The 67611-nt window shown below is 46.1% G+C and overlaps 1 protein-coding gene, 2 long non-coding RNA genes and 1 pseudogene across 4 annotated transcripts in view; 1 reads left to right on the forward strand and 3 right to left on the reverse strand.

The window, feature by feature from the left end:
• LOC102114874 (uncharacterized) overlaps positions 1-6694 on the reverse strand; it is a 15062-nt gene extending 8368 nt beyond the window's left edge. The window contains exons 1-3 of one of the 2 annotated variants that reach the window (XR_010582491.2): positions 6598-6694; positions 5767-5873; positions 1739-2352 (exon numbers count right to left, since the gene is read on the reverse strand). This is a non-coding gene — a long non-coding RNA (uncharacterized lncRNA). Of the gene's footprint in view, positions 2353-5766; positions 6124-6597 lie in introns of those variants that run through there. The other variant, XR_010582490.2, reaches the window with a different exon arrangement.
• A 28178-nt stretch (positions 6695-34872) lies between these two features.
• On the reverse strand, positions 34873-35814 carry LOC141408945 (uncharacterized; annotated as a pseudogene).
• An 8205-nt stretch (positions 35815-44019) lies between these two features.
• On the reverse strand, positions 44020-50100 carry LOC102143392 (putative KRAB domain-containing protein ZNF788; the record flags this gene model as incomplete). Its single annotated transcript, XM_065533384.2, has 3 exons — positions 44020-45203; positions 45886-46012; positions 49882-50100. Coding segments are annotated over 3 exons (432 nt in total), but the record flags the coding sequence as incomplete, so codon positions are not given.
• Positions 50101-50380: 280 nt separating this feature from the next.
• LOC107130538 (uncharacterized) lies at positions 50381-54634 on the forward strand. The gene is made up of 4 exons (XR_010582494.1): positions 50381-50464; positions 51449-51559; positions 51911-52043; positions 52228-54634. It is a non-coding gene; the product is annotated as an uncharacterized lncRNA (long non-coding RNA).
• Positions 54635-67611: the final 12977 nt, after the last annotated feature.

Raw genomic sequence — 67611 nt, forward strand, 5'->3', positions numbered from 1 at the left:
TACATTCAGGGCTATGGTCCACCTTAATTTTCATACAGGAATTTCTCCCTGTTTTCACTCTTTTGCATACGGCTGTCCCATAATTCCAGCACCATTTGTTGAAAAGACTCAAATTCCACGGAACTGCTTTTGCGTCTTTGGATCTGTTCTGGATTCCACTCTGTCAGCTGACCCTTGTGTGCATCCTGAGCATAATTTATGACTTTAGTGGCTGTCTGTGAAAAAAGTAATTCTGTCTGGAAGCAAAAACTACATTAGAAGTGCTCTAAATAAGATTCTTCCTGTTGTCAGGAGAGCAAAGCCACTGCCCTAAAGCAGAGGTGAGGCCTCAACAGCTCCCAGGCACAACCTTAACACACAATGGGGAAGGCAATTCATTTCAAGGGCCACAACGTGAGACCAGCATAGCCATGAAAACTGCAATTTCACAACAGAATGAAATTCATAAAGAACTACTGAGAAGTGTGTGATAAGTTACATAAATCACTGTTCCTTAAATTCTGACGGTTGACTAGAACAGAAATAGCTTCACGGTACAGTTCAAACAGGAATAAGGTAGGTAGGGGTGGTTTCCACACCACACAGGCCTGCAGGAAAGGGACACTCTTCCTCTAAACGGGAGATCCCGAGAGTGATGTGATAAGCCATGGTGAGAGGCACGGAACTGTGCAAGCCGGAGTCGCGGCCTTTGGCCCACCACGGAGCCTGTGTCCATGAACGACGAGGCTCAAATGTCAGGCCGAGGCAGTTATCAGGGGACAAGAAAACGAGCGCACGGTGGAGGCAAAGGTCTGAAATTGCGCGGCAACTTCGAGTCAAGTGGGACAAACTGACTCAAAATACAGGTTCCAAAAACCATCACAGAGAGCTGTTCCTCGGCTCTGGAAAGGCTAAGTGACTAATGCCCACACTGAGCATCTGCTCCCAGAGACAACCCTGGTGACCTAAGGCCCAGCTCCTCCGAACCCGCGCCGAACCTCAGTGAGGAACTTTGTTGGTATCTTACAGCACATTGACATGTTCCCTTAAAATCTGGTATTTCATCAACAATGCAGGCGCCAGCTTGGACTCATACACATTTCGATTAAACAAGATAATTTACACCCTGACCATGCCAGGTAAGAGGTTTACTACAATCTTTAAACAGAGCCAGAGGCTACAGTCTGCTCCTACACAACACCATGTCTCTACAAGTTCGATGGGTTTTTACTTTCCATATCTTCACTTGCCTAGTGCTAGAAAGCAGATAAAAACAGAAGGAACCAAGAAACACTATTGAATGAGACTCAAATATCTTGCAGTCATCATCGAGATGAGATGTTTATTAAACAGAAATGTTCTCGCCTGTAGAAAGCAGCACACACCAACACGCACCGATAACTGTCGCCAGCATTCCAGATCATCTTCCCTTCCATGGCCACAGTGCAGGGCAATGGACCACGCACACCTGCAGACCCACGGAAAGCGGGGTGACACGGCCGATTCTTGTAGCAAGCAGACCAGGGTGCACTCAAAGTGCATCTCTTTCCAGAGGGCCACCACGCAAAGTTACACATTTATTCCACGAGTTAATGGCACTGCACCAAACATTTCTGTAAGATTATCTTAGCAAGCTTTTCCTTCTGCCTAAAATGTCCTGACACAAACTGAAAAAGCTCTTGGAGCTGCCAAAGACTTCAGTATCCCCTTAACTATTGTCATGCACGCACGTGTGAAGAGACCACCAAACAGGCTTTGTGAGCGCAACATGGCTGTTTATTTCACCTGGGTGCAGGCGGGCTGAGTCTGAAAAGAGTCAGCGAAGGGAGGTAAGTGTGGGGCCGTTTTATAGGATTTGGATAGGTAAAGGAAAATTACAGTCAAAGAGGGCTTGTTCTCTGGCGGACAGGAGTGGGGGTCACAAGGTGCTCAGTGGGGGAGCTTTTTGAGCCAGGATGAGCCAGGAAAAGGAATTTCAAAAAAATAATAATAATAATAATCGCTTAAAGCAAGGACCGGCCATTTTCACTTATTTCTGGTAGAATGTTATCAGTTAAGTCCAGGCAGGGCATTTGCACTTTTGTGATTCTTCAGTTACTTCAGGCCATCTGGGAGTATATACGTGCAAGTCACAGGCGACGCAATGGGTTGGCTTGGGCTCAGAGGCCTGACAACCATAGTCTTTACTTTTAAGGTGTGGGGTAAGATCATATAATCCCCAACTAAGCTCCTGATGCTGTGTGTGGCATCCAGCAACAGCACGTTCCATTCCTGGATTACATTCGACTCAAGAGTCCACAGTGAGAACGATTCCTGGTGAATGAAACAGCAGGCAGGAGGGTGATTCCGCTGGGCAGCTCTTCACACACAACCCTGAGGGGAGAGAAAGAGGCCCACGCACGTCCACCGTGCTCACGCCCCCTTGGAATGCCCCCCACACCTAGAGACCCGGACCCAAGTGAAATCTGACCTGAAAATGGGCAAATCCTCACTTTGGCAGAGGGACAGGGACTCGGGGCCACAACTTGACCTCAGAGCAACACAAGTGCAGACACAGCACCCCAGGACACCCTCCCCACCCAAATTCAAGGAGGAAAACCAACCCCCCGCCCCCTTGCGGAAACCCCCGGCTGCTGGAGCAGACGCCTGCCGGCGTGTGAAGCCTCTGCCGTCCCACATTCTGGGCTCAGCACCTGTGCCTCAGCCCTGGCACTGCTCGCCACACCCACAGGTGTGCCAGGAGGGGCAGGTCCTAAGGTCTCCACTGCACCAAAGCCTGCAAGGCAAAGGGGCAGCTCCCTCCAGCAGGAGTGCAGAAGCACACACTGCACCAGCGTCACAGCGTGAGAATTCTCCCCTCGGTCTCCGAGTCTCCAGTCTGTTGCCCGCCACGGTCTTCTGCCAACGGCGAGGCCCAAGCTGGGCGGCACATTTGGTTCTCACCATTTCCCTTGTCAAATCAATACTGCAAACATATCCGATTCATCCTGTCACTAAATATGAAATAATCCGCCATCTCCATTACAGATGATGCAATCAGGTTTTCATTACCGGGTTTTTGTTGTTTAGTTTTTTGTTTTTTTTCTATTTTGAGATGGAGTTTCTGCTCTGTCGCCCAGGGTGGAGTGCAGTGGTGCGATCTTGGCTCACTGCAACCTCTGCCTCCCGGGTACAAGTGATTCTCCTGCCTCAGCCTCCCAAGTAGCTGGGATTACAGGTGCCTGTCACCATACCCGGCTAATTTTCGTATTTTCAGTACAGACGGGGTTTCACCATGTTGACCAGGCTGGTCTGGAACTCCTACCCTCAGGGGATCCACCTGCCTCCTCCTCTCAAAGTGCTGGAATTACAGGCTTAAGCCACCACGCCCAACCATTACTGGTGTAATTTCTAAGCCACTCTCTCACACCCACTCCCTTTTTTTTTTTTTTTTTTTTTTAAAGAACCAGCTTTATGGCTATATTTTTCCCCAGAGAACCAGTTACCCATTTCAAGTACAAATAAGACACGGTGTTTAAAAACCAAAAATGCCAATTTGCACAGAAGTCTCCAAATACCCAGTCGATTTGAGCCTTGAGAATAACATCAAGCTGTTGGCTGAATACAACTTCCCTTTCCATCTGTCTGCCTGTGAGTTAGACACAAGGATGAAGCCACGAGCTAGGGACATAAAGGCAGGAACCACCAAGGCAGCCGAGACTCCAAATAAAAGCTCGAAGGACCAACACAAATGCACCACACCCTGCACACCCTCCTCTCCTTCCTTTTCAGAATTTCCAGAGGATGAAACAGGGACCTCCTCAGACGTCCCACGGTGCAGGCAGCCAGAGGGGAAGGCGGCAGCAGCCTGAATGAGGTGACCAGGAAATCACATTCCACAGACACAAATTCTCCGTGTGCTTTACATCCTCTGTCTCTGAAGAACTATGCCACTCTAACAGTCGCTAGAAAACCGCTTTCAAGTATCATTTCCCATTTCAAGCAAAGAAAACAGTGGTGGGGCATGAGGGAAAAACATAGCCATGTGTTCTGAGGTATTAAATAAGGTTTTTTTCTGTTATAAACATATAATTTTACGTTCTCAGTTTTCTGTATAACTGATAGGCTTCCTAATTAGCAGACATAGTAATAAAAAGGTGAATTCCAAGTGTAAGATCGGAGGAACCGTTCACAGGACTTCAGGTTCTGCTACTGTGTTTCAACTTAAGTAAATGGTTCTGTGCGTTGGCAACAAGGCCTGAGAGTCTGTGTGTGAGTCTGTGTGGCTGTAATCAGGGTTCGTGTTGGCTCCGTACCAGAGGATGTTACACTGTTACATTATCTTCTACAAAAAATCCTTAAAAAAATGAAAGCTGAATAGACATACACACCCTCCCAAAATAATCCAAATGTCCACCGATATGAAAAACAGATGAATTACGCTTTCCATCACGGAATATTCCTCAGCAGTGAAAACAAACTATAGCCACAGGTGCCAACTAGGATAAAGAAAACCTTTTAAACACGTTTAAAGTGAACTGACTAGGCGGAATTCCTCGATTACAGGCATCTGCTCCAAAAGGGTACTGTTCTGAATCCTGTGATGTAGAATGATAGTTAGCAACCCTGTTTCAGGGCACATCTAGAAAAAAACACAATAATGACTACACAATTTTAAATTCTTTGTAAATTATAACTATTACTATGAAAATTCTAAAAATGTGAAAATCTTCCCAACTGTTGTTGGACAAGCTTCAAAATAAATACCCTGGCATTGCTTGCCACATCCACAGGTGTGCCAAAATAAATGAAAATATAGCCCAAGTTAGTAGAATCGAAACCTGAAGATGTACGAGCCGTCCCTGCCTCGCTATCTATACATCGTGTAGAAATTTAAGAGCAGGTAGTGACACTGCAACGCAAGGCTCAAACCAACTGGGCATTTGGAAACTTCTATGCAAATTGGCATTTTCGGTTGTTAAATACGGTGTTATTTGTGCTTCAAACAGGTAACTTTTTGATTCCCTTGGAAAAAATATACCCATAAACCTGGTCTAAAAAAAAAAAAAATACGGGAGTGGGTATGAGAGAGAGTAGCTTAGAAATTTTAAAAGTATCAGCAGGGAGCAGTGGCTCATGCCTGTCATCCCAGCACTTTGAGAGGCAGGCCCAAGGAGCCTTTGAGGACACCGGTCTCCTCTGCTGCCTGCCTGCTGGACTGACCCCAGGACATTCACTGGGTTTCCACCCCTGTCTCATTTAACATCCCAAGGGTGGTCTTCATCCTCGTCTGGGGCTCAGCTCTGCCCCAATTTCCTAAATCTCTGCCTTCAGAGTCTGAAACACCCACGCCCAGGGTCACCTTAAGTCCACGTTTACCCCAGAGAGTCCCAATTTTATGTTTTCCCAGCATCGTCTTAGTGATAATTTATCCTGTAAATTCCAACTGCCTTCACACCTCACCCTTGCTGTCTCCCAGCAGACCCCACTCAGATGCACATGCCCCAGACTCCACACCCAGGTCTGTGCATGCTGCCCTGCTCTGCCCATGTGGAGACCACCTCCCTTTCTTGAGGAATCAGCTGGCGATCATCTCCTTGTGGAGGGCTGCCCTGACTTCCAACTCTCTCCAGCAAAGGCAGAAGCCATCCTCAGTACTTCCCCAAAACTCAGGCCAAGTATGAAGATGGCGCAGACGCTAGCTGTGCCTGGGATGCCATGGGCAGGGTCCCCAGATGCTCTGCACATGGCCCGGGGCACCGCCTGAACACAGCAAGTACTGAAGAAATAAAACTGACGTGCACTGACCTCTGATAGGGCCTCCTTCACCATCCACATCTGTCTCCCCTCTGGACAGTAAAATCCACAAGACACGGAGGGCTTGTCTCACTCATCTTCAAACTCCCAGGGTCACCCTGGTAGGTAAAGGGGACTCAAATGTCTTCTGAAGGAAGCGACTGGTTAGCTGCCAAGTTAAAGGGCCTCTGAAATTCAGAGCTCTGCATAGGAGTCCAGCACACTTTATTATGAATGACTCCAACCACGGCAGAAGTGGCCGTGGAACCAGTGCTAACCAATTCAGGGTTTGTTCACTGTTTCTCAGTTCATTATCACAACTCATTCTCACAGAGCAGCCGCGCACAGATCCTCAGACGTCTACAGAGTGGGACGATGGCGCCAAGTCACGTGAACGTCCTGTTGCAGACTGGGAGACACCGGTCAGACACGGACCCAGGCAGAGCACAGACCTTGCGTTAAATCTGCTCCATGTAAACAGCACTCCCTGACAGGCCCTTTCCTATCTGCACAGCTTCTACAAATTCAACTCTCGCACCTGACACCTAAGAATACTGCACACCCCCATGTGAACCCCCCATTTACCTCCCAAATTTACCCGGTATGGCCGAGTACAAAAAATTTCAACATAAGGGAACTGGAGGGCATGTGGGACTTTCTCGAGTCCCTGCTGCCTCCTGATGGGAGGGCCCAATGCTTCACACCCCTAGTGAAGGGCGGGTCTCTTCGGCCCCCCGGCTTTGACCTGGAGCTTAAATCAGCATTAACTAATTTCACTTTCCAGGACCAACTTCAAAGGCCTGCAAAGCCAGAGAAGGGAGAGGAGATGGAACACGCCCTCACCTCAGACCTGCCGCAAGCAGGCACTTCTCAGATGCGTCCCAAGGTGCACAGCGTGTCCGATGCCTGTTTCACATCCACCGACCTGCAGGTCTTCTATGCGGCATCAGCCTCCTGGGCACTGGGAACAAGAGGTATAATGGCAAGTCCCCTATGCAGCAAAGGTGAGGCAAAGGGACCCAACCCAATGGAACTGACCTTTTTCTGACAGTCTCAAAACAGAAGGAAAATACTGTACAGCCAACTTCCCCTCACACAGGTTTATTTACCTGTGACTCAGAAGCCATGACAGACAACTTCAGGTTCTCACCGATTCCTATTTTCCCCATCCAGGAAGCCTTTGTTTTTAATATCGTACGAACTTGCCATTTTGTAGGCCAAAAACAGCAAATATCGGCAGTTTCCTACAGTTCAACTGAATAAAATATGATCATGGCCTTTTGTGAAACCATGAAGAAAAGGTGGATATCTCAATATGTGTTTCCAGACTGGCTTTGTTCCTGAAGCGGTAACTCTGTTCACTCAGGGTTTTAGACACTGAAGAATAAACATCAATATCCCACCAAGAAAACCAAAAACATGAAATAATTTTGCATCCACCTTGGAACCTTTTTAGGACAAGGCAGGACACAAACTTTTAAAAAGCTGCAGTTGTCCCTCTGTATACACAGGGACATGGATTCCAGAACACCCCCCGAGTTTACCCAAATCTACGTATCCACAGGACTCCGCGGCCACCCTATGGAACCGCATGTAGGAAACGTCGGCCCTCCACAAAGCCAGGATTTTTCAGTAAGGGTTTGGTTGGAAAATAATTAACATAAGTGATCCTTCGAAGCTCAAAACCTATGTTGTTCAGGGTCAGCTGGATTTATTACTTGTGTCATATCTGAGGCCTGAAAGCCATCATTCTCGGTACCTTAACGTGATGGTTAACAAACTAACTGTTCTGATTAGAAAGAGGAAAAAGCTTATTTTTAAGCTGACAATGAGAGTGGATGCGGCTACGGTGAACGGAGAATAGACCTAAGCAAGCACCAAGGTTAGGGTGACTGCCTGTGCTCAGAGACCCATCAGGGCCTGTTCCTCCATCTCCCTCTGCTGAAAGGGATAACCGCTTCTCCCCCACGACTAAAGGGCCTTTTTAAAATACTCACACGAGAAGTGCTATGAAAAGCTGAAAGGTCACAGATAACATTTTTAAAAATAAACATTAACGTAAGCATTTAACAAGCCCATTATGATTTAAAAAAAAGTGGTATTAAGTTCTTGGGTTTGGTGGCTCATGGCCGTAATCCCAGCACTTTGGGTGGCCGAGGTGGGTGCATCACCTGAGGTCAAGAGTTTAAGACCAGCCTGGTCAACATGGTGAAATCCCTTCTCTAACGAAAATATGAAAATTAGCCAGGCATGGTGGCAGACGCCTGTAGCCCCAGTTACTTGGGAGGCTGAGGGAGGAGAATCACTTGAACCTGGGAGGGAGAGTTTGCAATGAGCCAAGATCGTGCCATGGCACTTCAGCCTGGGCGTTGAGTGTGAAACTCCATCCCAAAAAGAAAAACTAAGTATAAAATTTTCCTTCCAATGAACCTATAATTCAGCCACCGAGGTATCCTATAGCTACTTATTCAGCCATGAGATACACCACAAGAGATATAGGCGAACAGGACACAGTTCTTCCCTTCAAGAAGGCTGCACCCTCAACAAAAGGGAGGCACATACTCCGAGTGGAATCCGCATAGGAAACAGATGCTGCTGCAGGTTGAACTGGCTGCACAGAGCACCCACTCAGGTGTCTGAGAAACAAGGAGCCGCTGGTGCCATCACCTTCCATACCTGAGCTGGGACAGTGGGGAGCCTATCATCACCAGGGACAAAGAGCCCCAGAACCACACAACGAGCTTACAAACTCACCGAGGTGATGACTGAGCAATGTGTGTGGAGTGATGCGAACACGCAGATGTCAGGGCCACGCGCGGCATTGGTTTTGTGCATCAACCTGAGCGTGCCCGGGGTGCCCAGATGGCTGGTTCTGCATTATTTCTGTGTGAGATGCATGTTTGTCTCCGGACTGAGTGGAGACCCATCCTCGCCGGTGTGGGGGGCACCACCCTATCCACCCAGGGCCCGAGTAAAACAGCAAGGCGGGGAAAACTGGGTTCACTCCACCTGTCTGGCTGATGGGCCAGTGACATCTGTCTTCTGCAGCCCGTGCTCCTGGGTCTCAGCTCCTCAGACCCTGGTGGGATCTGCACCCTCCGCTTCTCAAGTCTTCAAGCCACACCCTCTCAGGACTATAGCTTGCAGGCTGTGGGTCCTGGGGCTTCTTGGACTCTGTAGCCCCTGCAGCAGGCCTCGCCCTGGAGACACACGCACACCTGGCTGGCTGTCTCTCTGGAAGCCCTGACTAAAAGTCGCCCCTAAAAGTGGTCTTCAGGGTTTCTTTCTAGCCCTAAGATCCCAGCGCCCCTCCTACAATTCTAGGCGGAAAAGTGAACGGAGACCAATGGACAGAGGTGTGTGCGAGGACACGCCAGGCAGCAGCACTGGGCAGGAGGGCACTAACGCTCACTAAGCAAAGAATCAATGCTGCTTGCCACAAAAATGAGAGCAGTAAAGATTTCTTCAAACAGAAATGAGTTTGTTTCATGATTTGCTCTTAATACATAAGAAAGCATAAAAGTAGGCCTATTAACAATTACATAAGTCTTTACAGGCCCTTGAACTACTTCTGTCCCCTTGTGTTTTTATAGAAAATAAGCCTGAGGTTAAAGAGAATAACGTCACTGGCCACAGCTGGGGCCACGCGAGGACACAGCTTATACCCGAGGTCCCTGGGTGCCCCATATCCTTCCCTTGCTATTTATGGAAATATGGGAGAAACCAGGAGGTCTGAGCGTGGACATGGCCGTGCTCCCAGGGGCCGAGGAAAGCACCCATCTGTCCAGTCTTCCCTCCACCCCGCGGTTTCCTCTTACTCAGACTCTTGGGCTGACGTGGCTCATGCACTCAGCAGCGCCATCATTAAACGTTTAGCTTCGCATCACGAGGGCCTCCTCTGACCACTCCTGAACCTGCAGTCAGCACTAGTCTGCAGGACACGCATGGACAAAGTTGATGGATCACGGCTTCCAACGAGGAAGGTGCCAGGCAAGGAGTCGGAGAGCCGGGGATGGAGCAGCACTCACCCAGGGAGGCAAAGGCTAACAGCGGCCACCACCGAGGACCTCCCTTCCCACCCTGGGGGCAGCTCACCCAGGGAAGCGAAGGCCGACACCGGCCACCACTGAGGGCCTCGAGGGCTCTCCCCACCCCGAAGGCTGCTGCGATCACATTTCCCATCGCACCAAGAGACCCCTGTATCGAGCACAAACCTTTCCAACCTTCGAATCAATAAGGGATCACAACACAGACATTCCCTCAATCCAAATGGCCAGCCCACAAAACAGACACGCAATCATACACATTTCCTGTGGGACAATCAATCAGTCCCTGGGGCCTCGCGCCAGGGGTGGGGGAGCATCATGGGGAGATGCCCCAGCCCCAGCCTGGCTCCTCCCTCTATAGCTCCTTTTCCCTCCTCTTCCCCCGCCCCTTCCCACCCCCTCCTAGCCTCAGAGGCTCCTTCCTCAAATTCTTTCCCCTTGATGAAGTCATTCATGCCCAAAATACAAGGCAAAGTCATGGGGGCTCAAGAGAAAATCCATACCGTGGCTAGCATTTTAGATTCTCATAAGTTTGAGAATAACCAAGCAAGAATCTTTGGCATGTGAATGTGGTCTGAAGGCATCTGAGCACAATGCCCGGCACTGGCCCGGAGTGGATCATGGGTGTCTCGGACATCTTCGTAACTCTACACCAATTATTTTGAAACACACCAGCAGAATAGAACCATGTGAATAGCTGCTTCTCAGTTAAAAGTAGGAAAAGACTCCAAAAGCTGCCCTCAAGGAACATCCTTCCCACGAGGAGTTTTCTGCATCGGGCCCTTCAGGCATAGGCAAGGCCCCCGGGCCCAACTCCCTCATCCCTGTGTCATAAAGCAGCAAAGACGGTGGGGAATAAAGCAAGTGAAGGAGTCAGTCCCGCACAAAACGGGCTCCAGAAGCCACAGCTACACTCCCAGTGTGGGAGCCAAGTTCAGAGACCTGGAAACACCAGCATTCCCAGGGAGGAAGGCAGAACAATGCCATTTCCCCCTAGTATAGGGAGACACCACCCCACGTCCTCTGGCCTTAAAAGAAGAGAGACTTCACATAAATGATTTCAATGACTCCACCACACACAGAAAGTGGGCTGAGGGCTAACACACCCATATAAATGTCTGGCAAAAACACATTAAATGAACACACAGATAAGCAAGGTTCTCCTGTTATCCACGAAATATTCAGAAACAAATCCAGTAAGCAATCTCTGCAATCAAAAGACCAATTCAGAGGTGCAGATTAAAAATAAACATACAACTGAAGCCTTAAAACACCAAGAACCAAATTCCACGGAAGTGTTATCACATCACCACCTCCCAGCTGAAGGAAGCAGCACTGGCCACTTACCAGCTGTTCACTCGTGGGCCAGTGAACAAAAGGCAGTGTTGTCCAGGACAACGATGAGATGTTAACCTGAAAAGAGCAAAATTACAGAGGCTGGAGGGACCTTCCAGGTAACCCGGCCCCCTCAGTGGACAGAGGACCCCCGTGGGGCCACAGAGCCCAGAGCTCCAGTGTGTTCGGGGCAAGGACTCAACTGCAACCCTGATGATGTCCGAACGCCTTCTGCCCTTCTGTGTCTCTGCCCCACTAACAGGGAATCCGTGAATGCTAAGGAAAGGTAACGCATTTTACAATACATGTAGATTTTTAGCAAATTAAAGATAAACAGTGACAAACTTTGAGAATTAACGAAAATATAGTTCAGTGAATGCCCAAACTCAAAGCCAGTCTCCAAGAGGTGATAAGCTGTGTGTGGTGGTTAACGCCTGTAAATCCCAGCAGTTGGGGAGGCTGAGGCAGGAGAATCACTTGAGCCTAGAAGGTTGGGGTTGCAGTGAGCTGTCATTGTACTACTGCACCCAGCCTGAGAAACAGAGTGAGACTGTCAAAAACAAACAAACAAAAACAAATTAAAGGAGTTCAAATGAACTCGCCCATACCCTTTAAATTTTCATTTGGGTACATGGGGTGATCTAGTTCCTTTTTCCCTTGCAATACATGAATAATCTAATAATTAAATATAATCTAACAATTACATGGGAAAATTTAATTATTTTCCCATTTCATTATTCCCTATCTCAGGGAAAAAGTTAAAAGTATTCCCTATTTCAGGGAAAAACCTAAAAATCATTTTAAACCTTCCTTCCACAAAACAGTATACTCAGTCATCTCTATCTGCTTGATCATGTGGAATATCAGCTTCACATGTCTACAATACGGTTTTTGTTAAACAGCGTTTATGTAGACAGGCAAGAGAAAGAAACACTTGGTCTATGTAGAAGCAGCAGAAGACACGTTTTAACAGAAAAGGGAGAAAATACCACCGTGTGAATCTGGAAATTCTGTCCTCATCTTGTCCACACACAGAAAACACCCAAGCACGTGCCTAGTGTCCAACAGGAGCACAGAAAGGACAGGGATCCCTCCAGTTGTTTAATGACCAGCCCCACTTGTCACCGCCACATCACAAAATCCGCACGGCAACTTCAGCACGTTTCATTCACGATTCCACAGAAATCAGGCTGAAGAACATACAGATGTTTTGCCCACATTTAAAAATCCAAGTGTGGGACTCATAGGAATAAAACACATTATGGGTTCACTTAACTTTTCCACATTTTTACTTGGAGAAACCTATAAAGTTCTTGTCAGTTACATCCTTAAGTTTTTCAATAATTTTTCAATGCAAAGGTCGGGCAAGACTTGTAAAGAGGTACACACATACGGCCCGGCGCGGTGGCTCACACCTATAACCCCAGCACTTTGGGAGGCCGAGGCGGGCAGATCACGAGGTCAGGAAACCAAGACCATCCTGGCTAACATGGTGAAAACCCGTCTCTACTAAAAATACAAACAATTAGCCAGGCGTGGTGGCGGGTGCCTGTAGTCCCAGCTACTTGGGAGGCTGAGGCTGGAGAATTGCATGAACCCGGGAGGCGGAGCTTGCAGTGAGATCGCACCACCGCACTCCAGCCTGGGTGACAGAGGGAAACCGTCTCAAAAAAAACAAAGGTGGTACACACATACATGCCACGTTCTTCTTTCAAAGAGACGGGCCCTTATTTAAGATTCCAGAAGTAAATGTGGTTGTCACCCTGCTTTTGAGAGGATGGGCTGTGTTTTAAGCATGAACACACTTTCCACCATGCACCAACGATGCACCATGGGGGCAGTGCTGCCGCCGCCTCCCCAGTTTATGCTCAGGGTGGGGCAAGGGGAGCTCCGTTGTCTCCCGTATACACCGTCAACAGGCCAGGTGCTCAGAAGGAGGCTTCCAGGACTCGCTGTAGGCATTCGTCAGCAGGGCAGGCAGTGCCTCGTGCTGGTGGACATCCAGCAGTAAAGGAGTCTTGCACTTCACTCCCTGGGCCCAGCCCCTGAAAGAGGGGAAAGAGACACCTGTATCGTAACTCATGTGTATTTATAGATACACAGAGACTCTGCAGTGCAAGGTGCAGAACCAGAAGGAATCACGGAAATAAGAGGGAAGACATTTGGTTACGACTGGCAGAGCCACCTCAAGCCTCGGCACTTCCTGCCAGAGCCCTCACTGATCAGACTCCTCCAGGGTCACTGCCACTGCCTGGCCCAGCTCATGACAGGGCAGACAGTGACAGAACCTCAGAACAACCTCCCACTCCTTCCTCACCAGCCCAGGGGACGAGCTGTTCATGAGTGTCCCAAAGCCTGAATGCGGGAACACAGGTGACCGAGCAGAAAGAGGGACAGTCACAATGGCCGCGGGTGTGCAGATATTGCGGGGCACCCCAGCAGCCCTTTCCGTCTTAAAGAGGACGGCCACGGGTGTGCGGATGCTCCCGCGTGACCCAGCCGTCCTCTCCACCTTATAGGGGAATGGCCACGGGTGTGCGGATATTCCCGGGTGCCCCAGAGCCCTTTTCACCTTAAGGGGATTTTCACAGTCTCATATCAGTCTCCAAACTATTCAGTGAGGTTGGAGGAGTATCACTGTGGACCAACACTGATTGGCACCAAGTAAGGGCAATTTTATAACCATGTCTCAACCATGAAACAATCAGGTCTTTGGCTATCTGGTCTAAGCTTTTTCTGTAACAAAGTTGGATAATTAAGTTGAACTTTGGTTTTCCAAAGCTTGTTACAGAAACCACATCTTCCTAGGTGTGGCTCTGTGGTGTCACGTGCACACATCAGTAGCTAGGCTTGCCAAGACTCACGGCTCGTTACATGTTCACCTGAGAAGGCTGCTCAATCACTGAGGGCTCTGGCGTGCTCTGAAATGAATTTGCCACTTCAGCCTACACTCTACGCCCTTGTTTGGTTAAAGAAACCCAAAAAGCAGAATTTGTTTTGGCCAATCGCCTGCTGACCCAACTGCAGAGGTTTTAATTAGAGTACTTTCATTGCATCATAGAAAGCAAAGTCATATAGATCAACTCATTATTACCACTCCAAAGGTTTAGTAAATCTCCAGATTATCAGGCAAACATTTTAAGAAGCTACATTAAGGTTTACAATACTCAAAATTTAAAACTACATCCATGCTTCAAAAAACCACCATTCCGATTTTAGATGGCCAAATGCATATGAGAAAGAAAGAAACGTGCTGAGCGCATTTTTTGGGTAATCTTATGGAGAAACTGCCACTTTAAAAATGGCTCTAATTCCTGGCTCCAGATGGGTGTGGTGGGTTGCCTCACTCAATTTCAACTCCACCTGAAGCTGGGACACTAGAAATCCATTCCCAGACTCCAAGGCACCAGAATTCCCACTTCTGGAAACAGCCTGGAATGCAGACCTGTAGCAGAGAATTTGTTCCTGCCCACACTAACCGTCCTCTGTGGAAGGCGACAGTCAAAGACAAGTCCATCCCCCTAGGCGCAACTGCACCACGAAGAACCATTTCAAGGTGGGAGGTGATTGATTAGTGGGAACAGGCAGTTTAGCTAATCACTTATAAGGCAGAGAAGAGGGGTTTGAAGGCCTGTGTCTGGCCTTGTCCTCGGTAAATGGTCACCCGCCAGTCAGCCTAAGCCACATGGGAAGGGGCTTCTTGCAGTAAAAGGGGGGCGCAGTTGTGGGGAGGGGGAATGTCTTAACCATCACTGTTTTACAGGATCACAGGGCTCAGGAAATGTTCAGTATTATCACACACCAAGGTTTTTATGGTCTGAAGAAAACTACAGTCCTAAGGTGTCAGTTCTCAAAGCCCTTAAGTTCCTCCTGCTAAGATTCCTAGAGGGTCTCGACTTCTTGCACTGAACCCCAACTTGCACAGGCACCTGCGTCTTCCTCCTGCAGCAAATGCAGATAAGAAGCTGTGGCTCTGCTGCAGTAATGATGCCATGCAGCCCTAACACTACAGCAGAGCAATGGCTCTGGCCTGAATGTCCCCAAAACCTCATGCTGAAACCATCTCCGAAGGGATACATTAAGAGGTGGGGCCTTTGGGAGGTCCTGCTCTCAGGACTGGGGTTGGTGTCCTTGTTGGGAGGTCTGGAGGAGCCCTCCTGCTCCTCCACCATGTGAGTCACAACGAGATGCCTGCTGCCACGCAAGACCCGGTGAGATGCTGCCGTCTGTAAGCCACAGGCCCTGGGACACCAGATGTGCAGGTGCCTTGACCTTGGACTGCCTTGACTTTAGACTTTCCAGCCTCCAGAGCTGTGAGCAATAAATGTCTCTTTACAAATCACCCAATCGACAGCAGCTGGACAGAGAGACAGTAATGTTACAACATGAGTCACTTTCTCAGTGGGCCAGAGGCGTCCCCATGAGCCACCACCGTAAAGCAAGAACTCCCTGGAGGATGCAAAGCGGTTCACAAGGAATTCTACCCAGCACCAGGGTGTCTCTGCTTTCTTGCAGGAAGATAGCTGAGCCATGGCAGGAAACTACGGGGTTGGTGGGGCTGGACAGTAATGTGTCACCTGCTCATCTAAGCCTCAGTCTCCTGCCTCTCATCATGACATCGGGGGTAACTCCCTCACCTGAGCTGTTGGTGGAGGTAAGAGTGCTGGGCGATTAACAATTGTTAGCTCCACAGAAATTAGGCAAAGAATCCGTCCCATGTCTTATAAAACCAAATCAGCCCAGGAATTCCACATCACTACTAATTTGCACAGGAAAATGCTGGATTCTCATAAGTTCTGGCATGTCATTTGTATTAATAAAGTTTGCAGAGTTTTCATATACTAAGTATATAAAACAGGAAAACAAATCATGCAATTTGGAGGCTGAAGCAGGAGAATCACTTGAGCACAGGGGGCGGAGGTTGCAGTGAGCCGAGGCCGCACCACTGTACTCCAGTCTGGTAGACAGAATGAGACTCCATCTCAAAAAAAAAAAAAAAAAAAAAAAAGATTTTGCTGCTTCATACTAGTAAAGTGGGCAGATTCTACATGCCAACTCTTATTCAAAGGTCGCCTAACACTGACTCAGGAACTCTGGCCCTGATGTGCTTGGAGTTTTAATCCTAACAGTGTTAAAGACCACTCCCCCAGGGGCTCTGAACAAGTACTCCAGGTATACGCTGAACAAGACCACACACTCTGACCGAAATCTAACTTCCCAGACCCAAACTACAGAACCACAGAAGACACTGCTTCTGTCCAACTTTGCATTCTGCCACCGTTTGTGTCCGTTATTTCCTACAAACCATCTCATTAGAATTTAGGGCACACAAAAGGCCGATACAACAGGGTTACTTTTCAAAGGTTTGGAGGTGAAGAACAGATACAATGCATTAACTTCCTATTGCTGCTGCAACAAATTACCACAAATGCAAACCTCCTCTCAGCCCTGGAAGTCAGGAGTCCCAGGGCTGAAGTCAAGGAGTCCGTAGCTTGTATTCCTGCCTGGAGTCTCCCAATTCATAGAGGCCACCATGCAGCTTGACTCACAGCCCCACACCCCTCCTACCACTGCCCCGGCCTCAGCCCTGCACCCCTTAGGCCCCTGCCCCACCCTTGGCCCCATGCCCCTCCGGCCCTATGCCCCACCCTCTTCCTCAACCCAACAGCCCTCTGGCCTCTATCTCATCCTCAGGTCTCCTCCTCTGAGATGGACGATTGGACCCTAGACGGAGGGATGAACATTCTGAACAGAATCAACGTAACTCAACATTTGAATCGGAGAGGCCAAGCAATAAGACTTTCAAAAAAGCAACCAGAAAGTATGTACCGTGCCTGTAGTTCACAGCTGAGCGTGGCGTCATGAGTACAAGCACGCGGCCACGCACACTAGGCCCAAGTTTAAGATCAAATATAAGGAGCTTTCCACTGTAGTATTTAACTAGATCTCATTACAAAATAGCCTCCTGATTGCAGTTTTAATCCAAAAAGTTCTCTGTAATTAAAGAAATTAATTTTCCCCTAAAAGACATTTCTGTATCTATCGTCCCATATAAACTAAATGGGCATATTAAAGAAAAAAGACAAATGTTTGATTTAGGTGGTTTGCCTACGACTTGGGAAAGCATGATTTTCTTCTGACCAAGCAGGGAGCAGCTGGACCAGACTGGAGGGAAGGAAAAACAAATTTCCACTCTGACCTCAGTTGGGCTCCAGAGTCTTCCCTGTCAGAATGTGGGTGTGGTGCTTCCCACACACCAGCCTCTGACGGAACTCAGCGCAAGGGTGTGGGAAAATGCTGTCTACTTCTGAAAAATCTATAAAGTGTAGACACATCAAAAGCTTCAGAAGACTGTAAAGCGCCAAGGAGACCACGACACCCTTGGAGTTTACAGAAAAAGGTCAGCATCACACGTGTCTGAGGTCCAGGGTCAGCTCCCAGCTGCCACGACGCCGTGAACGCAGCCCTGGCTTCCCCTCTGATGCAGAGAGCTGGTCACTCTGCTGGCAGTAGTCAGAACTCAGAACATTCTAGATGAAAGCAACGTGTTCCTTTTAAAATGCGGAACTGGGGCAGCGCAACTGAAGCTCTACGACTATGTCAACTACTGGGTTTCGGGGTAGCATTAGGAAATTGTGAGAATCCAAATCTCAATTTCATACAGATTCCAGATTCACTGCAGGTTCCAGAATTTCCTGAAACATTCTTCCAATTTATCACTCAGGATTCCCTTGCCAAAGCTAATAAAGTCTACATTCCTTACGGAAAAGCCACCATAAGCACCACCACAAATAAGATCAACTGACGCCCGCCCTTTGCACCAAACCTATAAACTGTTACTCACACAAGACTGTGCTGGAGGCAGCTCTCAGCTGAAGCCGAATCCGTGAGACTTCATTATCCCCATTTTGGATTGAGTGTGAAGACTGTCAGCAAACCAGGGCCCCAGTGTGAAGCAGAGAACAGATCCTCTGATGCCTGCCTGAACATTTCATTCCCACCTCTGGCTTGCATATTGAACACACTCAGAGCTACTGAGTCACCCACATTTGCAGGTCATTTATCCAGCCACCAGGATAACATAATTATGCGATAAAAATGCCTTCTCAGGGCTTTGTCATACTCAACAAGGAAGCTCAGAAGGCTAGGTAAGCCCAAGAAAGGGGGAAGCGTCCTCCAAACAGACAAAAACCAAGGAAAACCATGCAGAAACTCTTTCAAGAGAGAGCAGAAACAGAGCCCGCTGTAGCCTTTCAGGTCCTGCTGGCCGCAGCCCTGCTTTAGGTGGCACCATTTCAACGGATGCATCCTGCTGGGCCCATTTGAAAGGTCCCGCTTGCGAGACACTCACCCCCACTTCCAGCTCCTGCAAGACCTGCTGCAGCCCCACTCCACCCTGGGGGCCGACTGTGCAAGTCTTCCTGGCGAGACCCCTCAGAGCCTGCACATCATCTGAGACTGGGAAGCACCAAGGATCCCGAAACGCACAAATCCGTTCTCCTCGTGCTGCTCTCTGGGTTCCAAGTTGTCTTAAGAACCAGTCCTGCATAAACCCCGGGCTGGGGAGCCAGCCACAGCCCAGCAGCACCCAGCTCATGTGCTCCACCCACCCCACAGAGGACCACGGAGGCCCCAGCACGCTCTGTCCGCGGGGCAAGACACCAGAAACAGCCACAGTTCAGGGTTCTGCCACCCGCCCCTCTGCCGTAATTACCTGCTGTGATCCGAATTCTCATTGGTTGGAAAGGTGATCCCACAGTTCCGCTGCCCTAATTATCTGCTGTGATCTGAAATTGCATTGGTTGGGAAGGGGATCTCACTGCTCAAGCACTCCCTGCTGCCTCCTTGCAAACAACATAAAAAATCCAAAACCCCTCTTAAAGAACGTTTACTATAACCTCAAAACAAGACCCATCACGAGACCAGGGAAGATACACACGCACATCTGACAGCTGGTGGGCGTCAGTGACCGATGCCACGGCTTCCGTGTGGCATGTGAAGCGGGAGGCCTGTCACGGTGACTCAGGCTGGGGTCTGAATAGGGGTCTTCCAAGCAACTAGGCAACCAGGACGCACACCCCAAAACCCAAGTCCCCGCACTCATGTACCTGGCAGAAATGCTGCCAGTGGGGTTCTCTCCTACCAAGGGGGATGGCCCTGAAGTCCGTTGAGATTTCCAAAGCTCTACAAAGTCGCCCTTCCTCCTGCTTGTTCAGAAGACCTAAAGCCCTGAAGACACCAGTGAGAATTGACCTAGCCTCTTAAGGCAGCTCAAACACCTAAACACAGGAACGCTGGACCTCTCTGCCCTCGGGAGCAGCCAATAACCCACTGGGCTAAGCAGAAGGCACAGATGTCACATGCAGAAGCCAGTGGCGCTCAGGATTGCATTCCAGGAGCCGCCCATGTGAGTCCCTCCAAGGCTTCCAAGTCCCACTTGATTGTTTTCATCGTATCTCTACAACATCAGAGACATTATATCTCACGGTATCTATGAGATCGTCTCTACTTTTATGAGCACATATGCTCCCTGACTTACCATGGGATGAAACTGTTCCAATAAACCCAGCGTAAGCTGAAAATATCCTAAATAGAAAGTACATTTGACATAATAGTTTCAACTTACAACGGGTTCATCCAGAGGCAGCCCATCTCGGGCCGAACAATGCACTGAGTGTGACTAGTTCACACCATCACAAGGTTGAAAAAAAAAAATCACAAATGTAACCATTGTGAGCCAGGGACCATCTTTATTGTGCCTCCTGTCTTCAGAGACAACAGAAACCTCTTCTTAGACAAGAACCACAATTTATAATCCTCAAAATGTTAAACTTAGTTTAACAATCTAGAGGTTCAAACAAAGCCAAAGTAGGACCACAAGACAGTTTGGGTCATTCGCTAAGACACACAACTCTGTAATAACCTTCACCACAGCCCCTCAGGGTGGGTCCCAGAGGCGGCTGAGGCTTGTGGCTATGGACACTAACAAAACCAAAATCAGAGTACGCAGATGCAGTCAAGTCATATGACTTCTCCACTAGCATATGCACAAATGTTCATCAGCAAATCTCATCTTTGCTTTACCTCCCTCCCATGACCTAAAAAGGAGTCCACCACACACACACACACACCCCTCACTTCAAAAACATAATTAGTACTCGCATTCAATTCTGGGCATTCGGAATAGACCTAATGGGTGATTAAACCTCTCCTCCAACCCATTGCTTAGTCTTCTTAGAGGATGAAGGATTTTGTATAACACAAGTCAACATATAAAACATCTTGTATAGAAACAGACTTTCAAGTGGTCCTCATTATAGTGATTCAACGAATATACAAAGGACTCAACACACAACACAGTGTATATTAGAAGAATGATTAATTTGTTCCCCTAAAAATCCTAATATCTACACAGAAAAAATGCCCTATACACATTTTATCATTCTTTACCAGTATAGTCATACAAAGGAGTACCACAAAAGCAAAAGAACACATTTGGTTTGACTCACAGTTCTAAATTTAATATAAAATTGCTAAAACCACCAAAACAAACATGACTATGAAATATTTAATGATCTTCATCTAAATTCAAGTCACCATTCAACCACCAATACCTCTGCTCTCCTTACAGGAACTTTTCAAAAGCAAATTCTGGAATTAACAGGACAAATTTTTCTGGTGATAGAAATTAGGAAGAAATTGGTTGAAGGTGGTTCCTTGGCTGTCAAACTTTTTCTCAATAATATTTTGTAAAATAAAAGCATCAAACAGATCTTTACATTAACTTACAATCTATCAAGCAATACTGGAGCAAGCTTTAAATATTAGCCACATTCTGTCAGGGCTGACTAACATTAAATCAGTATCAGTCTCATGTCTTGCAGCATCCACAACTCATCTTCTTAAAACCACTTAAGATTTCATAATTAACTCAATTAAACAATGTAAGTCATCTCCTTGATCTTTAACATGAAGGGGTAATTTTCCCCAAAAATAGTACCTCTTTCCTTCACATGATTTAATCTGTGGTTAGAGTCTTTAACAGGATTTCTTTCCTTCTTAGAAAATAAAATATACACCTTTCCAATATGAAAAACTCTAACTGATAATGCTATAGCTTAACCAGGTCAAAAGCATTTTTTTTTTAAGTTAAAGAACCTAACTGCATCTTTGGACCTTATGTGAGGTAGTGTCCAGGGTCACTGGGACCCCTGCTTGGCCAGTGTAGCTAGGTACCAATTAAAGACAGAAACCCAAGCATTCACTCAAAGCCCCTTCCCAGCTGTTCATCCTAGTGGAAGAAGCCGTGGGTACAAACGAATGCGGCATTCTACGGAGGGCTTTGGGGATAGGCTGCTTGAGAACATCAAAGTGGCTCACGTCCCCCGAGTATAAAGCCAGTGACTGCTCTCAGCTTCCATCCACAGTAGCCAAGGTCTGGAATCACCTGAGTGCCCGTCAACAGGGGATGAAGGGAACGTGGCCTGAACACACACAGGAGCAATACTCCACCACACAGCGGAGAGCCCTGTCATCCGCGGCAGCATGGATGGAGTTGGAGGACATTACGTTAAGCAAACGAGTCAAGCAAGGAAACGGCGCATGTTCTCACTCATAAGCAGGAGCTGAGAGCAGATCTCATGGAGGCCAAGAGTAGGTGGTCAACAGGGCCCAGCAGAGCCCACTCATAAGCAGGATGGGCAGAGGCTGGTAACGGGCACAAACACACAGCCTAATGGGAACACGAGACCTACTATTGATAAATCAGCAGGGGGATGGCAGTGGGTCATCTACCGTGTATTTCAAAACAGCTAGGAGAGAATAACTTAACATAACCAGCACAAGGAAAAGATACTATTTAAAGTGAAAGACATCCCAAGTACACAGATTTCATCAATATAGCGGTGAATCAAGGTATCACATGCACTCTGAAAATATGTACATATATTATGTATCAACAAAAACAAAAACCAATGACAGAACCATTTGCGAAGCACTTGCAGGAGAAGAATGGGAAGCCTGACATGGTGTGGCTGTGTGTCCCCACCCAAATCTCATGCTGAACTCTAACCCTGTGTTGGAGGCGGGCCCTGGTGGGAGGTGATTGACTCATGGGGGTGGTTTCTAATGGTTTAGCACAATCCCCCAAGTGCTGTCCTCATGATAGTTCTCCTGAGATCTGGTTGTTTGGAGGTGCATGGCACCTTCCCCTTCACTCTCTCTCCCCTTCTAGCCATGTGAAGATATGCCGGCCTCCCCTTCACCTTCCACTCTGATTGTAAGTTTCCCCAGATGTAGAAGCCTGTACAACCCACAGAACTGTATGCCGCTTAAACCTTTTTTTCCTTATTACCCAGCCTCAGATAGTTCTTTATAGCAGTGGAAGAACAGTACAGTCCTCAGGACCAGCAATGTTTTCCTTCTACCCAGCGGCCAACAAGGTCCCACACCCTAGCTGGTTTTCCAAAGCCTTTGCCAGAATGCTGAGGCTGTTTTGGGGATAGTAACTTTCCCCATCTCTGGCAAACCAGATGGGGCATCCTATTTGCCTCTTACCACCTTTCTCAGAGAAACTCCACCTCTGAAACAGCCTCCGCCAGGGGCCTCCTTCAGCAGCAGCAAAGCAGAGTGTTCCTTGCACTTCCCTTCTTCTGAACAAGTAAACATCTTAAGCTTGTTTTTCCACCTTCCCAGCTCATTGAAAAAAATATCTTATGCTTTCTATTTTCCTAACACACACACATGGAAGAGAAGTGCCGTGAGGGCAGGGGCTCTTGTTTTCCCGGATCTGAGCCTGGCCCTCAAACACTAGCCGAATACTAACACGATATCCAGAGGCAGAAATGCAAATATCCACATGACTTTAAATCCCCTAAGGATCTAACAGGCCGAGTGGCCCATGTAACTATGGTGTGCTGGGCCATTCAACTGGTGTCCAAATCCCTGTCCAAGTGAGCTCTTTAATTTCGAGGCTTTTCAGACAGCTGTTTTGTTGTTGTTGCTGTTCTGTTTTTATTAAAGGGATATTTTACAGTTATAATCAAGAATATCCCAGGCGAGTGTGGTGGCTCATGCCTGTAATCCCAGCACTTTGGGAGGCCAAGGTGAGCAAATCACCTGAGGTCAGGAGTTCAAGAACAGCCTGGCCAACATGTTGAAACCCCGTCTCTACTAATACAAAAATGAACCAGCCATGGTGGCAGGCACTTATAATCCCAGCTACTCAGGAGGCTGAGGCAGGAGAATGGCGTGAACCAAGAGGTGAGGCTACAGTGAGCCAAGATCGTGCCACTGCATTCCAGCCTGGGTAACACAGCAAGACTGTCTCAAAAAATTAAAAATAAACCAATACTCCCAGTTAGTTCTTCACCAATGTCAGATACATCAGTTTAAAGAAAAATATGAAAGCATGTTTTTAAATTTCAGTGTTGAATTTAACCATATCTTTTAAGAAGATATGAAGATAGAAGTTCCCCAAGGATCGGGGGAGAAAAAAGCAGTTAAGAAAATCTTAAAACCTCAGGAGAAAAACAAGTATGGGTTAAGATCTCAAGGCAAAACTTTTTCTTTGCACTTTGATTTCAAAAGAACAGAGATGCCCAAAATATGAACTCTCCCATCTGCATTTTATATTACCTCTGTGTCTTTTGAAAGGCTGGAGATGGGACCCCAGGTTCCAAAGTGCCTGGCCATGGCTCACATCAGGCGGCATCTTTCATAGCCGTTTACTCCCCTGACTGTGCCTAGGGAGCTCTGTGGCCCAATTTACAAAAAAAAGGGTCCTAATTTACTCACGTTCATCACTTTGAGCAGAGTCTCAAGAAATGAGACAAATATTGACACTCCACAGAAGCAAGTACTCTCTTCCAAAAAGTCAAGTGTCAGGTTCCCACGAGCCAGGCAGCTTGCTTACAGAAAGCACTGGCTGACTTGCTGGTTGAATGTTAAATGCATTTAAAATGTTAAGTGATCAAACCCCCCTCCCAGTGGGTGTGCGCGTTGAGCTGGCTGCAGTAGTGATGCAGACCACGTTCTTTCCTTTGGTTTTGCTTCAAGCAGAGCACCCCACACCCAGGAAGAGGCCAAAGGACGGCATCGAGGTCTAGGACAGATTTAAGGAGAGCTGCAGGCTGACTGCCTCATCTGCAAATAGTCTCTCATTTCAGAGAAAATCACTGAACAGAGTTCATAACACGTGAATTTTTAAAATTCATATTTCTAATATCATCCCATTAGAACTTTTGAACCGCCACCTCCCACCTAGAGAACGTCAGCTCAAGCCGATCACAGCGCAGTGCGATTTTCTATAAATAATGTGCACGCCTGCATCTGAGCGGAGATGTGAATGTCTGGAATGTGCCTGCCAGGCCCAGGAGGAACTGCAGCAAGTGTGGGGACACAAGCCGCTAAGGAATCTGATTTGGAGGGAACTGGAGGCAACTAAAACTAGGTCCACTGGTTTTTCTTGGTAAGGCTTGACTAGGCAAACTGTTATCACTGTTGCTAATTCATGGTAATTGGGATGGGGACTTAACAGTAAGTAATTAGAGCAATTACAGAATTTACTACTCAATTACAATGGCACAGATTCCTGAGAATGGAAGAACTGTTGCCCAGGAATAGAGTTCAAGAGGTCCTCCACTTGCTCCAGGAAACATGGCATTTCCACACACCCCTGCTTTGGTCCCTGGCCACCACCATCCTGATCTCGGCCATCTGATGGCATCAGTCCCCAAAGCTGGAAACACCTGACACCTCTTGTCACCCTCCCATCTGCCCTGCCTTCCTCCAGTCCGGGATATTCAGGGATGCCCACATACAGGACCAGGAAACCAGGGTTATCCCAAACCAGTGCCTGCATTCAAAGTCCTCCACGGCAGCACAATCACCAATGGCCAATACTCCCAGAACCTTCCACCTCAAAACGGGAGCACATCTGGATTCAAGCTGACAATGCTGCATTCTCTTTGCCATGTACACATGGAGGCATGTCAGGTTCCACCTAAAGGTATCAGGTTCCACGCTGGTCAGGAGCCCAAACCTAGTCACTCTGCATGATCTCAATTCACCATCCACAGAGAAGCCTGCAGTTTTCCTCTGGTGCACGGTGTGGATGGTGGATGGTGGATGCATTTCCCCTGAAGACTCGGAGACAGGAGCCTGGCCAAGGAGGCCAGTCACCCCAGCCCCTGCAAGGCCCAGACGTGCCCCTCTGCTGTCTGCACACAGTACCCAAGTCTAGCAGTGCTGGCTCTGTGGTGGGATCCATCTGGGCCTGCAGAGGACCCGGGGCACAGGAACCGTGCAGCCTGGCTGCAGCCAGAGGCCTAAGGGATCCCCACGAGGCTCTCCAGCCTAAGTGCCCTCACCACAGGCAGAGCCATGCAAGAGAATTGCCTGCTGAACTGGAAACGCCCCAATCTGCTCAGCCAACACAGAAAGATAACAGCCACCTACAGCTGCTGAGCCCCGAAACGTGGCCACTGGGCCTGAAGGATTGAATCTGGAATTTAATCTGTGAAGTTCTTTTCAAATGTGTTTAGCTATGTAATCAAATCTTTATTCTAATTGAATTTAAAGGAGCCTCTGGCTATGGGCTCCCTTGTCGGGCATCACAGTTCCAGGGAGTAAGAATGGGAGAGAGAGGCCCAGAGCCTCTCTGCATTCTCCACGTTAATTCAACAAGTCATCATAAGGAAAGGCACTCCAGCAGGAGAGGTGTACACGGGAAGAACTGGGTTGGCCTTGACAAGAATGACCCCCATGGCATCACAGCTGCCTCAGGCAACAGGCAAAAGACAACGATGCCCACCTGGACAGGCCACCGGATGTGATGATGCACCCCCAAGCCCTAGTCCCACAGCAGCCAGAGACCACCCACTGCTCGTCCCGGGTGAAACACAAGCCCTGGTCCCACAGCAGCCAGAGACCACCCGCTGCTCATCCCGGGTGACACAGGCAGAGCTACCGAGCCCTCAAAAGCAGGAAAAATTAAGGAGGCAATTCCCACGACACACGTGACTCCTTGGAGACAGACACAGGCTTCCCTGCGACAGTGCAGAGGACGGTGCAGTCCCTAGGCGGGCTGCTTCTTCCAATGATCGGGAAGAAACCAGATCCATTTCCTTGTAGGAGAATCATTTGTACCGTGATTAGACAGAAGACAGAAGGTGGCTGATGTTATCAAATCATCAAGCACCTCACGGCTGCTTCTCCAAGGAAGGCTTGGAAACTTGCAGCCACCATCGTAGGGGCGGCAGTATTAATGGAGACACGGGTGACTGAGGTCTGGTTTCCTCAGGGAAGCTAAATTTGAACTTTCACCACTGAGGAATCGGTCATTTACAGTCACTCACCCTCAATGCAGAAGAGGGCTCAAGACACTGCACCAGACTTCAACACTCAGGGTTAGGGTCAGGGTCAAATTCACAAGTTTTACAAAATGTATTTACTCGGGATGCCAGAAGAGATGCAGCTTCACACCCCCCCACCTCCATGGTTTGCTTATCCCCTTCACCAGTGGATCTCACCAACAGATGACACATCCACGCCTCATCCATGGCAGCACAGAAAACCACTTGGAAGACAGCCACTCCCACCAAGCTTCCTGGCTTTGGTGTTTAAAATCTGCATCATTTAAAATCTGCATCTCATACGTGAGATTACACTCCTCTGAACAACGACATTGCGACTGTCATTTCACCCAAAAGGGCTTTAGGAAATGACACGCGGTCCAGACGCCAGAGGTCGCCGACCACCTTACTCTAGCCTAATTCCTTTGTGCCTGTATGGAGGCTTCACAGATACAGCCCATTAATGACCGTATGAGAAGCTCAGGGCATAGACGAACTCAGTGTTGAATTTTTCCATTTATCACCCTTTTGTTTTGTCCAGAAGACAGCTGAGAAAGGCGGGGGCAGATCATCTCCTCGAGTGTAATGACTCCAGCCACTTCTCTTCACCCCAGGTCACCCCTCAGTCACACACTTTTGAGAAGCCAAAGCAGTTTTCTTCCCTTCACTCTGGGTTGCAAGCACTAAATTCCTCCGTTTTATCAATTAGATTATCAAGCAGCCGTTTGTAATCTGGACTGCAATCTAATACGAAATTTAAAGCTAATTTAGGTTGCAGTAATAGCTCCTATTTACATTATAGATAAGGCATGAATGAAAACTTTAATGTGTTCATAGGACCAACTTTGTAAACAAACCAATTATTCAAGCAATGATTGTCTTCAGTTACATGCAAATTACTTTGCTCATAAAAGATTTTCCAGTAGGAATTTTTAAATCCATGGTCTGTCTTTTCTGAGCCTGTCTCTGCACCTTCCCCTGAGTGCACAGCAGGACTTCTCAGGGCATCCCATCAGCAGGCCCACTGAAGAGAATAAGCCCGCAGCCCCCAGCCCAGGAATCAAGTCCGAGCCCCAGCAGCCCCTCATCCAGCCGGGGCTTCCTCACCAGCACAGCACCCAGAGGTCTTCCAGGTTTAATGCCATGTGTGCATGGAAAGTAGAGTGCTAGAATGACCACAGTGGACATTCTACAAATGCAAATTCCCTCCTGGAACAGCCCAGCAATCCTCTGTACCTTCCCCAAAGTACCCATGCCAGGCAGGCGTAGAGTCTAATGGGGGTGCCTAGGAATCAGCATTTAACACTATTCTGATGAATAAAAGTTTGAGAGGTCGGTCAGCAAGAGGCTGCCGTGGCCTCCACTCACTTGCAGGCTCTGAAGAGACACAGATTCAGGTAACACGCCAGACAGGACAGGACAAGGATGGGGAGGTTGAGGGCAAATTCCACGGACCACCAACCACCCCGCCATCCCCACTGAGACTCCGTGATTTACGGAGTGACAAAGCCAGGGAGAAAAGATGCCCGCACCACATGAGGGACTGAGATTTCACCTAAAGCACGCAGCATGTGGCTGAGGGCCAAGGTTGGGCAAGCCAGGAGCACAGAACGGGGTTCACAGGCCCAGACGTGCCCCCCACACCCAGACCCCGTGCAGACCTCCCAAGCACTGCCTGTGTCTCCTGCCTGGTTTATTTCCTCCTCCCCTTCTACTGTGTTGGTTTCTCAGCCGCCACCCACCAACACACACCCCGTCTACAAGCTTGGTGGACTCAAAAGAGGGGGGGTAAGATCTGGACTCTGGGGCCAACGTCCTGCCTGAGACATTAGTTCCAACCCACCTAGCTGTGATGTGAGCCCCCGAGATTTCTCAAATGTGAGATGGGAAGGTAACTGAACCCACTCACCAGGACGGCTCTGCAGACAGATTACATATAGCCACACATCGGCGTCCAGCACACGTGGGATCCCAGTCGTGTTGCCCCTGATGGGAATCCCTCTATGCCCCCTTGGCTACCACAGCCAACTCCCAGCAGCAGCTGTGGAGGGTGCATCCTCTATTCCCACTCCACTCACCTCCCATCGCTCCACGCAGTGACCTGCCACGCAGCGGCCAACAGCAAATCCGGCCCCACTGGATAATGGACCACACCCCCCCTCACTTTGGGGCATCTTCCACTTGCAGTTCCGAAGCAGGCCAAGAAACCGCCCTTAAGGGCAGTCACCTGTTCCTTAGTGCATGTAATGACCTGCCACGCAAGACCACCAGCAAACCCAGCTCCACCATCCAGGCTCCTGGGGATAACCGAACCCCCACCCCCACCTTGGAGCGTCTTCCACTTGCGGTTCTGAAGGGGGCCGAGAAACCGCTCTCAAGGGCACTCACCTGTTTCTTATTGCACATAATGGCCTGCAAAGCAGGGCCACCAGCAAACCCGGCTCCACCGTCCAGGTTCTGGTGGGTAACTTCCTCCCACCCCGCTTCCTCCTGGGGTGTCTGGGAGGCTCAGAAACTGCCCTCCAAGGGCACTCATCTGTTCCTTATTGCACTAATACCTCATTTACAGAAATCCACTTTGACTTTCCAGCACTGCAGGTGTGACAATTTAGGAATCCTGCTTGCAAGCTCCAAGAGCTTGAGGTCACGTCCACCTCACCAGCATCCCAGAGACCCAGCACTATCCCACTGTGTTTAAAATTCCAAAATACTCCTTCAAAATGCTACTGGCATTTGGTTTGCGCATAAAATGCTAAAAACCTTCAAGTGCAACAAATATCTTCAACAGTTTGATATAATGACATGTGAGTTACACATCTGCCAAATTGTAAAGCCTCATGCATTTATAACATTTTATTTATGGTCAAATGGTTCATTAATATAAATTACGAGAATCTCCAAGAAACAGGTTTTTTTCTGGCATTAGATGACCAAAGGAAAACTGGGTTCTGGCTGGCTTTCAGGCCTGTAGAGGCAGACATATCTGCTGACACAATCAAGCTCCTTCCCACTGATGTGGCCTCATCCCAGGCCCCTCATCCGGATGCCCGCAGGCCCCTGGAGGAGCAAGCTGACCTGTCCACATTTCTCAAATGCACAGCTGTTGCTCACACTGCAGATGGAGCTCAAGGCACGAGCAGGCCACCACGCTAAAAATACCACGCAGCGTCCACCCCAGGTGACAGTGGTTTTCACTCCATCCCAAAGCCCCATGTATGAGTTTACAGCCATGACTACTAGATTTTTAGACCCTCAAGACATACTTTGTTTACTTTTATGCAACAAAGTTAAAAGACTATCACTCAGATATAGGCTCTGAAACTGTGGAATAATTATTTGGGAACAGAGCCTCTGCCAGATCAGGATAAGCACTTGGGACAACACCCCGTGACCTCGGTCCACACAAACCCATCCAGACCAGAGGCCTCCCGCACTGTAATTTCTGTGGATTTCTGTAAACGAGGTATTACTGCAATAAGGAATAGATGAGTGCCCTTGGAGGGCAGTTTCTGAGCCTCCCAACCACACGGCCACATTAAGGCTGAAGCCGCACCACCTCCAGAAACACTGTCCCTCACCGAGGTGTGCCTGGCTTCTCCCTTTTTCCAGAACTTAACAAAACCTGAAAGGACAGGTCTGTGTAGAAAAAAACAAGCTACTTGCGATTCCTCTTCCCAGTTCAGGCTGTAGGAAGCTCATTTCAGCCCTCACTGTGTTCTGACTGTGGCTTGGTTCCCATAAGAAATAAAGTCAGAATTCCAGTCCCTGTCTCCTGGGCGGTGTGGCAGGTACACATGCCTTCAGTTACATGAGGAAAGGCGTGGCGAGCCCCTTCCTTCATTAAAACTGCACAGTTCCCAGAACCCTGATGCCATCCCCCTCACACCACTGTGAACACCTGAACAGAGCACATTTCAATGCGTGCACCTTTGTGGGCTAGTTTTCTATTTCTCCACTAAATCACCCCAAATTTAGCGCCCTAAACACTGACTTATTTTCTCACATTTCTGGAAGCTGGAGTCCAAAACAGGTCCCACCATCTAACGTCGAAGTGGCGGCAGGGCTGGCTCTGGGGAAGCGACCGTCTCCTTGCCTCCCGCAGCCTCTAGAGGCTTCCGCATCCCCTGGTCCATATGGCACCCACTGTCTTCAGGACCCACAGCGGCTCTGACGGCCCCCCCCAACAAGAGGACGCAGAATGTCAGGAGCCCGGGCTCTAGTGCTAGGGCCAAACCTCCCCACCCTGCCGGTTCCTCATGCACTCCCGTGCGAGTTAATATAGATTCCACTTTAACTAGTGTCACCTGTGTAAGGGGTAAGTGCCCAGCTGTGAACTGGTTAATCTCACCCACACAGACCGGGGAATAAACTCACAGGCCATGGACCACTCCACAAGCAATGAGTGACCACCTGCTCGGGGACCTCCATGGCCCAGCAGAGCACTCCGGCGCCTCCCATGCGGACTCAGAGTCTGCAGCGCCAGAGGGCCCTGGATAAAAAAGACAGCTCTCATGTCGGGAGGCACCCACCCGTGGTTGGGTTCCCGGTACTTTAAGTAGCCCAGGTGGACAAGCTGCGCCCCGTGCAACTCCATCACAAGAATAACGGCTGCACGTGGTGAGTGCATGGGTGGCCACCCCTCAGTTCAGCTGGCCGTGTTAAGCACATCACCACCGTGACCTCAAATCAGACTCATCTGCTGGCACAGTCCAGGCATCGACCCCCAAGAACATTGTGGATCGCAATTCACAGTAGTGATTGCGATCAGGGCCACACGTGGCTAAATGTATTTACAGGAGGACGCCACAGCCGATCTGGCTGGACTGAGAGCATTTCCCACTGTACATTCTTACAACACCATTTTATTTGCGCTTTATTAAACTTTTATGGCTTTCTTCTGCTCATCTACTTGATGGGAGTGTTTCTTGTTCTTATGACTGCAGTGATACTTCAGGCTACAACTATCAATGTGTAAAATTAGTTTGGAAGGCACCTTATCATTAAACATTTCACAAGCAAGCAGTCAGAGGCACCTAACTCGGAGGCCTGTTTTCTTCTCTGAGCCAAACCTACCTTGGACTCAAAGAAAACGGCACATGGAGAGGGGCTGGATCTCCAGCGCCCATTCCTAGGGGGCCTCCTGGGGAGCAGATATGGAGGGAGAAGCCCTGGGCTATGGCATTGCCGTACTAAAGAAAAATCTATTTGGGTAAATGTAAGCGCCAGACATAAGAGATTAAGCAAACCATGAAAAGAAACCACTAACCACAGCTTCTCCAAAACAGAACTAAACTCCCTTTAGTTTGAATTGGAAAAGCAGAAGTGATGATCAGGATACAAAAAAAAATGACAAAGTATCTGAACACAGGAGAATAATCAAGGGCCACTGTCTCTTCCTGTGTCAGTGGGAGCCTCGCATCTAAGCTGGATTTAGAAGGTTACTACTTTGGACTGAAAGTTATCCCCAACCCTAGTTTGTAAGCAAGTGGAGCAGAACGCTTCAATTATTTCAAGGTTTAGCGGTAAAGCTCTGCAACTCTCACAACCATTTTAATTGGTGTGAATTTTAAAGTGACTCAATCTGTTGGCTGGAGTATCTAACGGCTTAACCACGGGGTCATGGTGGAAAATTATTCCAATTGCTTTTGTTTTCTCTACTGAAGATGCATTTGAATGTTCTTGTAGTTTGCAGTTGGGGCTGGTTCTGATGTTTGGTCCTGAGGAGGCCCAAGTACCCGTAGAGGAAGAATCTGAAACCTCAAGACACTCGAGTGCTGTCTGGGGAGATGGAGACCCCAACCCGAGGGACACTGACGGACTCAGCACCGGCGCAGGGCCGCCAATGCAACAGGCCACGTATTTGCCGCTTACAAAACAACATAAGCAACCCTCCCAGGTGTGCACACACGCTCTGTACACATCTGTCCCTGCCAATGCCAGCACACATTCTGTACGCACTCACATCTGTCCCTGCCAATGCCAGCACATATATCCAAGGTGTGCACACACGCTCTGTACACGTGCACATCCCTCCCTGCCAGTATGAGCACACACCCTCAGGGGTGCACACGCGCTCTGCACATACTCACGTCTGTCCCTGCAGCCTGAGTCAAACAGTCACAGAGAGGCAGAGGAGGAGGAGGAAGGTCGTGATGGGGACTGAGGTCCTGGGAAGGTTCCCCTCCCTACTTCGGGAGAGACCCCTCATGTGATCCTGCCGTCACTCACCCTTCCGCCTCCATCCTCCATCCTCCCACAGGGATCAGGAGGATGCCCACTGCACAGAGCTGTGATGAGCATGAACAGAAGATGGCAGGAGCTCATGCCAAGGTGCTGAGCACGGGGCCTACGGAGTGCTTCCTTCTGCTGTGGCTGACATCATCAAACAAGAGACTGACACAGCTTCCGCAGAGAATGTCACTCGCTGAGAAACTGAAACGTGTGACCTAGGAGCCTGTGAAGGTCTAAGAACAAACCAACAAGCCAAACGGTTTTGTTTGTTTTTCAAACACCATAGCCTGTTTTTACTTTTTTTTTCATGGTCTACCTTGGGTATCATTTAGTTTAATTTCAAAGTAAGTCCAATAAATACACAAAATCACAGGACTGAGCATGGAGCATTGTTTCACTTCATGTCCTCCAGCCTTTAGGACACATTAAGGAAAGACATGATTCCAGGATTCCCATTAGAAAGGCTGCCCTGAGGCTCCTGCTGGGGCAGCCAAATTGCAGCAGTTAATGCTGCCCCCAAGCTGCTTGGATGAAGCAGAAGATTCCGGAGGTCTCTTCTCTTCTGCCCCTCACCCAGGAGAGAAGGTGGGGGGAGAAATGTGAGAGAAGACAGGAAGAAGGAGAGGGGAGGGGGGTAGAGAGGAGGGGAGAAGGAGGGAGAGAGGAGGGGGAGGGAGGGAGAGGGGAGGGGGGGAGGGAGAGGGGAGGGTGGGAGGGGGGAGGGGGGAGGGAGGGGGGAGGGAGGGAGGAGGGGCATGTTCCATCCACCAAGGCAGCTGCACTGCAGAGAGAATGGAGGGTGTGTTGTCTCTCAGGACAGCAAGTTCAAGCTGTTTATAATTGTTAGCATAAGCAGTGACCAGCTGAGGACAGGGCTGCAATTGGAGATGACAACATTTAATTTTCATAGTTGATATTGGGGACCTGCATCTAAAGCATCGTGCCTTGCCCTTTCCCCAGATGGGCCAATGCCTCTCTATACTTGACTCTATTTGACTAAATAGCTGATATTGACTAGGAATTATGACGTGTAGGATACCCCTTACCATAGTAACGTCAAACTCACGTTCTAAATGCAATTTGCTCAGGGACTGGCTTCTAACTCTGGGTAGAAATGTTAAGCTCAGTACAGTTCAATTCAGTAAGCATTTATCAAGAAACTCCTAGACCAAGAGCTGTGTTAGACACTGGGTATGGGGTGATGGGGATACGAAGATGTGGAATTAGAACTCGAGAAGCTCAAATGCTCTCATTTAATTCCCTAATGCAATTACCTAGCTTCAACCTGATGGCTGTAATGTCTAAATTCGCTTTCTCTTTATTCCAGTTCTACATAACAAAGCATAAATAATCACAGAGCAATAATTCTGTGTTGGCCTATTCAGTGGACAGAGAAGAGCATTCTGACTGGCGTGAGACACTGTCTCCATTCCCAGGAAGCCCGTGAGGTGGCTGCACGGAGCACACGCGTGAAGATTCAGGAGCACGAGCATCAGGTGATGGGAGGGGCACGGAGGCAGCACCACAAAGATGCCTGCCGAGGGGCCGCTGCAGCCGGGCTGGCCGGGAAGGTCACGGGAGCGGGCGCAGGCATCTCCCTCCAGCCGCACTTGGTTTTCGTGAGGACACATGCAGGGAAGGGGATGACACCGAAATGCTGTGGCGCTGAGGGGAGGAGAGGAGGGACACAGGGCCAAGGGCTGGCCACCACCCCTTGCGTCCCTGCCCCTATGAATGCTGCCAAAATCAGCCCCAACGGGGAAAAAGGAGGTGGGTGAAAGAGGTGGACAGACTTGGCTTCCATGGAATTCACAGATTCCAGTCATTAAAAATCCCTTCTGAGTTTTCATCTGGAAAACTTTGCAAATGTATTTAGCGACAAGAAGCAGAAGATGAAGCCAACACAGTTGGGCTCAAACCGCCACCCTTCTCCTTCTCTCTGCATCCAGGACCCGCCCTGAGCCCGTGAGTGGGAGGACCCGGAGCTGCCCAGCCCAAGGGAGAGGCCCCTGACCAGAGGAGGGAGCCGCACAGCGGGGCCCCCAGCACGTGGATGGCAGGATCTGTGCTATCTCAGTCCCAGGGCCCCAAGCAGAGAAGGCCTGGGGCTCCCAGCTGAAGTTTTGCTGTCTCCTCTGTCACCAAAGTCGAGAAGGACTGAGTGAGACCAACGTCTGCTGGCTCCTCGGTGGCTGCCGATGTGGCCCTGAGGCTGCGGGTGAAACCGTCTAGGGAAGCCGAGACAGTGGCTAGAATCACAGCCACGAGTGTTCCAGGGGCCCTAAAACACAAGCGCAGCCTGAGGAAGGCAGCGCCCGCTCAGATCCCCATCCAGGCTTGTGTGCCACACTCGAGAGGCACAAGGCACCAGAACATGGCACTTTAAGTGACTTTGTGGGGTGTAGGAACACAAAATGGGGCCTCGAGTGACTCAGAAGTCACTCCCACCAGCCCACGGGGACCTGGGCGGCCCCTCTGGATGTGGCTGGCATCTCTCCATGGCGGGCTCCAAAGTCCTGTGGAGGAAGTGAGTGTCCGTCTTGCTCTGAGGAAGGATCCTGACAAGTATCCTGAACATGCAGGCACACAGCTGGCTGACTCATCTGAAGGGACCTGTTGAGCCACTAGCCAGGGAAGGCTGGAGAGAACTCGACTAACACACGATCCCTGCCCAGGAGCCCACCTGGGCCGCCCACGAGAAAACTACGGAAGCTGTGAAGACAGAGGTGTGCACGGGGCTGGGAGAATCCTGGGAGAAGCCGCACTGGGGACCAGGAGGGATGGAGGGCTGGGCCCCACAAGCAAACGAGGGAGGCGCTCAGTGCCATGAAGACCCCGCTGCACCCACAGCTGCAGGCCTGGCTGGCAGCACGACCGTGGCTTCAGGCGCGGGCCCAGGAGCACGTGTGTTTGGCAGGAGCTGCCCTCCTGGAGCCGCACTACGGGTACCGTCATTTTAGAGGCAGGTACCTGATATCAACGATGACAATCAACCATGCCACCCTGAATTACAGCCATGTCCTCAGCGGGTCGCTATTTACGCTGACAATTACAAAGAGTTTGAACTCGCTGTCCCAAGAGGCAACAAGCCCTTCATTATCACGGCCGCAAGCCTCTGTGCGGCCCTCCTCCCCCTCCGCTTCCCATCGGGGCAACCTGAAGTCCCATGACAGTGACTCAGAGCCAGCCCAGTAGCTTCAGTGCAGGAAAAATCACAAAAACTCAAACACATCCTAAACATGGGCAGTTGGTAGGAGCTGATTCCTAAATTAAACCAGTTCGGAGGCTTTCTGGGCTAGCACAGCTCTGATAACAGGCTTGCGCTTTTTGCTCCCCCTGAAGGGCGGCGAGGAGGCCAGGCTCTGCCATTCTGCAGGCTCCGATACGTGGAGTCTGCCCTGTGGCCTCGGTGGCCTGTGCCAGACAGTGTGACCGTCGCCCGCAGTGAACACTCGGCACAGCAGAGCAGGCTTGGGGAAGAACAGAAAGTGACCTCTAAGCCTGCAGAAGACGCTAAGCCACGCACGGCCTCACGCGCACTGCGTGTCAATCACGGCCGAAGCAGGAACGAGCTCTTAATAGTTCCAGTAAATGCAAAGGCCGCCCTGGAAAACAGTGTGAACCTTTCTGACAACTCGCAGGTAGGTAGCTACTGCCTGAGACACGAAGGTAAAGAATTCACCTGAAACTGCATATTATAAAACTTATTTTTAAATGATGGCGCTTAATTTGAAAGACTCCCAAAGAATACTGCATTAGAAAGTGACAGAGTGAAACCGTGAAGCTGACCACAGGAGTCCCTGGAAATTTCACCAAATGTTGCGTCAAAACTGGGAAATAGAAGAACCGCACCTGATGAAACATTCGATTAATCACTCGAGTCCTCCCCACATACGAAGCTATGTTAAAAAGTGTTCCAAAGGTGGAGAGGATATTTCTTCCGATTTCGCAGGGGATGTACACCACCCCTGGTTCCTAACATCCAGGGGGCGAGACGATGATATTAGTCTCAATATTGCAGGAGGTGTACACTCCCTAGTGACATTGTTCCTAATATCCAGGGAAGTAGAGGAAGATATCACTCCCAATAGAGCAGGGAGTGTACACCCTTTCTGTGACATTGCTCCTAATAGCCAGTGGGGGAGAGGAAGATATTACTCCCAGTATTGCAGGGGATGTACACCCCCTTGTGATATTGTTCCCTATATCCTGGGAGGGAGATGATGATACTCGTGGCAATATCGCAGGGGGTGTACATATCCACTGTGATATTGTTCCGAATATCCAGAGGGAGAGAAAATGATGTGACTCCCAATATCACAGGGTGTGTACATCCTCCTGTGATATTGTTTCTTATATTCAGGGAGAGAGGATGATATTACTCCCAATATCGCAGTGGTTATACACACCTCCTGCGATATTGTTCCTAATATCCCGAAAGGGAGAGCAACATATTTCTCTCAATATGGCAGGGGGTGTACACCTCCTTTGTAATATTGTTCTTAACATCCATGATGGGAGAGGATGATATGACTCCCAATATCGCAAGAAGTGTACAGTAGCCTGTGATACAGTTCCTAACATCTAGGTGGGGAGAGGATGATATTACTGCTCATATCGCATGTGTTGTAAAACTCCTTTGATATTTTGCCTACAATCCTGAGGGGAGAGGGTGATATTGCTCCCAATATCAAGGAAAGCGTACACCCCCCCTGTGACACTACACCCAATATCCACATTGGAAGACGAAGACATTATGCTCAATATCACAGGGGATGAACACCCACCCTGGGATATTGTTCCTTATATTGAGAGGGGGAGAAGATGCTATTGCTCCCAATAACGCAGGGGCTGTGGCGGTACACCCCTCCTGTGATATTGTTCTTAATATCCTAGGGAAGCGAGGATGATACTACACCCAATATCACAGGGGGTGTACACCCACCCAGTGATATTGTTCTTAATGTACTCCCCCTCCCACCACCAGGGATATCGGTCCTAATATCCAGGGGAAGAGAGGATAACATTATGCCCTATATCACAGGGGAGTGTACACACCCTTTGTGATGTTGTTCCTAGTATCCAAAGGTAGAGACGATGATATTACTGGCCATATCGCAGGGGGTGTACACCCTTCTGTGATACTGTTTTTGACATTCAGTAGGGGAGAGGACAACATTAATCCTAATATCACAGAAGGTGTACAGACCCCTGTGATGTAGACCCTAATGTACAGGGGAAAGAGAAGACTATTGCTCTCAATATCACAGGGGCTGTAGCCACCCTGCCCCCTGTATATTGTTCCTAATATGCAGAGGGGTGGAGGCTCATAGTACTCCCAATATACGAGAAGGTGCACACACACCTGTGATAGAGTTCCTAATATCCAGCGGGAAAGAGGCTGATTTTACTTTCGATATCGCAGTGGGTGTACACAGCCCCCAACCCTAGGATATCGTTCCTAATATCCAGGCGGGAAGAAGATGACATGGCTGACAATATCGAAGTGGGTGGACACTTCTTCAGTGATATGGTTCCTCTTATTCAGGGGGTGAGTGGATGATACTACTCCCAATAAAGTAGGAACCATACAGCCACCTTGGGATTTTGTCCTTAATAACCACAGGGGAGAGGTGATATTACTACCAGTATTGCAAGGGGTGTACACCCCTCTTGTGATACTGTTTCTTATATCCAGGAAAGGAGAAGATGGTGTTAGTACCAATATTGAAGGGACGGACAGCCCCCATGGGATATTGTTCTAAAGATACAGGTTGAAAGAAAATGAGATTCCATCCAATATAACAAAGGGTGTACACCTCGCCTGTGATATGAATCCTAAAACCTAAAAGAAGAGAGAATGACATTGCTTCCAAAAACACACAGGGTGTACACCCACCCTGTGATATTGTTCCTGTCATCTAAAGGAAGAGATGATGATACTACTCCCACTACCGCCAACCAACTACCACTTCTTTAAGCATCTTGACAACTTTTTGCAGGGAAAACAAGTACACAACCAGCAGGATGCAGAAAATGCTTTTCAAGAGTTCATCCAACCCTGAAAGCACAGAATAAACAAGTTTATTTCTCATTGGCAAAAATGTATTCGTTGTAATGGTTTCTTTTCTTTTTCTTTCTTTTTCTTTTTCTTTTTCTTTTTTTTTTTTTTTTTTTTTTGACAGAGTCTCACTCTGTCACCCAGGCCAGAGTGCAAAGGTGCAATCTGGGCTCACCGCAACCTCTGCCTCCCGGGTTCAAGAGATTCTCCTGCCTCAGCCTCTTGAGTAGCTGGGATTACAGGCACATGCCACCACTCCCGGCTACTTTTTATCTTTTTAGTAGAGACGGGATTTCACCATGTTGGTCAGGCTGGTCTCAAACTCCTGACCTCCTGATCCGCCTGCCTCAGCCTCCCAAAGTGCTGGGATTACAGGCGTGAGCCACTGTGCCCAGCCCATTGTAATGGGTTCTATTTTGATTAATAAAGATGTGTTGCAGCCTAGTTATACAAATTTAAAATTCATGGTCCAAAACCACAATTACTTTTGCACTAACCTAATACTTTAAGAATTAAAAGAAGCCTTTATATTAGAGAGCCCATGGATGATAAAATCATAAAGAATATTACAATCTCCATAACCCACAAACTTGGTAACTTAGACCAACTGCATGAATTAAAAGACACAATCTATTAATACTAAAACACAGGAGAAATAGGTAATCTATATATATTGATATCTATTAATAAAATAGACTCAATACCTAATAACCTTACAGAAAACTTATATATTCCATAAATCTGACATTCTGTCATGTTATTCTAACTGGTGGGATTCAGGGATTTCCATTTTGATAAGAACATAGGTGAGTCTCAAACACTTAATTTTAGTGCTCATTTGTCAGAAAAGCCATGTCCACTATAGGATACTGCGGAGCGATGCGTTATGGAGAATTTAGGCAAGATAATATGATTTTCAGAGTTAAAGGAAGACAACCTGATTTATGTACAGTAATTCCTCATAATATCATAGGGGATACCATATTTAAACTTTGGGGTATCCCCAGGTGTAATTCTTATTTGAGCCACCTGTGAATTTCAGACACGGAGGCTTCCCAACTTTGGTGGCTTTCAATAAATGTGGAAGTTAACTCACAACCTATTTTGTGGAGGCATAAAATTCAATGAGCACTCATTTAACCTTTTATTTTAAATATTATTTTTATAAACTTGCATTTCCAATTAGTTGAAATTTTAAACCTGTTTCAGTTCTTATCCACTTTTTTTTTTTTTCCCCTGAGATGGAGTCTTGCCTTGTCACCTAGGCTGGAGTGCAGTGGCATTGTCTCGACTCACTGTAACCTCCACCTCCCAGGTTCAAGCGATTCTCCTGCCTCAGCCTCCCGAATAGCTGGGATTACAGGTGCCTGCCATCACGCCCAGCTAATTTTTGTATTTTTAGTAGAGATGGGGCTTCCCCATGTTAGTCAGGCTGGTCTTGAACCCCTGACCTTGTGATCTGCCCACCTAGGCCTCCCAAAGTGCTTGGATTACAGGCCTGAGCCACCGCACCCAGCCTCTCCACTCTTTTTAGGTGGAGGGGAGTAAGGGTTTCTTGGAATTAGGAGGAACTCCAATGTACCCAACCCATTTGGGTAAATTTCTTCCTTCAGAGTTTTTCAAATCAGCATCACCATTGTTAAAGGCCTCCCACATGGTAATAATTGTGCTACAGGGTTTTATAAACATGAAGTCTATGTTTGGCTGAATGAACCTCCTTGCTGTGGCACAAGGGGGCCATAGGTGTTTTCACCAATTATGAAGCGGGTTCACTGTGCAATGGCTACCAACTTTTCTGAGCACAATGAGGCCAAATACATTCATAGATAAATTCCATGAAGTGAATTTATTACTTACAAATAGCAAACAAAAGACAACAGAATTCTAGGATTCAATATGAACCATTACCACAAGATCAGGAAGGCTACCCAGAGCAGATGGATGGAGTTTTGACTATAAATGCTTCACTTGCACTACAACTGAGGGACCCCAGAAAGAAGCCCACATTGAGTTTTCTCCCAGGATGTGGTTTGCTGGACACAAGCGTTAAAGGCCATTCTGTTTCGAGCAGGGACTATAACAGAGCCTGGGCTGTTCTGACCAATGTCACTTGATTATCAGAATATTGCCTTCCCAGCATATCATACAGTAATCTTGAGAACTACCAGTAAGAAAGGGAGGAAAATGGCCCTGCACCCTTAAAACTGAAGGATCAGGATATTTGCTGTGACAGAGGCACAGACAGTAGCGACAGAGTGTTCTTGTGAGCCATCTACTAGTTCTCTTAACCGGAGCGTGGCACCAGACCGCTTTTCTATTTCCTTTCAATGGAAACGATTTCAGAATATTTTGAATTTCTACATCTATAGAGTTGTGGCACATGATCACTGGCAGTGTAGACTCTCTGCATGGTTAAAGGAAAGAGTTCAGAAGCCCATCAACCCACATTGGAGGAGACCACCTAATCCTCCAGAGAGTGCCACTCCATCTTCCTGGGGTTAGCTCCACATGCAGTAAGGCCACTATAACTAAGGCCGTCAAGACTTGCAGTCCGAAGATGAGACTTTTGACATGCTGATAAGCAGCAGTGATAAGAAAAGCCCACACACTGGTCAGGAATTTTTCAATAAAAGCAGCTGAGATGCTTCTTCATATGCTTCGGTAGGGGCTAATATCAAACTATTTCTTCCCATTTTCTTTACTCAGCAGTGCCTGAACCATGAGGCACCATAGATGTACACCTCATCAGGAGGGTGTATGGTACAGCAGCAAGGGGAGCAGCAGCACAAGAAACAAACAAGGCCACTACTTCTGCTTACATAATAACTATTGTCTTGGAGTGTAAAATAATTAATAATGTTCACATGGCTGCCCTAAGCACACAGAGATGGTGACCAGAGCAGATGCAGGGACTGCAGAGATACAGCCTGATTCTTGCTAATTAGGACTTAAGTGTTAGCTTATGTGCTGTGCTTTTGTGCATTCATAAGCCAGGGCCTCAAAACTGCCTGCTAAGCACAGGCCAAAGGTCATGCTGGGGTAAAGTTAAACATTGATGTCTAGGAGATGAGAGCATTTTAGTGTAGAAGAAGATAACAACACCTGAAGACCACAAAACACTGCAAACCAAAGGGAACGCCCATCGTCAGCTCACGGTTCTGACCCAGGTGACTACTGATGTGTTACGGAACAGTCAGCCCATAGCAGGTAGGTCAAGTTGAGCTGGTGTCCTGCATTGAGGACTGATCCATTCCATTCGTGTTGCTAATTGTTTCAATAGCGTCTCATGCACCCCACTGGTGAGGAAGGAATTAGTACCCTATGTTTACTGGCACCGTTAAACACATAACATCTATTACTAAACAGATAAGCCAGACCTCAGTTACTAATTACATACAGGAGGATGGTGTAAGCTCCCACAGGCCCAAACAGGGATTAACTTGAGCGCAGAGAGTGGTATAACATTAAAAAACTGAGGATATTCCTTTTTTTTTTTTTTTTTTTTTTTTTTGGACACAGAATCTCACTCTGTCACCCTTGCTAGAGTGCAGTGGTGTGATCTCGGCACACTGCAAGCTCCATCTCCCGGGTAAACTGTATGTACTTAGGAATTAATACCAACTCACTATTAGCAAAAAATAAATGTCTTTACATCAAAAGTAGTTTTTCATTTAATAAAAATAGGTGGGATGTGTATAATGGACAAGGGATAATCAAAATTTGCCAAATGAGGCTAGTAAGACAATCCCAAGAATTCACAATCATTATTCACTGGTCCATTAATCACAGGACAATACATACAAATGAAACTTACCTGACCGGGCGCAGTGGCTCATGCCTGTAATCCCAGCACTTTGGGAGGCCGAGGCGGGCAAATCATGAGGTCTGGAGTTCAAGACCAGCCTAGCCAACATGGTGAAACCCTGTCTCTACTAAAAATACAAAGAATTAGCTGGATGTAGTGGCGTTCACCTGTAGTCCCAGCTACTCGGAAGGCTGAGGCAAGAGAATCGCTTAAACCCAGGGGGCGGAGGTTGCAGTGAGCCGAGATCCGACCACTGCACTCTAGCCTGGGCAACAGAGTGAGACTCCATCTCAAAAAGAAATAATAATGGAATAAAAAAATTAAACTTACCTACATATTAGAAAAACATCCAAATTCAACCATGAATCCAGCACATTATCAAATGAATAGACAAAAATTCTACCAACAGACTTAAGAAAATATCATTATCTATGAAATTCAGGTACTACTGCTTAAAGAACATTTACAGAACTCTCACCTCAAGGTTTCCCTGCAAAACAAGGTGAAATGCATACTCAAGACTCTTTAAGAATGGGCCACTGATAAAAACAATATACTTGTAACTTGTGTAACATTTCATAGATTTTTTTCAAGCACTGCACGATAATTAATTTGCATCAGGCTTTCCAAATTAGAAAAGCTTCACTTATAGAACTTCTTTCCAGTGGGAGTTTTCACACGGCTTTTCAAGTAAATGTTAAAACTGAAAATATTCTTGCAGTTTCTAAACTGTTAGAGTTTTAATCCTGTGTACGTTCTTTTATTTACAAGGTCCAGCCAGCTACAGCGTGCATTTTCATATGTCCTTGAGTGGATATGAGAGAAATGAAACACTCAAACATTCTGGACATTCATAGGGTTTTTCTCAGGAATGAGCTGATGTCTTCAAATGGAACTAATACAACCGAAGGCCTTACCATAAATTTAAATTCAAAAGCCTTTTCTCCACTCTGAGCCCTCCCAAATCTTCAGGAAAATCTGAAGGCTTGACCACATTTCCTACATTCTTAAGGTTTCTCTGCAGTGTGAGCTCTTTCATGTTTATGAGGGAATGGGAAAGAGTAAATGTTTTACCACATTTCTTACATTCAAGGGGCTTTATTTATTTATTTATTTTTGAGATGGAGTCTCACTCTGTCGCCAGGCTGGAGTGCAGTGGCACAATCTCGACTCCCTGCAACCTCTGCCTCCTGGGTTCAAGTGATTCTCCTGCCTCAGCCTCCTGAGTAGCTGGGATTACAAGCATATGCTACCACACCCAGCTATTTTTGTATTTTTAGTAGAGACGAGGTTTCACCGTGTTGGCCAGGATGGTCTCGATCTCCTGACCTCGTGATCCACATGCACAGGGCTTCCCCCCAACCCCCCGTAGCCTTTTATGTCCTTGAAAAAGAACTAAGACAACTGAAATGTGCCGCCATGCCCAGCTAATTATTTTCTTTGTTTTTGTTTTGAGACAGAGTCTGCCTCTGTCGCCCAAGCTGGAGCGCAGTGGTGCGATCTCGGCTCACTGCAAGCTCCGCCTCCCGGGTTCACGCCATTCTCCTGCCTCAGCCTCCCGAGTAGCTGGCGTGAGCCACCGGGCCCGGCATTATTTTATTTTTTGTAGAGACAGGGTTTCACCACGATGCCCAGGTTGTTTCACATTGTTTTAATCCAGGCTGGTTATAAACTCCTGGGCTCAAGCAATACACACACCTTGGCCTCCCAAAGTGCTGGGATTATAGGCTGAGTCACTACACCCAACCTCTACATCATGACTTCTTTAGTGGCGCATAAGGTAACTGGAACGAGTGTAGGCTTTACCGCATCTCTTACATTCATAGGGTTTTTCTCCAGTATGAATTCTTTCGTGGAGGTGAAGGGAACTGAGGCGACTGAAGGCTTGGTCACATTGTTTACATTCATAGGGTTTCTCTCCAGTATGAGTACTTCTATGGTTACAAAGGGAACTCAAACGACTAAAGGCTTTGCCACATTGTTTACATTCATAGGGTCTCTCTCCAGTATAAATGCTTCCATGGTCATGAAGGGAAGTGGAACAGCTGAAGGCTTTATCACATTTGGTACATCTCTCTCCAGTGTGAGTTCTTTCATGCATCTTAAAAGAACAAGAAAATCTGAGTGTTTTCCCACATTCCTTACATTCGTAGGGTTTCTCTCCAGTGTGAGTTCGTCCATGTATTAGACAAGAACCGGAAACAGTGAACGCTTTACCACATTGTTTACATTTATAGGGTTTTTCTCCTGTGTGAGTTCTCTGATGTCTTTCAACTGAATTGAGAAAATGAAAAGCTTTCCCACATATCGTACACTTATAAGCTGGATTTCCACTGTGCATTATCCTGTGTCTTCTAACACCTGGAACAGAAACGAAGCATTTCCCACACTGTTCACATTTATATTGCTGCTCTCCATATGGTTTGTATCCTGAGTGGGCTAGGATGTGCCTATTAAGGAGGGAATGATGTACAAAGACTTTTCCACAAATACCGCATTCACATTGTTTTAATCCAGTAGAAATGTTCTCATTCAGATCAAGATTTGGAATGTGGCTGACAACTTGTCCATACTGACTACCTTCTTTGCTTTCACACAGTCTCTGTACCATATGATTTCTGTAAAAAAAATGACAAGCACATTATTATTGGTTGGTTTAATAACTTTCTACTCATTCATAGGTCTTCAACTTACACTGCTACCAATACTAGGGAAAATGCATTTTTGTTTTGTTTTGTTTTTGTTTTTGTGCCATGACTGAATTATTTGAAAGTAAATGGGCTACTACTGAAAACACAGCTACCACCTCCATGGCTATGACCAAAATAGTAACATTCATATACACAGTTTTGTAGTACTATTTTCAAGTAAACTGTTTTCCAAACACTGACTGCTACACTGATGTACGTTACATTTTGGTTGAAATTTCTCTAAAAGGAAATGAATTTCAAGTGACTCTTATTTGCTTTGATTGCTTGTTTTTAAATTCATGACATGCTAAGATTCCTTCAGAGGACTTTATTTCCTCTTCTCGGTGCAAATTATCTTGTATCTTTCCCAAGTTTTTTGAAGTGATCTTCAATATTCTGGTCTTTCTGTTTTTTCCTAAAATGCAGATGCACAAAATTATCATGAATTATTTCAAACTACAGAAACATTACTAGATTTCATGTTCATTGTACACAGTGCCCATGCCTGATTTATTCACCAAATCATTCCCTTGCCCCATTCCAAATCACAAATAGCACTGATGATAGGGAAATACTTCTGTAATTAAGTGAAATGTGTTGTCATTCTTACCTACAGAAGCCAGGTTCCTGCAGGTTTCCTGCATCACTTCTCTGGAGAGATTCTTCTGAGAAGAATCTAGCAAAGCCCATTCCTGCTGGGTAAAGTTCACAGCCACATCCTCAAAAGCCACGGAGTCCTAAAACATTCCACACATGTGGATAGAAGGATGAGTGAGACTGAGAGCACTGGGAATGTATACTCAATTCATAAGCTGTTTACATGATTCTAAAATTTCCAAGCATTTATTTTATGACTTGATTGTCACAACTCTTACTCTGCTCATGCATACTCCCTCCCACACAGCAGTACTAATGCTAGAATTGAACTATTCAAAAAGGCAACAGCAAAGTAGAAACACCCATCTCATGAGAGAATCCAGGGAGTAAGATTACGAAATGCTGCTAGGAGTTACCTTTTAACTTCACTTTGTACATTTCTAGTATCTGTCATACTAAAGTCCTACCTGATGTGCATAAGTGAGTTAATATTATCAGTCCTGAGACTACTTATTCTTAAAAATACCTGCTCACAAAGTTCAATCTTTGTTTGTATTAGGAACTTACATTTTGAAAGGGATTCCACCAACCCAAGTAATAAGAATGACTCATTGCATCTAAATGGCTTATGCAGTATATTTTCCAAAACTTCTTCTGCTGAAAGTCTATTATTTTGTGTCACTGCAGTGGTGCTTAGGGAACCAGACACAAAAACACAGTCTGAACACTAAGTGTTCAATGAATTTCTCTGGTAGACAATATTTTACATGTGCTGTCACTTGTTAACTGTGGAAGTGAACCCATTCCACGTGATTACACCAAGAGAGAATAGGCTTATTAAATTTAATTGAGTAGTAAATAAAACCAATAATTGATATTTAACAATACTAATACAACAATTTTTCAAATTTCTATTGCACAATATCAAGGCAGAAAGGAATAAGAGGAAATAGGACACATGCTTTTTAAAATGACATTAATGTCACCACTTCCAGATGCTATTCCTATGAAACCACATAAATTCCCAGATCAGGTGGTTTTAGGCAAGAAAAGCTACTCTTTCATATGTAGTAAAAATGACCAATGTCTAATCATTTTTAGTCATCTAAAAAAAGAGTGATGGCTTGTCTAACATACTTCTAAGATTTTCAAACAAAAATATTCAGGACAGCACAGTGTTAGCAGAGAGATGAGCAAGCAGACCAAAGGAAAAAAAAAGTCTTAATGACCCAGCATCTATATGGAAAGTTGAGGAATGATAGAGTAGGCACTATAGAATAGAAAAAGAAATTACATGCACTTTAAAATATGAGGCAAACCAGGCTGGCATCTACTTGGGAAAATGTATTGCATTCTTCTCTATTCCATGAACAATAATCATCTTATTATATATTCAAATACAAAAGATAAAACCAGAATACTTTCAGAAGTCACAGGAAGATTTTTTTTTAACTAAGGATTAGGCAGAATTTTTTTTATGTAAGAAAAAAGTGATAAAGGAACAGACAAACTCAAACATATTAAAATTTAGGGAATAAAAAGAAAATGGAGTGGGCCAGGCGTCGTAGCTCACGCCTATAATCCCAGCATCTTGGGAGGCTGAGGTAGGGGATCACCTGAGGTCAGGAGGTTGAGACCAGCCTGGCCAACATGGCAAAAATCCCGTCTTTTTGTTGTTTGTTTGTTTGTTTATTTGTTTTTGAGACGGAGTCTCGCATTGTCCCTTGGGCTGGGGTGCAGTGGCAAGATCTTGGCTCACTGCAACCTCCACCTCCCGGGTTCAAGCAATTCTCTTGCCTCAGCCTCCCGAGTAGCTGGGATTACAGGTGCCTGCCACCACGTTCAGCTAATTTTTTTGTATTTTTAGTAGAGACAGGGTTTCACCATGTTGGCCAGGCTGCTCTGGAACTCCTGACCTCATGATCCGACCACCTTGGCCTCCCAAAGGGCTGGGATTACAGGCATAAGCCACCGTGCCAGGCCTAAAACCCTGTGTTTACTAAAAATATGAATATTAGCTGGGTGTGGTGGTGGGTGCCTATAATCCCAGTTACTCAGGAGGCTGACACAGGAGAATCACGAACTCGGGAGGCGGAGGTTGCAGTAAGCAGAGATGGCGCCACTGCACTCCAGCCGGGCTACAGAGCAAGACAGCATCTCCAAAAAACAAAAAACAACACTCAGACACCCAGATAAGAGGATACACATGTGTCCACTGTCATAAATTCTTCACAAAGCTACAAGAGGGGAACTGACATTTTGGTGAATCTTTATAAATCATCAATTTATCTATCACACTTTTATTTCACCAATAGCATTTACAAAGCTAAGTCCTACAATTCCATTTGAAATTACCCTTAAAAAGAACAGAACTTTAAAACTTACTACATTCACTCTGGGGAAGAAATAAATACAAATTTTTAGCAAATGAAATACATCATTTTACCTTGCCTCTTTGGAAATAGTATTTTTATCTTTCAAGCTGTACTGACAAAATGTATCTTACAGTCAGTGAAAACCTGAAACTCAAATAAGCGGACAAGCCTTTTCAAGGTAACAAACTCAGTGAGAGGCAGTGCTGCCTCCAACGCAGACCTTTCTAAGTGTCACGGCAGGCCGTTCTATCCCTTAGGACACCCATCCTGTTCAGTAAAGTACTCAATGACCACCTAGGAGGCACTGGCACTGCTCTTTGTCCTCCTGTGTGCCTTAAGTGCATTTTAATATTCAGGTTCTTGTGCATCCTCTCTGGGGTGGGTTTTCCTTGTCCTTTGGGACGGTTTTTCTCTCTTCACAAGTCTGAGACAAGCTAGAGAGCAGAAATCATTTCTGCCTTTTCCTCTCAATATCAGCATCCAATTGGTAAACCATCAATGTGTCTTCGAGGAATAATAACTCGGGCTGGAGGAATAATTTTAATGACCTAACTTTCATGACATTACATTGTATTGTCCATTAATTTTAATGTCCTAAAATTTTAATGACCCTAAGGGGTCACCATTTTAGATGAAACTATACCAGGAGATTCCTCTAAGGCCAAGAGCATCCAGCTGCTAACCTGAGAGACTCTACCCCCTACCTCAGGCTGTCCTTGGGGATGAGATGACCCCGGGGATGATACTCACTAGACCCGCCAATAGACATGGCCACTGTGGGTATCCTGGGTCATCCCCAGACAGTTCTAAAATGCCAGGACTAGGAAAAGACAGGAGAGTGGCTGAGGACACAACACCCTGTCAAGTTTTCACGGGGGGACCTCAACCTAAAGACATTTTGGTAATATGTACACTTAGGAAACATGAAAAGAAGAGAGGCACAAAGATTTTTTTTACAGTAGTGTCAGATGATTTATTCTCCGCTTTCCTCTCATGTAAAATGTTTGGAAACAGAAAAATATTTTGGCCAAGGTGCCTCACGCCTGTAATCCCGGTGCTTTAGGAGGCCGAGGAGGGTGATCAATTAAGGTCAGAAGTTCGAAACCAACCTAGCTAACATGGCAAAACCCTGTCTCAACATACAAAAATTAGCTGGACGTGGTGGTGGCGCCTATAAGCCCAGCTACTTGGGAGACTGAGGCAGGAGAATCACTTGAACCCGGGAGTCAGAGGTTGCAGTGAGCTGAGACTGCATCATTGCACTCCAGCCTGGCGACAGGGTGAGACTCCGTCTCAAAAAAAAAGAAAAAAATATATATATACATATATATGTATGTATATGTATATATAAGTGTGTGTATATATATGTATGGTTTGCTTCCTCATTCACCTTATCAAAGCCTCTCATTTACGCCCCTCCCCTGGACCCCAAACCACAAACCCTGACTGCGGTACCCGTTTATGAATCGCGTTTGCTCAAACGCGCCGTTTAACGTTTTAACAAAGCCTCAGGTTAATTTTAGGGGGAGAAAGGTGGGACTGGAAGCTCCATGAACCACAGCTTCTCCCACGCTGGAACCCCGCTCACCGAGTCGGGGCTCTCCCGGATCACCCTCCCGTGGTCACCGCACTACCTGGGTGGGGGAGGCGCGGGGTTCCGGAGAGGGCTCCGGCCGGCGGAAGTGGCGCCCGCAGGTACAGACAGGACGCAGGGGTCCCGCTGCCCGCACCGCCCGGCCCTGCACAGAAGGGGACTGAGGCCCGGCTGCGCCGCGGAGACTCGGTCCGCAGGTTCCGCAGCCGATGGCTGGTTCAGCCCTCTTCCCCACCTCGGGAAGCCAGGCGCAGTCCACTCACCGTTCCTCGGCTTCCCGGGTGTCCCAGCGTCAGCTAGGGATGTCCCAATACCCGCAGGTCACAGGGTGGCAGAGGCTGCTGCAGAGCCACCGGGCCTCCCAGAGCCAGGAAGTAGCAGCGGAGACTCACAGGAAGAGCCTACGGTGGCGAGGGCGAGACAAAGCGCCCGCCAGCCAGATCCCGGAAGCCGCCCTCTCCTTTCCGGCGGTGCGCCTGATTGACAGGTCCCCACCCCCAGCGCCCCTGATTGTATGGGGCTTCAGGCCCCGGCCCCTCAGGCCCTGAGTGACAGGAGATTGCGATCTCACGTGAGGCTGGATGTGGCCAGAATGACCGTTTTGGCCTAGCGGTTTGTAGGGGGTGCGTCCTTCCTGCGCTGGGATCTGACAACGCAAGGAGCACATTCGCATTTAACCTTGTATACAAGATTATAGCTATTATGCGTAATAAGATATAAAATTGCACGCAATATAATGGCAATTCTGTAACTGCCCAGTGGGTTCACCTTGCCCGCTACCTAGACAGAGCCGATTTCTCAAGACCGGGGGAATAGCAATAGAGAAGGAGTAACTCACGCAGAGTCGGCTGTGCGGGAGACCGGAGATTTGATTTTTATTTTATTTTATTTTATTTTATTTTGTTATTTCTGAAACAGAGTCTTGCTCTGTCGCCCAGGCTGGAGTGCAGCCTCGGAGTTTTATGATTATTCAAATCAGTCTCCCTGAGCATTTGGGGATAAGAGTATTTAGAAAGTTTATTTTGCCAAGGTTGGGGATGTTTGTGCATGACACAGCCTCAGGATGTCCTGATGACAGTTGCCCAAGGTGGTCAGAGCACAGCTTGGTTTTGTTGGAGATAAATGCTCGGTGACGCAAAGTAAAACCAGAACTTAAGCAAAAGTTTTCTCAGCAACGCAGTTTACCTCTGCGGAAGCGTGCTGCTCTCATCAATCACAATCGCAAGAGCACACGGAATAAAGGAAAGCAGGGGTTTTTATTCCTAATGCAATCCCTACCTCTGGCATGGGCTAGGGCCAGACCTCAAGATCTACACTGACCCCGTTGGCTATTTGTGAATATTTTCCCAAATAAGGGAGGGGGAAGGGGGATGTGAGTTACAATGGTGGGACGTGTGGTTTCGAAGGGAGAAATGGGTGCAGAGCAGGTAACCAAGGGAACAGATGTGAGCTATTGATTAGAACTGAGGCGAAGGTTGTTTACAGTAACTAAGGGCAAGGAGGCATGGAGAACAAGAAAGTTGAGTTCGAGAACAAAACACAAGAACGTTAACATGCCAAACCTTGGAAGAGAAACTGACCGTATCTGACAGTTTTACACATTTTAGGGAGACAGGAGACATCAATCAACATATGTAAGATGAACACTGGTTTGATCTGGTACAACCTGAAGCAAAAGTGGGTCAACTCGAAGCCAGGAGGGGGCTTCCAGTTCACAGGTAGGTGAGAGAGGAACAGTTGCATTCTTCTGAGTTTCTGATGAGCCTTTCCAAAGGAGGCAATAAGATATGCATTCTTCTCAGCGAGCAGCGGATGACTTTGAATAGAATGGGAGGCAGGTTTGCCCTAAGCAGTTCCCAGATTGATTTTTCCCTTTATCTTAGTGATTCGAGGGGCCCAAAATATTTTCCTTTCCAATTTCCCCCTTTTGTTTTCAAAATATTTTGGAGAAAGCATTTTAGAAGAAAATCAGTCTCTGGTGGCAGGTTTTGTCTGACTTCTCATGGAGTAGCTGAGATTACAGGCGAGCGACACCACACCTAGCTAATTTTTTTTTTTTTTTTTGGTAGAAACGGGGGTCTCCCTCGGTTGCCAAGGCTGTCTCTGGTGCCCAACGCAGGGCTCCCCGTAATCTCTACAAATAATCCAGTGAAGGAACACCAGAGCGTGGAAAGCTGAGGACGACCGACAAAGGACTCCCGAGTAGGTTTTCACTTCAAGCTCTAGGGTAAGGAGGGCGCTCGGGGAATTCCAGGGAAACCTCGGGAAAATGTGGGTCGAGCTGACAGTAAGTTCGCTAATTACTTAAGCCTTGTGCAGCAGTTACTGCGCCGCGGAGGGGTAATTGTCAGCACCCAAAATCTCACATCTTTGTTCCGTCTGGTAGACAAGTATTCTCCTTGGTTCCCGGAATATGGAATCATGAATGTAGAAGATTGGAACAAGGTCGGATCAGACTTAAAATGAGCACAAGAAGAGGGCCGCGATATTCCCGTCTCTGCTTGGTCTGTGTGGTCTGCAATTAAAACAGCCCTGGAGCCCTTCCACCCTGAGGAGGAGGAGGAGGATTTTCAGGATGACATAGGAAAGTTGAGTAATCAGGAGTCTAATTATCAGCTAAGTGAACCATGACAGTCTCGTTTAAAAAAGGGCGAGAAACGGGAAGGTATGTATGCTAATCTCCAGAGACTTATAAAAGAAACTGTGCCACCTACTGCGCCTTTCGGGGAAGGTCTGGAATGGCCACCCCCAGGCCAGCCTCCTGAATATTTGGAAGGGGAGCCTGAGACCCGCGCCTTGCCGCTCCCATCGTTGCAGGCCCCGCCAGTAACTATGGCGAAGGGAAGCTTCAGGCTTGTCCAACAGCCAATTAGGATGAGGGAATGATCCAGGCTTGCCCACCTGTTAGTTATGGTAGAGGACTGCTGCGAGCGGGTCCAAATACAAATATGGCACAGGGACAATCCAGTCATCCATTCGCCAGGCACAAGAAATGGGGGATTTGAATGCTTGGCAGTTTCTGGTAATTATTTCACCAGCTGAGGAGGCCAGAGAACTTACTCAAGCATGCTGGGAGCCATTTCCTTTTAAAATATTGAAAGACTTAAAGCAAGCAATTGGACAATATGGGCCAAATTCCCCTTATGTTCATTCCTTGTTACAATGTGTGGCTTATAACAGACGCTGAATACCTATGGATTGGGAGGCACTAGCCCTTCCACTTTCCACCATGAGGTGAAAAAGACTGAGACTCCACCAGTTGCAACTGCTCAATCTCAGACATTCCAGCCACCAATATTGTGAGCCAAAAGGACCTTTTTTCTTATAAATTACCCAGCCTCAGGTATTCTGTTACAGAAGCACAAAACAGACTAAGACATAAACGTATGAAAAAACTCACTGAAGGTGTAGGGAAAATGGTGTTGACCTAAGTCACTTTGAAAATGAATAGAATCCGTATGCTGAAGGCAAATGAACTATACTTCATCACTGGATTCCATTTTATAAAGTTCTTTCCAACAGAAGCAATTGTGAACAATTGTAAAACCACAGTATCTGTATCTGGAATAAAGCAATGACTTACATAAGTCACAGATGGTAGGAACCAGGTTTCTCACTGTTGAAGTGGGAGGTTACAAATTAGCAAGGGGAGAAGGCTAGAATGATTCATGTGATAGTAGATCAGAGGTGGAGACATGAATGTAAACTTATGTTTAGTTTAATATAGATACACACAGTTCTACATAGAAAACTTTATGATTAGGTGTGTATAGGTAGGTTAGACACACACATATACTTCCTAGCATTGCTAATGAAGAACAAGTGCTATTCAACAATGTGCTCATTCGGCAGCCAGATGTAAGTTTTCCTACCATTCTGAAAGGAATCATGCTCTTTGAAGAAATGTCTGATACTAGAACTGGGACAGTAAATATAGGAGTCAGGATAATCTTGAAGTATCAGAAAGTAAGTAAGTACTAAAAAAAATTAAAATATATCAAAGAAAAATAATAGCCAATAAAAACAGCTACTGATGGCCAACACAGGAATGAACTGTAGTGTTGAATAATAACTAAAGCTGAAAGTAATTATCTAGGTGTCTGTATTTGTATACACAGGTGAATAAGCAAATGGAGTTGCATAGAAATCTCCTTTGCAAAAGAATTCCAAATAATTGATGTAGACACTCAGCCATCAAGAATGTGGAGCCAACACCTCACTCCGTAAGTGTGGGCTCCGCACAGTGTCGTGCTCCAAAAGAACCAAAACACATGCAGTATGGGCAAGGAGGAAAAATAACTTCACAGTGGAGAAACCTGACAAACAGTAGCTCTTCCAAATGATCCAAGTGAACATCAAAGGTGACAGTTCACCTTGAGAACATGCAGTGACAATGGGGGACATTCTACAAAATTCCTGACCAATCCTCCTCAGTAATGTCAAGGTCATCATGACACGGAAAACCTGACACATTGTCACAGCCAGGAAGAGCCCACAGGGACGTGATGACTACATGTCATGCGGGATCTTGGATGGGATCCTGGGTCAGAGTAAGACAGAACCAAGGGCATCCAAATGAAATATGAACTTTAGTTAATAATAGTCTATCAGTATTGGTTCATAAACTATGACAAATTATGTAAGATATAATAAGCCATGTAAGATACGCTGATTGAAGATGTTAATAAGAGATGAAACTAGGTTGCAGCTACATGGGAAATCTCTGCATTTTGGGGGGGGCAATTTCTGAGTAAGTAAAAAAAGATGTAAAATAAAACTTTATTTAAAACAGTTATATTTTTAACACTTCCTTGTTTAATTATTTATACCATGAATTACTAGTAATTGACACTGTTAACTAGTCCTGTTTTTTAAAATAAGAGCATTTATGACACAAAAAATTAAACAGAGCAGATTGATATATAAATAAAAACAAATGCTCTTCACATGCTTTCCGTTAGAGTAGTCACACATACGAGTAAACTTAATTATCATATTTTTTTCTTGTGTTGTGGTTGTGTCCCAGGTTCATTCTCTAAAATGCTGTTCGCCTTAGACCAGGAAAAAAAAATAACCTTATAGGCTCTGTTTCAATTCATGGCTAAATATTTTCAAAAGAGTGACTTTGTAAAAATATGTTCCAATGGAAAATTGATTCATTATGATGGGATCACTTATTGCAAAGACTTCTTGTCTTTATTTTGTGCCCATGCCTACCTTTTAGTCATAATACAACAGAATCAAATATTAGCCACTGGGAAAAAATATTCAAAGAAAGAAAGAATGTGGAGAGAACTTATGACATTGATGATTCAATGTTTTACCACAATGCTTTCTAAAACAGAAGAGTGTAAAAGGATATTCAAAGTCAATTTCCTCAGTGAGGCTTTGCAGAAAATGAGGAAACTAAGGGAAAAAAAATGGCAGGACATTCTACAGGTGATTTTAGATGTTGCTATGTTTTACGGGAAAAAAATACTTTTACCTTTTAAAGAATCACAAAGAATTATTGGAAACCCAGACTCTGGAATGTTTGCAAATTTAGTTGAGCTTCTGTGTAATTATGTCTATATAGCTAGCCACAAAGTTGATGATTTTTTTAAAATCTGTGCCTTATTTGTGTAATAAAATACGCAATGAATAATTAATGCTCATAGGAAAACATGTTAGACCTTGTGAAAGGAAAATCAATCTTGGGGACCCAAAATCACTAAACTAAAGGGAGAAGTCAAGCTGGGAACTGCTGAGGGCAAATCTGCCTCCCATTCTATGCAAACTCACCCATCTGCTCACTGAGAGAAATGCATATCTGATTGCCTCATTTGAGGAGACTAATCAGCAACGCAAAAGGATGAAACCATTTCTCTCTTACTTACCTATGACCTGGAAGCCCCCGTCTGGGCCTTCTCAATTTTCTGGACTGAACCAATGTACATCTTACACATATTGATTGATGTCTCTTGTCTCCCTAAAATGTATACAACCAAGCTGAGCCCCTGCGACCTTGGGCCCGTGTTGTCAGGACCTCCTGAGGATGCATCACAGGCATACATCCTCAAGCTTGGCAAAATACACTTTCTAAAAATCTGAGAGCTGTCTCAGATTTTCAAGGTTCACACATGTAATGTAGGATGTCAGTGTTTATAAAACAGACATTATTCTATCTACTATTAAAAATATGCTGCCAATTAACCTTGGACTTTCTCAACAAAAAAAAAAATGTTGATGAGGTACAAATAATATATTTAAACTTAAATAATGTTGCAAGTTTTAATATGGATACTTTTCAATTTTTCAATACTATTTTTTACTACTTTAACACTGTAAGAAAAATTAGTAATTAAAACATGAATAAAAGTGTTTACAGCGGGGTGCACATGTTTCCTCCAGCCTCTGCCCATCCTCAGCTTTCATCCCAACCGTCCTGATGATGGCTCTAAGCATTGCTCCTTTCTCTGTACCAAGACTTCTCCCCAGAAACAAGCCCAAATCTTACCATATGTTATGGCACACTCTGATGATGAACAGCAGCAGCCAAAGCCTCAAGGCAGGGAGGCTTTTGTAAAACAAGACTTGTAGAATGTAACATGTGAAAATAAAGCCCATAGCAGAGCTCCCTCCTCAGCACGCGGGGAGCAGACAGGAAGCTTTTGCCTCACCTTCCTCAATGGCCTGCAGCCACATCTCCCCAGGTCAGTCTTAAGGACAACGAAACTCTGGTCTTCAAGGTGGACACGCTACTTGGTGCTCCAAAGCCATGGTGACCCACTCTCAGGTGGGTCCCGAAGAGAGCAAAGTTCTGGTTCTAGTCCTAACCCTAACCCTCTCCCAAGACTATGACCCTGAACCTAAACCCTGATCTCTACCCTGGTCCCTAATTCTGATCCTTACTCTGACCCTGACATCGATCTTGACCCTGATCATGACCCCACCTCAAACTATACTTTTGGCCCTGACTCTGAGCATAATCCCTGTTATTATATTTACGATCTATCTCTAGTCTTACCCTCTAGTGGTAAATATCTGTACCCAAACGCACTTTTAAATTATTTAACTTCTTTTCCTTGAATTCTCTAAGGACATCCTAAAGGAGATGTCATTACGTATTTTGCAGTCCCTCTGAGTGGTATGGCTTCAGATAATTTCTAATACTTTGCAAGACATAAAAAGTTTGGAGAGTGACAGCACTGGGTTGTTTGGGATGCATGTTGGCATTCATGATAGTCATTGGTGTTGTTCTCCAAATATTTTCAGTTCACTTTTTATGAATGCATTCTGAGTGTTCCATCCCACCTACTTAAATTTTCACATGGCCACATGACTGTTTTTTTTTTTCTTTGCCAATGTAGGTGAGAAGAAAATAACATGTGACTTTTTCAGGAGAAATTTCCAAGAAACAGAGTTCTATTCCGCATGCTTTTTTCTCTTTTCTATAGCAATGGGGATCTTATTGATGGTCCCTCCTTCCATCTGGATTCCTGTGTTAGGATGATACAGCACAGAGCTACCTCTCACCTGACCCATCATGAGATGTATATAAATGAGGAAGAAGATTTTTGAGCCACTGTAATTTGAAGGTTGTCTGTCACCACAGTTTAACCTAGCTCCCATTGACTGATGCAAGGCTGAAGAATGAGTCCAAACTGGATCTGGACAAGACATGTGAAGAGCACTCCAGGTTGAATAAAATTCAAGTGTTGTCTCAAAGATAACAGCATGATATGTTATTGGGTGGGTGTAGGATAAATAAGGTATATCAGGTCAGAATAATGAGAAACTCAACTTTAAAAGACGGTGCTGATTTGGACTGTGGAGAGATTCAAATGCCCTGCTTAGCATTTGAGATTGTGATGGTTGAACAAACTAATTAAAAGCCCTAAATGAAGACTTGGGATAAATATCTGAGGGTGTCTAATATCCCAATTTTTCATCCTAGAATGGGCAGAGTCCTTGACCCCATTCTAGTGAGACTTCCAAAAGAAAAAAGACCTACATTTCTTCAACAACCCACATGGAGAGACTTTCCACTTTTGACCTGTGGCTAACACTCCTCACCTTTCATTCTGTCATCAGCATTTTGGGGAAACACCTTTAACTCTCTATGATTTACAGGTTATTAAGTGGCCCTTATCATTCCCTCCAGAGCTGGAAAAGACTAATGATGATGGTGTCTGAGCTCACAGCAGCAAGCAGGCATGTGTGCTCAGCAGTCACGTGGCTCATCTGCTAGGAGCTTACTAAATACAATATTCTACAACACTGCTTAACACAAGGGGAGACGCTCCTGACTCAGAGGGTTTAATTGCTCACCTACTTCTTTTTCTGCCCTCTTGGGCTCCTAAAATGAAAAGAAGCCTGGGGTGATAAAGTGAGTCAAAGGGGTGCCAGCTGCATCACAGCAAAATAGATTCCTAAAAAAATCCCTGGCCTAAGATGACAGCCTTGGCTGGATAAGTTTGACTATGCTGATAGCGGACATGGGAGAGTGAAGGTGGTTGAAATGTTCATATTAAAGAATTTCCACCCAGATTACAAGAAAAGAAAGAGGAATGGAGATGGCAGCATGAGTCCCTACAATAAAAGCAGATGTTTTGAGATCACTTATATTTGTTCTGACAAAAATTAAAGACAGAAACCAAAGTTTAGCCTGAGGCTAAAATTAATTGGGCAATAAGCCAGAGGCACATATGGCCTAGACAGATTTAAACATTTCTCCCTTATATTAATACAAATACTAAACTTACAAATAAATTGATTCCAAATAACACAAATATTCAAAAATTTGATGAATAAACACTGGGGTCTACAGTAGTATTTGAAGGAGATCTCACAAACAGGTTTGGTTTTTGAAGGTTAGAACTGATGGTCTAGAGAATTCATTTCATTCCAGAGAGAGAAAGGAGGAATTTCTTGGGTTCCTTCAGGAATGAGTCTAGCTTTGCCTCATCTTTGTTTGAACTATGGATACGGCAGAAGAAAACATGATGATTTCACCGATTGAAGGTGCAAAAAGTCCCTGGGTTCTCTAAGAAGCCTGGGATTCTTCTGCAGGAAAAATAAGTTTGTTGAGAAAAAATGAGTTGAGGAGGCTGTTACTGAAGTGAAGCTGAATTGTTTTTAGATAATCTGCTCATTACCCACTCTGTAGTGTGGATAAAAATTATTCAAGCAAAAGGTCCTCTTACTGTTCCTGGAATACAGTGGAAAGAGAACAGATTAGTTTTTTTCCCTCAGAACACAACCACTAGAAACATTCTACCTCAGATGAGATATTGCCTAATTATTTTCAAAAGACAGTGAAAAATGATGCATGTAAATGTTTACTACAAAATAAATACATGCTAGAAACAGAAGCATCTGGGTCACAGTTATATTAGAGCTACCTGTGTTCCCCTGTCACTGAGATTAAAACAAAAATGTCCAATACAATCATTCACAGCATGGGAGAGGAGAAGGTGAAAGATGGAAAGGCCGGTCATAAAAGGATCAGAATTTCAGTCCATAAGGAAGTGGCTTTGTGCATTGTCTGTTGCTGTGTGCAAGGTGAAGTCTGGGGCAAGAAAACGTGCAGTAACAAGGGCTCCTTTGTCCATCTCACCTCTCTAGATACCAGGTTGAAGACATGTTGCATTTTAATTGAAAGGTTGATATAATTTTTTTAAAAGAACACTTGCAGTGTTTCAAGTGACAAAGGCTTCTGTGACAAAAAAGCAGAGAAAGGGATTTTTTTTTAAAAAAAAAAAAGGCAAACAACAACAACAAAAACCCCACAAAAAAGCAAACAACAAACAAACAAAAAACAGAGGAGGAAGTCGGCTGTGACTACTTCCAGGAAGGGACTCAAAGAGGCAATTGGAAATTTTTTTCACTTTGCAACTGTGGGTTTTCTAGCCTGCTTCCTTTCTAAAGTATATTACTTTGTTTTTGGTTCATGAATTTATTATTTTTACCCATCAGTCCATTTGAAAAAAGAAAAAAAAAAGCCTCTTGTTAGAATTAAATCCCCTCTGGAAATAATGAGTGTTTTTTAAATCGTTCATTGTTTTATGGTCACATTTGCTCCCAGTTCCTGCCAGGATCCACTAGAGGGCAGACACACGCGGGTGTTTTGTTTTGTTTTGTTTTGTTTTGTTTTGTTTTGTTCTTCTTTTTTTGAGACGGAGTCTCGCTCTGCGGCCCAGGCTGGAGTGCAATGGCCGGATCTCAGCTCACTGCAAGCTCCGCCTCCCGACACCCGGGTGTATTTATGTGACGCTTGCTGAGTAGTAATAAGAACAGTGCCTTCCAGGATCCACTAGAGGGCAGACACACCAGGGTGTATTTGTGTGACACTTGCTGAGTGGTAATAAGAACAGTGCCTGCCAGCACCCACTAGAGGGCAGACACACCCGTGTGTATTTGTGTGGCGCTTGCTGAGTGGTAATAACAGTGCCTGCCAGCACCCACTAGAGGGCACACACACCCGTGTGTATTTGTGTGACACTTGCTGAGTGGTAATAACAGCGCCTGCCAGCACCCACTAGAGGGCAGAGACACCCCTGTGTATTTGTGCGGCACATGCTGAGTGGTAATAAGAACAGTGCCTGCCAGCATCCACTAGAGGGCAGACACACCCGTGTGTATTTGTGCAGCGCTTGCTGAGTGGTAATAAGAACAGTGCCTGCCAGCATCCACTAGAGGGCAGACACACCCGTGTGTATTTGTGTGGCACTGCTGAGTGGTAATAAAAACAGACACCCTGCCCTCCTGGAGTCAACTTCCAGTGCCCAGGCCAGCGGCAGGAAGTAAGAAAACCTCGGTTTCCATATCTGCATCAGCTACACAGTGCTCTCACACAGGAGGCATCAGCCAGTTTTCTCAGTTAAAGAGACAGAAACAAAATGTGTCCTCACTACTTTTTGAATGTACCATGTTATCTAATGTTTTAACTTAATTGAATGAATAAACTCCTTATGCATCTGGACACATGAACAGAAAGTTCACAAACACAAAAACACAAAATAGAATATTTTGCCAAAAGAAAATGTCTTTGATACGTAAATTTCACTTTTTTCTATCTTTTAGTGATTTTAAAGTAATGAAATTGAGAAGTCTGTGCCTGCAAAAGACTTTTTAAAGAGCATGGTGTTTCTCCATTTTGAAAAATAATGGTAAAATATCTTCTACTATAGATAGAAGTTAATTGGCTGAGAGTAATAAACAGAAGATTAAGAAATGACTTTTATCTCCTGCTATTTTGTCAAGGGCTACAGTGAATTACACACCCTGGCTTGGGTTTGCACACTACGTGCTGGAAGCCAGCAGTCATGCAGGCCATGCTCTCCCACACTTAGAAAAAAAGCCCATGAGAAAGAGCTCCATGAAGTTCACACAGAATGACCTCCAGCAAGACCTGGAAAATGCCCAGTTCCACAAAATACCTGTGTCCAAATCCTTTCAGCGCACAGCTCTGGCATCAGGTTCCTGTGAGGACAGACCCCGAGATGGATTTCTGGTTGGAGGCTGCTGCCAGAGGAGACAATGTGACCACAGATGGCTCATGCTGCTCCCACGCTGCAGGGACCAGTGACTTGGGGGTCCTGCTCACTGTCCTGTTGGGAACTGCAGAGATTCACCCCAGCTGGGTGGACTCTGCTATGTCTCCTGTGAAGAAGTTCCTCAGTTTACCTTGGTTTTTCCTTTTTAAAACTCTCTGGTGTTTTCCTCTCCAGTGGGGGTTGCATCTCACCTTAGAAGAAAAGATTTTCCATCCGGGCGCGGTGGCTCAGGCCTGGAATCCCAGCACTTTGGGAGGCCGAGGTGGGCAGATCATGAGGTCAGGAGATCGAGACCATCCTGGCTAACATGGTGAAATCCTGTTTCTACTAAAAATATAAAAAATTAGCCTGGCGTGGTGGCGGACACCTGTAGTCCCAGTTACTTGGAAAGCTGAGGCAGGATGTTGCCTCCCTACAAGCTCTATCTCCCAGGTTCATGCCATTCTCCTGCCTCAGCCTCCCAAGTACCTGGGACTACAGGTGCCTGCCACCACACCCAGCTAATTTTTGATATTTTTAGTAGAGACGGGGTTTCACCGTGTTAGCCAGGATGGTCTCGATCTCCTGTCCTCTTGATCCTCCCACCTTGGCCTCCCAAAGTGCTGGGATTACTTTGAGATTGTGTACCTTAGAGCTGGTGGGGGCCCAGCCTCTTGATCCACCACGCCTGGCCCACATTTTTGTCTTCTTTTGAGAAATTCCTCTTCATGTCCTTGGCCCACTTTTTAATGGGGTTGTTTTTCTCTTATAAATTTAAGTTCCTTATACATGCTGTATTGGACCTTTGTCAGATGCATAGTTTGTAAATATTTTCTCCTATTCTGTAAGTTGCCTGTTTACTTTGTTGGTAGTTTCTTTTGCTGTACAGAAGCTCTTTAGTTTAATTAGATCCCACTTGTCAATTTTTGCTTTCCTTGCGATTGCTTTTGGTGTCTTTGTAACGAAATCTTTGCCTGTTCTTATGTCCAGGATGGTATTGCCTAGGTTGTCTTCCAGGGTTTTTATATTTTTGGGTTTTACACTTAAGTCTTCAATCCATCCTGAGTTAATTTTTGTGTATGGTGTAAGAAAGGGGTCCAGCCTCAATCTTCAGCACATGGCTAGCCCGTTATCCCAGGACCATTAATTGAATAGGGAGTCTTATCCCCATTGCTTGTTTTTGTCAGAAAAGCTGTGTTTCTAAGGCTTCGCCCAACATATTTTTAACTTTTGACACATCTTTTCCCCAGTCAATAGGCTCCAGGAAATGGGACAGGATTCTTGGAAATAAACAGCTGACCCGGCCAGGCATAGTGGCTCATGCCTGTAATCCCAGCACTTTGGGAGGCCGAGGCGGGCGGATGACGAGGTCAGGAGATTGAGACCATCCTGTGAACGGTGAAACCCCGTCTCTACTAAAAATACAAAAAATTAGCCAGACGTGGTGGCGGACGCCTGTAGTCCCAGCTACTTGGGAGGCTGAGGTGGGAGAATGGTATGAACCCGGGAGGTGGAGCTTGCAGTGAGCGGAGATTGTGCCACTGCACTCCAGCCTGGGCCACAGGCGAGACTCCATCTCAAAAAAAAAAAAAGAGCTGACCCTGAGACAACACAGGTGAACACAGCCAACCTGCTGCATAAGAAGTAAACAAAATGTGTGTCTTTCATTCAATATTAAACAATGATAGACTGAGTATGTAAGCATGTTACCATCACAGGTATGGAAGTGCCTAACTATGACGTAAATTGTAGAGCCTCAGATTTTAGATCTGGAAAAGCCACGGGTTTTAATCCATGCTGGGAGAGACTCAAGGTTACTCTGGAGAAACACACAGTTTGGGGAGGCTGGAGACTGAGGGGTGGGCTACCATTCCCCAGCTCCTTCAATGAGTCTGATCTGTTTTATAAATCAGTTTTTGGAAAATGATTCAAACAAGTCAACCCAATTCCCTATTATTTGGTCAAAGCCATCAGCCCTCAGGCTTCTTGCCACTCCAACTGTGGGCTCCCACTCTCCTCCTGCTCTCCTGCTCAGGTTGGGGCGGCCAAAGACCTTCTCTTGCTGGGGAGAGAGGTTAGGGAGGGACCATTTTTTTATTATTTGAGGGTGTGGTTCAGTTGTAAACAGTGTAAGTTTTAGAATTCCTGTTATTGTGATGGCGATGACCAACTGCAAAATATTTCCCATTTGCCTTGCAATAACAAGAGCATGTATTTTACGCAATTGAAGTTTTTGGATCCTACTTATTTACTTTATTAAGAATAGTGACATTTAAGCAGAGAAGAGTTTTAATTTTGCATCAGAGTCAAAAGTGAAAATGAAAGGAACTGACCCATGAAGGAATAGGTATGAGATGTTTACTTCATTCCTGCCCGTCCTGGTTGATGTTCAGCTCTGGCCCTGTATCCCACTTTCAAATGTGGTGGATGCCTCACCTACGAAAGGCCCTCCCCACGCTGGCTCCCTCTGCTCACCCGACTGTAGTTACTTCTCTTAATCCCCCATGAACGCTGTTTTCTAAATTGGGTGTGTTTCCTGTAATAAAAAGGTATTGTTGCACCACTTATTGAGGACTTTTTGGATGCCAAGCTAAGCATTTCATAGTCACGAGCTCATTGTACAAACTACCCTTTATAACAATCCTATGAATTTATATTCCCATACGAATTGATCTGAGGAAGTGGCATGCTGGAGAGATTAAGTAATTAAATGACAGCATACAGTTAATTGCTGAGAGGATTTGGGTTTGGACCTGGATCTGTAATTCAAACACTCATGTCTATAATCACAAGTGTTGCCATATCATTTGCATTAGGATTTAGAATCTCTGCTGGCAGGCCTGGGAAGGCACATTGTACCCAATAAGAGGTAAATGCCACATTTAGTTCTGCACACAGTGCAGAACCACTGCACTGCCTCTCAGAGAATGCCAGGCGCTCCTGTGTTTGTCTCAGTGTCTCCAGCTTGAATTGCTTCACCCCTGGCTCTCGGCAATGCTGCTCCTCTCTCCTGCATGGATCACCTGTTCCTGGAATTCCTTTCTCCCATTTCTTAGGTTGCCACTTTACTGTAGCTTCCTGATCTAAGGTAAAGCTTTGATGCTGTGCATGTCCCAAAATGCCTGTGCACTATTCTCACACTGGGTTGACGGTTTAGTTGGGTTTAAAATATATATATTTCTCTCAGAATGTGAAGGCCAAATTTCATTTTCTTATTATATCTAGAATTTCAGTGAAAAACTTCAGTGCTATTTTCGTTCTTGATTCTTTGCAGGTGATCTTTTTCTTTCACCTCTCTGGAAGCTTTTCAGATCTTTATCGCTGACGTTATCAAATTTCACAATAATGTGTTTAGTGTAGAAGAACTTTGAAATTCATTTTGAGGGGAACTCAATAGATCTTTTAAATCTGAAAATCATAAACTTTATTTCTGGAAAATGTTCTTGATTTTTAAGTTGAGATATAATTCACATACTACATTTTACTCATGTAAAGTGTTCAATTTAGCACTTTCTGGAAGTAGCACAGACTTCACCACTATTTAATTCTAACATATTTTCAGCACCCAAGAAAGAAACTGCATTTTCCATTTTTTCCTCCTCCAACCTCTGGCAATCATTCCTTTTTGAGGCTGAGTAATATTCCATTCTGTGGAAATACTTCATGTTATTTATTCGCTCATCAGTTGGTGGATGTTTGGGTTGTTTCTACTTTTTGGCTATTACGGATAATGCTGCTCTACAAGTTTTTGTGTGGACATATGTTTTTAATTCTCTTCAGTATGAAGATTTGAATAGAATTGATGGATCAAAGAGTAATTCTATGTCTTACTTTTTGAGGAACTGCCAGATTGTTTTCCAAAGCAGCTGTACCATTTAAATCCCATTGATTTCTTTTCTGACATTTTTATTCTTTCCATCTGCTTTTATTTTTTTCTTTTTGTGAAATTCTATTTTAAACTCTGAAGATGAATCAGGAAAATCAATGCAGCTTCTTCAACAAATTACAAGAAAATGATATACAGGAGATACAAGGGAAATGTATAAATTATATAGACTTAAAAACACATCAACTAATCACAATGTATGAATTTTATTTGGGAATATAGACAGAACAGAATTGCCCATGTATTTCTTGTTGCTCTGAAGGGTTATTGATATACAGGGGTTTGTTATATTCATGTTTATTTACATATATGTTTAAAATTCTCCATATAAGGGTTTTAAAAATTCCGTTGGAAGCCTTATGTTTTCAAATGTACTCAGAATTTGTTTTAATCAGGGATGTTAAGACCTGCAGACATGGAAGTGACTGTCCCATTCATACTCACAGATCCCTAGAAATAGGAGGCACAGGGACGCCCCAGGCAGAGGCAGGAGAGGGAAAGGCATGGGCAGGATCCTCTGCTGTGGTCTCTGTGGGACAGCAAGGGCAGGCAGGGCAGGCAGGCTTAGGCTGTCCAGCGTTAATAGCTTCAGCAGGCTCTGGGGCATAGGGGCCATTTCTAGTTGTCTAGCACCTCACCCTGTGGTGATTAAGGAAGGGCGGTATTGTCTCCTACAGTATCAGAGCCAGATAAAGTAGGTGGTTAGGAGTATGGGTTCTGAATTGGTAGTTTAATTGGCTGGCCCTGGGAAAGGCAATCTTTTCCCAGTAAACACCAGATGCTAGAGCGTCAAGAAAACAGAAAACAAGAAAATATAATTAACGCATTCTGTGTGTACAGATGGAGTCTTCTTTTGCTTCCCCAAAGGAAGAGTCCACAGGAGCCTGGCACTCCTGGACCTGAGGAAACCCTAAAAATGTTGGTATCTGCAGATCCTCTCCAAAAAGAGGTCGCCAATCTCCTAAGACTGCAAGCTGACCCCAGCATTCTGGGAGCCAAGAGGGAGAAAGAGTCTGCAGATCTCCCTGCTCAGTAAATTGGCTTTCACTAAATACTGTTTTGCATAAGCAGCATTATCCAGTATCCTGGAGCTTAGAAAAGTTCTGTTGCAATATCTGAAGAAAATAAATTGTTTCTTTTCCCGATGTCAGGGAGGAGCATTTGACTGCCAGTGTGGACTGAGGGGTCTTGGGATCACAGTCTTCCCAATGTGCTTTGAACCGACCCTCTGTGTCTGCCTCACCATCTCCTCAGCTTACCTAGATACTTGGGAACCCTAACACAAGCCCTTCTAGGAGTCTGTGGTGTGGCTTAGCTGCCTCTGTAGGCATCTCTTGGGGTTAAACATTTTCCACTCTGCTAAGTCAGTGCCATCTGTTCTTTGGCTTCATCTTCAGAAGACCCTGAGCCCTTCGCCACCCTCCTTGCCCCACCCTCCACACCAAATGCGTGGCGCCCTTGAGGCCATAGGGTTGCTGCCATAAGATTTTTGTATTGAGTGCTCTCATTCCAAGCAACTGTGAGAGATTTCTATGGCAGGGCCTCCGGGTTCCTGTCAAATTAAATTGTAGTTGAGTGTTGGGTGCTATTTAAGAAGCATCCCCCTTTCTCCTTCCTAACAGAGCCCTGAATTATTCAGTCACGTGGTTTGAAACATGGGGTGGGTCCTGGTTGACTTAACCAGCACTGTCTCACCCTGTGTCACAGTTATTGGTTCCACAGTTAGTGGGTGCATAACTGAGGCTCATGCCAGGTGCCACACAGCACTCCCTTGGTCCCCCTAATGGACTTGGGGATGGGCAAGGGTCTGAGTTTTTCCAATTAGAGTCAAATACAAGTTGTGGTAGGTTGTTAGGAACAAGCGTTTGCTTGTTCATGCTCCCTCTTTGGTGAAGAATGCAGCCTCAGAAATTGTTCCTGGAGATTTTGCCTCACGCAGAATGATTCTGACTTCACTGAAGGCAGAGCAGAAAATCGGGAAGAGACTGAGTTCTGGTAGCATCCATGAGCTTCTGTACTCAGATTCACCCTGAAGCCTGGCCTGCTTCTGAACTATGCACCTGAGTCAATAAATTCCCTTGTATTTAAAGTCAAATTGAGCTGGATTTTTAGTTACTTGCACCTGCAGGTGTTCTGTGACGCTGGTACTGTGAGTTTGCATCTGAGAATATTTACAGTGTTTCTTTCATGGTTGAGTCAATCATTTCGAGGATGCTCTGAGGGTAAAAAGAACGATCAATTGTGAAGCAGTGAATTGTGCTGCCAGGCACAATTCATTGGACAACAGAAAGCCTCATTTCCTGGGCAGTAGAAAGTTTCACTGTACATAAATTACATATCTTGTTTCTGTCTCAACCTTTTATTTTTT

The sequence above is a fragment of the Macaca fascicularis genome, chromosome 17 (genome assembly GCF_037993035.2).
Source record: "Macaca fascicularis isolate 582-1 chromosome 17, T2T-MFA8v1.1".
In the NCBI taxonomy this organism is placed as follows: Eukaryota; Metazoa; Chordata; class Mammalia; order Primates; family Cercopithecidae; genus Macaca; species Macaca fascicularis.